Source organism: Bidens hawaiensis, unplaced genomic scaffold, assembly GCF_021521415.1.
Source record: "Bidens hawaiensis isolate Kalapana, Puna unplaced genomic scaffold, B.hawaiensis_p1.1 tig00419696_1, whole genome shotgun sequence".
Classification (NCBI taxonomy): Eukaryota; Viridiplantae; Streptophyta; class Magnoliopsida; order Asterales; family Asteraceae; genus Bidens; species Bidens hawaiensis.
This window is the reverse complement of record NW_027504929.1, coordinates 72,575-144,663: the sequence shown is the minus strand read 5'-3', so window position 1 is coordinate 144,663 and position 72,089 is coordinate 72,575. Positions and strand designations below refer to the sequence as shown.

The 72,089-nt window shown below is 36.0% G+C and overlaps 4 protein-coding genes and 1 pseudogene across 5 annotated transcripts; 3 read left to right on the top strand and 2 right to left on the bottom strand.

Annotated features, from left to right (window-relative positions):
* Positions 1–9,658: 9,658 nt before the first annotated feature.
* LOC143609487 (aspartic proteinase 36-like) lies at positions 9,659–14,237 on the bottom strand (annotated as a pseudogene). Its single transcript, XR_013149429.1, has 10 exons — positions 13,993–14,237; positions 12,891–13,020; positions 12,545–12,795; positions 11,422–11,649; positions 11,191–11,353; positions 11,023–11,096; positions 10,856–10,952; positions 10,359–10,431; positions 10,184–10,255; positions 9,659–10,100 (listed from the first exon to the last, which is right to left on the bottom strand). The product of XR_013149429.1 is annotated as an aspartic proteinase 36-like (transcript).
* Positions 14,238–20,220: 5,983 nt separating this feature from the next.
* LOC143609489 (DEAD-box ATP-dependent RNA helicase 38-like) lies at positions 20,221–25,042 on the top strand. Its single transcript, XM_077084233.1, has 8 exons — positions 20,221–20,376; positions 20,837–21,130; positions 22,158–22,385; positions 22,876–22,941; positions 23,012–23,428; positions 23,500–23,611; positions 24,230–24,315; positions 24,980–25,042. The coding sequence occupies exons 1-8, from the start codon at positions 20,221–20,223 to the stop codon at positions 25,040–25,042; spliced, it is 1,422 nt and encodes a 473-aa protein (XP_076940348.1).
* Positions 25,043–26,789: 1,747 nt separating this feature from the next.
* On the bottom strand, positions 26,790–28,586 carry LOC143609495 (protein RGF1 INDUCIBLE TRANSCRIPTION FACTOR 1-like). Its single transcript, XM_077084236.1, has 3 exons — positions 28,432–28,586; positions 27,812–28,030; positions 26,790–27,072 (listed from the first exon to the last, which is right to left on the bottom strand). The coding sequence occupies exons 1-3, from the start codon at positions 28,510–28,512 to the stop codon at positions 26,872–26,874; spliced, it is 501 nt and encodes a 166-aa protein (XP_076940351.1). The 5' UTR covers positions 28,513–28,586; the 3' UTR covers positions 26,790–26,871.
* A 30,125-nt stretch (positions 28,587–58,711) lies between these two features.
* LOC143609496 (putative RING-H2 finger protein ATL53) lies at positions 58,712–59,929 on the top strand. Its single transcript, XM_077084237.1, has one exon. The coding sequence runs from the start codon at positions 58,960–58,962 to the stop codon at positions 59,848–59,850; it is 891 nt and encodes a 296-aa protein (XP_076940352.1). The 5' UTR covers positions 58,712–58,959; the 3' UTR covers positions 59,851–59,929.
* A 6,575-nt stretch (positions 59,930–66,504) lies between these two features.
* On the top strand, positions 66,505–71,888 carry LOC143609491 (carotene epsilon-monooxygenase, chloroplastic-like). Its single transcript, XM_077084234.1, has 9 exons — positions 66,505–66,988; positions 68,820–69,116; positions 69,204–69,401; positions 70,230–70,331; positions 70,427–70,567; positions 70,665–70,772; positions 70,856–70,938; positions 71,085–71,247; positions 71,488–71,888. Exons 1-9 carry the CDS (start codon positions 66,521–66,523, stop codon positions 71,545–71,547), a joined length of 1,620 nt encoding a protein of 539 aa, XP_076940349.1. The 5' UTR covers positions 66,505–66,520; the 3' UTR covers positions 71,548–71,888.
* The last annotated feature ends 201 nt before the right edge of the window (positions 71,889–72,089 follow it).

The following is a 72,089-nucleotide window of genomic DNA, read 5'->3' as shown; positions in this document are numbered from 1 at the left end:
AAATCAAGTTAGTAAAGGTTCAATGGAACTCGAGGCATGGGCCTGAATTCACTTGGGAAAGAGAAGACCAAATGCGCAAGAAATACCCACACCTCTTTCAGAACATGGCTTCTGCCAGCAACGTCTCCTAAATTTCGGGACGAAATTCGTTTAACGAGGGGAGAATGTGACACCCGGTAAATTCCCAATCCCTTAAACTAAGTAATCAACCTAATAATTAGGTGATTGTAAATATTAAGCGCGTGCATTTGTTATGTGCGCCCTGCGCGAGCGCGCCATGTTAGTCAGCGCGTGCATTTGTTATGTGCGCCCTGCGCGAGCGCGCCATGTTAGTCAGCGCGTGCATTTGTTATGTGCGCCCTGCGCGAGCGCGCCATGTTAGTCAGCGCGTGCATTTGTTATGTGCGCCCTGCGCGAGCGCACCATGTTAAGAACCAGCGTGAGCATATGTTATATGCGCCATGCGTGAATGTTTTGGCTTTATGTTTTCATGTAACTTAACGTTATGTTGTCTATGGGTTGACCATCCCGCATGATGCTAAGGCGGGTGCATCCTAAATCGTTTATGCGCGTGCGGAAGGGAACTAACCTCCCCGCATGGCGGGGAACATTGAGAGCTAGTTTGTCTGAAGCTCCAAGATGGAATTGACTTCAACATGACTGATCACTATGTTGAAATACCAAGACCACCTGGAGAATCTACAAATGAAACTCAATATCCCCAACTGCGAGAAGGTTACGCACCTACCCGCAGCAAAGAAATGTCCTACACGCAGAAAGCTATGCGCACAAAGTGATGCGCACAGAACACTTAGTCTATTCTCCAGACATAAGGAGATTACTCCCGCCCAAAAGGAAACAGTAGCGTGTTTCAGGGATTTTTCCACTTTTTACTGTACACTGACAAAAGTACCTGAAAAAGCACACTGTAACATGAAAAGTCAACTGTCAGCCACCCTATTCTCACCAACCCCAGACCTGCATGTCCTGTCCAAATCAAATCAAGATCTTTTGTACACTCCTCCACTTTTAAGTAAACAATAAACAATAATAATTTCCATACTTTATCATCATTACCCCTAGATATGAAAAGATTTCAATCCCCTAAAGCAAGGGATTGTGTTCCCTTGAGTTTGCCTATAAATATGTAACCTAAGTTATCACTCAAAACACACTCCAAAGAACTGCAAACTTGCACTAATCATCTCCCGAGCATCCGTTATTTTCGATTCCGTTCCAGTTACTAGGTAAGCCGAGGTTATAACCTTGAGATCTACTTTCCAACCCTTATATTCTCCTATTTCTTGATCTTAATATATATACTTCTTGTTATTTAATCGTATTCTAGACCTTCAATTCCGAGGCCAACACCAAGAAAACCCGAATCTCGATTAATCCCTTAACAAGAACCACAGGTGAGTCTCACAGCCCCTATTTTCACTGTTTTCACTATTTTTAAACTGTTTTCGGGGCGAGGGACACGTACTTAAATAATGTTTTATCATGGTATACTTACAAGCTATGCAAGCGATTATGTGTTTAAGTTATGTTTCATGATGAGTAATGCAAACGGTTATCTAAGGTTTTCGATGTATGTGCGCTAGAACTCGAGTAAGTGATCACTTTACCATTGGAACTCTAAGGGTAGGGACTGCTGGTTTGATCCACCCACTCGTAGGGGTCGCACCTCTTTGCATGGACGAGTGCCTAGTATGGTCATGGGGCAGTACTATGGGATTGAACCCGCTCGTAGGGGTCGCGCCTCTTTGCATGGACGAGCGCCTTGTTTTCCGGCACAACGTCCGCGCGTAACCCGCGGGACGGAATTATTATTTTAGCTCGTAGTGGCAGCGCCACTTTGCATGGACGAGCACATGTTCCTGAAACGTTCGCGCGTAACCCGCGGGACGGTATTACTTATTTTAGCTCGTAGTGGCAGCGCCACTTTGCATAGACGAGCACAGTTCCCAGAAATGTTCGCGCGTAACCCGCGGAACGATTTGATCAGAATATGTTGATATAACTATGTTTTACCAAGCATGTGTTTTAATGATGCTATCAGAATTATGTTTCAGAATGATTTGTATCAAGATTATGATGCAATACGATTTATCAAGTTACTAAGACTTGTGAACTCACTCAGTTTATACTGATTCAAATGTTTTTACGTGTCTTTCAGGAGATAACTAGGTAGCGCATGGAGTCACACTTAGAGCACCTCACGCTGAACATCTAAACTAGCTTTTTGGAAGATTTTAGTTCTATCCCTTCGATGCGCGTGGTTGTTCCCGCCGCGCATGGGGATATGGCGTAGAAATCTTCAACAATTTTTATACTTGGATGTTTTTATGTAATTTTTAAACAATGTAATGTATTTGTATTAAACTTTTCATGCGCAATGAAAATCTTACTTGGAATGTTTGCAATGGCCCGTGCTTAAGTATCAATTCCCACTCGCGCGCGCCCGGCTGCTTCCGCCGCTCAGGGCCGGGTGTGACAAAATAGTCCTTATAGTTTTAAACATTAGCCAATCGCGTCCCCCATCTAACGGAACCCAACTATGCCGTTAGTTTAAGGGGCATTTTTGTCTTTCTCCTGTTTACTTTTAGTTAATGGTCATTTTCGTCTATGTGGTTTGATACTTTTGCTACTTTAGTCCAAAGTTTAAAATTTTGTCAATTTTATGTTTAATTTAGTTCAGTTTTTTTTTCCTTTTTTCTTTTTTTTTTGTCTATAACCCCTAAGAGTATAATCCAAGCCCAAAACCATCGAGTATTGACCAAAACAGGTCTACATTTACTCTATCGACAACAATAATCATACCCCTCTCGCATTTAGTTTCTAGACATTTCCTAAATTCTCCCAGACCCTATGGTGGAATTTATTGGTAAAATGGTCAAGGTAATTCCCTAAAACCGAACTATACCGAAAAAACTAAAATTGTTTCTCTAATTAATGCATAATAGGTAGGGTTTAGAGATTAACATATCTTAGCAAACATCTGGGTCGAAATCAACATCAGGAGGTCGAATATCCCGCATTTCCATGTTTGCTCAAGAAATCGATACACTAGATCGCATGTGTGTTCTTCAAATCATGGTGTTGTTCTTGAATTCTTCAAATCTAGGGTTGAATTCGACGAATTCAAGAACAACACCACGATTTGAAGAACACACATGCGATTTAGTGCATCGATTTCTTGAGCAAACATGAAAATGCGAGATATTCGACCTCCTGATGTTGATTTCGACCCAGATGTTTGCTATGATATGTTAATACCCTAACTATTATGAATTAATAAGAAAAACGATTTTAGTTTTTTCGGTATAGTTCAGTTTTAGGTAATTATCCTGACCACTTTACCAATAAATTCAATCATGGACTGAAGTGGCAAAACAAAAAAAATGAATTAAAATAAACATAAAATTGACAAAATTTTAAACTTTGGACTAAAGTAGCAAAAGTATTAAACCACATGGACGAAAATGACCATTAACTAAAAATAAACAGGAGAAAGACAAAAATACCCCCTAAACTAACGGCATAGTTGGATGCCGTTAGACGAAGGGACGTGATTGGCTACTGTTTAAAACTATAAGGACTAAATTGACAAAATTTCAAACTTTGGACTGAAGTGGCGAAAGTAGCAAACCACAGGGACGAAAATGACCATTAACTCGTAATCTAAAAACCCTTTGATTAAACTTAATAATAATAATAATAATAATAATCTAACAACGGTAAAACTGTAATTGCAGCAATTTTTGCACGTCATTAGTTGATGGTGGTTCCAATTGCAAAAAAAAAAATGACCACCACATGGGTTATACATGTGAAAAAACAACCAAAGTAGGGGTGTTCACGGTTCGGTTTCAAACCGTGAAACCGTCCAAACCGGTTATTGGTTTGGTTTCACGGTCGGTTTTTCTTTAGCTTCTGGTCGGTCGGTTTCAAAAATTTCAAACCGTAGCGAACGGTTTGGTTTACAGTTTATACCAGAAACCGGCCGTATAAAACCGAACCGGACCCCGTAAGATTTGACACTATATATTTTAGTCTTATATATATATATATATTATATATAACAATATTTTAGAATATGTGTTGAAGCTTTCAATAGAAGTATTTATGGGCTTCCAATCTTATCTAATCCTATATTCCATGAACTTTTTTAATCTACTTCCAGGTTAATATAGAAATTTGTTAATACCATTTCTGCATATACTTTCACTGTTTTCACAGTAATGTAACATCCAAACATTAATATCATTTCGCTTATTAATTCCAAAACTCCATCTACCTGTTAACATATGCATACACATTTATATATTGTTCTTCTACTTCTATACATTAAGTCCATTTTGAATAAGCTTTTAATTTCATATTTTCTAAAGGCTTGGCAATCCCAAACCGTAAAACCAAACCAGAACCAAACCGTTAGTAACGGTTCGGTTTGGTTCGGTTTTAATTTTCAACGGTTCGGTTTTGGTTTTCGATAATAAAAACCGTTACTAACGGTTTGGCTCACGGTTTAACCTAAAAACCATCAAAACCGGACCGTGAACACCCCTAAACCACAGAATGAGTCTTGTGTTTTGGTTTTCACCACGAGGACCAAAACTGCAATTAAGTCTTTAGATTATTTAGTTATAAAAATGGAAAAGATAATTGTAGGATGGTTAGTAATTATTTTATTATCGGGATTTATTTATTTACTAGGATAATAACCCGTGTTACACACGGGTGAAAAACATATCAAGAAACAATATAAGATGTAAAAAACATATTCAATCAACACAAATATTTGACATAAGTTTTTTATCAGCAGATATTACAAAAGATGTTAACTACTATGTCTATAACATAAAAAGAAAATACTTTATAAATAAATAATTCAGTAAATAAGGAATAATATAACATAAATGAACCATTATACCTGAAAAAAATAAAAAACACATTAGTAACAGATTTGGTAATATTATTTGAAAACTAAGCTTACAAATACACACCAGGTTTAAACTTATATTTTCACATGTGTAGAGTTTTCGTACAAAAACCTTTTGAAACAAAAAATATCGGGTTTAAAAACCGTAGCTTGCATTCGATTCTCCTGTCATGAAATAATAATAATAATAATAATAATAATAATAATAATAAGAAGAAGAAGAAGAAGAAGAAGAAACATGTGTAGATAATTAATGAAAAGAGTAGTATAGAGAAAGGAAAATATAAAACAATAAAAAAAACTTGCAGATTGATCCATGAGGACCATCTCCATTAAGAAGTCCTCGTTTGGAGTGTTTATTATCCTTGACGGTCCATACTCTTAAAACTTTAACCTTAATTGTGGATGGAGATGTTTTTAGAACATCAATTTCATCTAACATTGTAAAGCTTTGAATCTCCATTGTAATCTGTTTTAAATCAAACGATTTACTGAAATAATTCGTTTAAATATAAAATTTATAATTAACAATTGAAGAACTTACTTTGTAAAAGCTTCAAAGGCAGAAGATTGTTTTAATGTGGAGAATGCATCTATGGGCAGATGTTATATACTACATATGGAGATGTTTATTTTTTATAAACACCGTAAGTTCAGAAACCGTTTTAATTAAATAACAAATACAATAAATCGAATTCAATATAATGCAATATGCATCCTATAAACAAAACCCTATAAATAAGCCTGTAAATGCAGCATATAATTTCTAATAAAAACCCAGGGCTTGATTTTTGAAACTACAAAAAATTAGACATCTAACTATAATAATAAACCAATTTGACTAATTTAGAAACTGTTTTAATAAACCCATTTTCTTTTCTTTTATTTTTATTGAAATGTTTGCCGGGGATCCATCCCCATTAAAAAAAATTCCCGGTGTGCATTTTATAAGATTTATTTAATTTTTTTTTTGTAAGATTGTTTTAATTAAAAATAACAATTTTTGTAAGGTTGTGAAACTTAATATATTAGTGAAACTTGGAAAAATAAATTGATAGGTCATAAAAATAAGTTAATATTAGTGAAATTTGGAAAAAGGCGTATTATGAACAAAAAATCACAATATATAAACATAATTTTAAGTAACAAACATATTAAACATCATATCGATTAACTGATAATTTAAAAAAAATCAGACTTTAAACCCTAAATAGATTAAAATATAAATCGATTAATAGGAATAGATTAAATATCAAATCTATTAACCGTTAGTATAAAAAATCATGCGGTTAAACCCTAAATCCAATAACAGTGAATCAATTTGATGTTGTTCTTCACAAAAATTGATTAAACACTAAAATATAAATCATACATGATAATTGCAAACAATGAACATATTTAATGTTGTTTGGATTATGAAACCGACAAATCATGAAGAACCGGTTATAGATGGGGCGAAGAATCTGGTTACTAACGATGGGGAGCGTTATGATTTTTGAACGAAGCATGTGCCTTTTAAAGAAGAAACGATGCACAATTTAAACATAGTAAATTTAATAAGGTTTTTTAATTCTAACAATAATTAGAATAATTAATATCATAATTACATTAATAAGTTACAAAAATATAAAAGCCAATATCATTGATTAAAATTTTATTGTGAATATGTGGAAATTAAATTTATGGAAGGTTGGTGACATGAAAATCTATGTAGACAACCTAGGTGAAGGACATGTGGATAAAACTATGTTGCTTTAATATATTAGTTAGATTAGATTAGAATAGATTTATTTATTTTGATTTGCTAATAAATTATGGCTATTAATTTACCAAATAGTAATTAGGCAAGAAAATTGAGAAAAATGATTAAATCAACAGTTACTAATTAGGCAAAAACCGGGTCAAACTCCTGAACTTGGATTTGAAGGAATTATGTAGTTTTGGTTTTATTAATTTTCCTAAGGAATTTTTTTGTTTCTTTTTTTTTTTTGAACGGCCAGCAAACATATAATGCCTAGGTACTTTGTACGAGGTGACCCAATGACAAAAGGCCACCGCCAGCTGGCCCAACCCAGCCGTACGGAGCCCTTAAGCGCCTCCAAGTTATCTCCAATTCTGGGGAAAACCCACCGCCCAAAGGCCCATTGATGGTAAAACCCGGTTGCCTTCATGATCGAACTGAAAATCACAAAGATCTCAGTCTTCTTCATAGAGCCACCCATACCTCAGTCTTCTTCATAGAGCCACCCATACCCCCCCAAAGTGTTGTAAGTAGGAATTGAACTTGAGTCTCCATTGAAAAACCCAAGCTTCCTACCACTACACCATATTGGATTTGTTTTGTATGTTTTCTTTTCTAACTTCTTGCTAGTTTTTATATAAGTTTGATTTTAGAAAATAAATATATATAGCCCATGCCATGGGAATGTGTTTCTTATGTTGAAATGATCCGTTAGTTATTTAATATTGTTATTGTACATTATTTTTGCTGGGCATTCTCAAATGACAACCTTATTCAACCATTCCAACCCAACTTAATTTGGTATGTTACTTGGTTTTTAGAATAATTGCTAGAAGATCAGTTAAAAGTGAAGGAATGGGTAAACGATTAAGTGAAAAAATTGTAAGATAGATTTGGTTCTACTAACGGAATGGTTCGGTTTACTTGTGTTTTCAAGTAGATCGGCTAACTCACATACAAGGTAAACTACTATATGCATACCTTTGTTCATTGCAGACTAAAACCATCTACTACTTAGAGATTTTCGCCTTGATATCGCTAGACTACATAGAGATTATCGCCTTGATATCGCTAGACTACAATCCCTTTGGTTTTCTCAGATCACATGTAGTAAGCATTAACCCAAGCCGGCGCCAAACACCTTTACGTGGGGAGGGAGAGGGGAGCCAAAAAGGAGGCGCCCGAGGGGGGGGGGGGGATGGGTGGGGCCACAATTTTTTTTTTTTACCAATTCCACTCATCTATCATATTTTATGGTATATTAGTTTTTATTAATCCCAACTATTGCCTTTTGGTCACTGCCAGTCCCAACTAATGAATTGGCTACTAACGGTCCCAACTTTTAACGTATTTGTTCCTAATGGTCCGTGACTAACAGAATCCTAACGCCGTTAGTTTCAGGTCGTCGGAAAAACGTTTTTGGCTGGAAAAGTCAAATTTGTTGCCGGAAAACACCACCTGAACACCGCAATCATCACCAATTGACTCACCGCCAACCAACTACCACAATTGAGCACCATCAATCGATTCCGACGATGGTTCTAAGGTTTCCAGCAACCTCAATAATTGGGGCTTTTACTAGAAAAAAGGTAAAGGTCCGATACAAAGTTACCAAGATGTTTGGGACGAAAATGTTCAGTTTTCGGGGAAAAAAATTGAGTGTTCCGGTCAAAAACGTTTTTCCGGCCACTTGAGACTAACGACGTTAGGATTCTGTTAGTCCCAGACCGTTAGGAACAAATACGTTAAAAGTTGGGACCGTCAACAGCCAATTCCTTAGTTGGGACCGGTAGTGACCAAAAGATGATAGTTGAGACCGAACCGTTAGGAACAAATACTTTTTCTTTTTAACCAATTCCACTCATCTATCATATTTTAATAAAAAAAAACTACATAACATGGTTAAACCATTACATACGTTTATTGTTTTAGTTAATGAATGCTCATCCGCCTACGTTGCAGTAACTTGATAACACCTTTTGTTAGTTAAAGTCCATCGGCTACGCATGTTGTAAGGATACAATAGGAAGTTCAATTTAAAAACCGATCAATTTGACACGTCACTGCAACGTAGACAGACACACTCCACCAATTAAAGTTTACATACTGTAAACTTGTTTTACAATTTCGCGTCAATTACATTACTCTCGATTCAATATTAATCATACAAATCTACATTAATCATCAATAGAGAATGGAATATTGGTTTTAAATAATCCCAACTATGGCCTATTGGTAAATATTAGTCCCAACTTTACACTTGCCTGCTGACCGTCCCAACTATTGATGTATTTGTTTTTAACGGGCCGCGACTAACGGATGTTAACTCCGTTAGTGATTTGCTGACGTGGACCTTCTTCTCCGGCCGGAAGCTTGCCGGCCGAAACCTGCAACTCGCCTCCATTCTCCCTAATATCGTTACACCATCTCTCTCTATCTTTCCCCTCATTCGAAACCTAACCGACTTGCCGCCGTTGTTGTCTCCGGCGAAGTCCACCCTCGTTAATCGTGCACCATTCGAGGTAATTGACACATCATTCGACTCGTTTTTATCCTCTTAACAAAAGCCCTATGCTTATTTTGTAAATCGTGTAACATTGATTTCAAATTTTTGAAAATAAAATCGGATTTGGTATATAGGGATTGGCCATGAAAGAAGATGAAATCTACTTTATTTTCTAATTTCCGATGTCTTTTGAAGAGAGAGGGAGACGGTGTGACAATATTAGGGAAAATGGAGGCAAGTTGCAGGTTTCCGGCAAGTTTCCGACCGGAGAAGAAGGTCCATGTCAGCAAATCACTAACAGAGTTAACATCCATTAGTCGCGGCCCGTTAAAAACAAATACATCAATAGTTGGGACGGTCAGCAGGCAAGTGTAAAGTTAAACTGATATTTACCAATAGGTCATAGTTGGGATTATTTAAAACCAATATTCCATAGAGAATTCCATCACATTGTTCTTGCATTATTATTAATAATGCTACATAATTAAATGATAATTAGATAATAAGTATACAGTTACCAACATCAAATTGTTTTCTTACAAAATCATTCAACTCTAGAATGAATATAAAAGAAAAAAAAAACACTCAATCTAAACCACAGCAGCCTACACAAGTCAAAGCGTTGCCCGAACGAGTAAAATGGCAGCAACCCGCAACCCAAATCAACACAAAAACCAGAAATAACAAAATTCTTGCTCAAAAACCGTTAAGAGCAGGCCGGAGATGGGCTCGGATGATGGAAAAAAGCCGTCTTCCTCACTGTCTATTCACCATAATAAAGACCAAAATAATATATGCACCAAAAAGAACATTAAGACTTGTGAATCTTAATGATATGCTACCACTCAAGTGACCATTAACATATTCATTATTGTAGGACTTGATGGAAACATTTACTTCAGCTGAACCTGAATAAAACATATAAAAAAATACTTTAAAATATTTACAAAAGTTATTTACAACCACAAGAGCGGTAGTGAATCGTGCTTACAATCATAATCCGTCCATCCCATTCGGTTTCTTGATAAATCATAAACAAAGATCTTATCTTTAAGAACAAGATCTGCAATGACAATGAGTTCAGTATATTAAGGGTAAAATAGTCTTTTTTCACACTATATTACAAGTTGATGCAAATTTGAGGCTGTTTTAAGTTTTTATCCGACCTCCAAGAACAGTTATCCCGTTGCTTGATTTTTGAAAGCCAATGCACCATGGAACACCACCGTCCTGAAGAAACTTTGTTCAATAACCAGAACGTGACGTGTTAGTCATTTATCTGATATAAACCAAACAAGCACAAATACATTGTTTTATATAAAAAATTGAGTTTTTTTAATAGACACCTGATGAACTTTCAGTTTTGTCCCATTTTATTATTTTAAACATTTGAGTCATTAAAAAAAATGTTTTTTGTCTTGACTGTGTCATTACAGAACATTTTAATGGTGACCCAAACACGACAAAAAAAAAAAACACATCTTTATTGAATCAGATGTGCCAAAAAAACGACCAAAATACGACAAACTGAACCTACGTTGATATTTATGACCAAAAAATAAACCTAAAATTTACAAATGGACAAAAATAGTCTCGGTTTAAAATCATGTCTTGAGAAATTATGGAAATATAAATAAATGGAAAGAAGAAATTATAAACTCACAACAGGATCCCCGAGCACAAGGTACTTTTCTGGTTGAAGAATCATGGATGCACCACCAGCAAAATTTAACGAAACCTCGGGAAATACCGCGGCTATGCTAGTGTATGGAATACAGAAAAAAATAAATAAATAAAAATTTTAAAAAAATAGAAAAAATGGGAAAGTACCTTGATGTCACTAAATAACACTGGCTATCCTGTAAAGAAACCGGTGTTGCTAATTGTGAAACAGCAGCAGTTATCTGCATTCAAGAAGCTCACTTATATTACTTATTTGACCAAAGAAGTCAAATAAAGTTATATTAACGTTTAAAACAGAAAAGAAATAAAACTGACAGCATCAACAAATGGTTCATATGCTTGTGCAGCGAGATAAGACAATGTTGTTCCGGTATCGACAATGGTTCCTTTATTATCTGATGTGGAAAACGCTGACGTGTCGATAGGCAATAACTGTTGACCGACAGCTATACTCTGCAACTCTAGATTGTAATGAAGCCTGAAAATTAAAAATAGAAAAAGATTACAAAAGTCATTAATAATAATAATAATAATAATAATACTTACTGTGATGGAACGAGGGGACTATAAACCATAGTTGGAGCCAAAATTTCACCAAGAACGAGTTTTCCTCCACCGTTACCATCGCCACGTAAGCAATGTGAGAATACTTTTGGAGTAATCCCTTGAGCCGAAAGTTGTGATATTACAGATAAACCGTGTTGACCGAATCCAATAATTCCATCCATTGCTCTATCTGATTTGGTCAAACCACCAGATTGATAGGTACTACAACTGTCATTAAATTCACAAATTGTTACAATATTAATCAAACTGATTACTTGAATTAAGTGATGCGGTCTAGGCCTGTAAATGAACCGAAGTTCAGTGAACAGTTTGCGAACGTTCTATGGGAAGTTTGTTGATTTAATAAACGAACGGACATGACAAAATACTTTGTTCATTTAGTTAAACGAATGAACATAAACACGTGTCTCGTTCGCTCATTTATTTTTGTGAACTTTTGTTTGTACTCGTTTAATTAAATTTATTTATGTTAGTTCGTTTACATTCATCTATGTTCGGTAGTTTATGTTTGTTTAAGTTCGTTCGTTAAAGATATTTATTAAAACCTTTTGACTCTATAAAACTTGGTATAGTTTTATAACTTTTTAGACACGGCACATTTTTCTTCACATTAGTTTAAACCACTTTCAGCCCAGATATGCTTGTTAATCTATGTTCAGTTATGTGTTCCTTTACGTTGAACCGTTTGTTTATATTGTTAAAGAACAAACATAAACGAACACGAACATGTTCATTATATTAACAAACAAACACTAACATGTTCACTTCACGAACACAAACAAGAAACCCCCTGTTCGTTCAGTTGTTCGTGTTCGATCGTTTGTTCCATTAAAGTTGAATGAATGAACACGAAGCATGCTCCATTCGTGCCCGTTAAGTTTGTTACAAGCCTAGACCGCGGTCACAATAATTCACATTTAATGTTTGGATAAACAAATTATGCTTTTTTAAGTTTCTAACTATTTAGGGCTAAAAAACTGTTTTAAGTTACGAATAATCAATTTTATAGCAACAACAAAACTGATCAATAAACAAAAAAAAAAAATTAAATTAATTCCGTCGCATGATAATAAATATTTTACAAAATTGAAAAAAATCTCACCCAAAAGTGACGAAAGCTGAAGAGTTGGTAATCATGGAAGCATCCATAACCATATCAAAATGTAACAAATCGGTCATATAATAACCAGAAGTCCCACTATCATCTGCATAATGAAACTCATAACCACATTGATCGTGTTCACCAGAACATGATGCATCCTGAACTTTAATATTAGAAGAGCATGCGGGATCCGAACACGAAACCATAGAAGCCGTTGAAGAGCTTGCAGCATCAAAGAAGTTAAGTGGAATCTATATAAAAAAATGATTTATTAATTATTAGCATTAATCAAGCAATATAATAGACAGAAATTTAAGTAATTAAAAAAGATAGACACGGAATATACACCGAATCCACTCGATTGGGGACAATCACTGCAAGAACTACAAGCGACCCACAATATGTCACTTCCGGTATCGATTTGCACATTGAATTCTTTTGGTGGAGTCCCTAATTTCACTTTTGTGAAGTACAATCTACAATGTAATCATCAAATATCATAAAATTTTTTTGAATTTAGCATATATAGAATTTTTTTTTAAGTTCTATAGAATTTAGCTTATATCACTTTTGAATTCTTTAACTTGAATTGGTAAATTAGGGCTCTGAATTTATTTTTTAATTTAGGTGATTTTTACTTCTATTTAGTCAAGTAATTTATGGAATTTTGCTTTTCTTGATTCTAAGGCCAAATGTCCCCAATTTTTCAACTTTTTTTTAATTCTAGACAGGTGATAAACATAATCATCAAACGCCATAAATATTAGGGATGCAAACGAGCCGAGCTTCTCGAAATTGGATCGATAAAAAGCTCGAAACGTGTTAACCTTTTTCAAGCTCGAACCTCAAATAAAGCTCATCTAGTTATCAAGTCCAAGCTCGAGCCTTGTATAGGAAACTCATTTATGCTCATCAAGCCTTGTGATTTTTAAGTTTGACCTCTTTTAGATTTCTCTGTATTAATTTCACATTGCACAGCCGAGCTTGAGCTAAGCTTTGGCTCATCTTAGGCTCGTTTAAGGTTTTTCTCAGCATATATAAAAATAATTAAATGCGTACATAAATGAATTAATAAACAACAAACGAGCCTGGGCCATATTGGAGCTAGAAAAACTACCCACAACTGAGCTCGAGCTTTAGAAAAATAGCTCGGAACGTAAATCAAAACGAGTAGAAGCCGACTTGTTTACTCCCCTAATAAATACTAATGAATTTAGCATACACAAAATTTAAAAAATAAAATTTTAAAAACTGAATACATAAGCATTTGGCCCTAGAATCAACCACAGCAAACTTCCCTAACCTAATTGAACAAACAAAAGTCAAAATCACCCAAATTAAACAATAAATTCAAAGCCTTAACTTATCAATTCTCCAAATTCAAGTTCAAATTCCAAAAGCCAAAAGTAAATAAAGTTAACATCTTTATCGAATTCCAATAAAATTACCCGCCGTAGTAAGGATCAGAGTTACCCAAAACATTAAAATCCACAACTCCGGCGCCGGCAAACCCCTGTAATATTCTTGCGTGTCTGACACGGTCACGTGCCCTTAAAGCATCCACCGACTTGTTCGCCGGAAACGCACGAGACAGCGTTAAAACCCTCGCCGGAGACTCGCCGGAAACCGGAGAAAGTGTAATCATCGCCGTCAGCAGGATGAGTAATAATAACCCACTGCCTGTCACCGGCATTTTTATGGGAATTGACGGATTTGCCCTTACCTTAATGAGTTGGTTTTTGGTTAATATGAGTTGTGATAGTTTGTGGAATTGAAGTGGGAAGAAGAACAGAAAGATGGTTGCGTGCTTGTAGCAGAGAGAAGCAAGACCAGGGATCGTAGTAGAGTAGACTTGTACAAGACCAAGGTCGTCTTTAGTTTACTTAAATGTATATATGTATATTCTTTTTCTTTTTAAATATTATTATGTGACAATTTAAAAGTAGGATAATGTTTTTTTAACTTTATAGATGGGTTTGTTAAAAACCTTGAATTAAGCTTAAGCTTAAACGAGCTAAACCTAAAAATAAGTTTTAATAAATGAACCAAGGTTCACTTGTCGAGCCATCTATCTCAATACTCTCTAATATAAATATAATCTACAATGTTCTGTCACTTGTCACTCTCACGTTAATCTTCGGAATTTAAAACCAAATCACTGAAATCATTCATGATAGTTTATTTGCTAATTTATAACTATTAAATATTAATCTGAATAACAAAAATAACTAAATACATACTTAAATTGTTTTATACATTACCATACAACGATTTTCTCGATTTTCTCTTAACAATATATGATGAGTTTATTGTTGTTTGTATGTCGCTTAATTATTGAATATTTTTTTATAAAGTGTTCGTATAATGTACGGGTCACAAGCTATTTATTTATATAACTGCTATTTAATATATTAAATATATTATTTTATAAAAAAATTATTATATATTAAATTATCAAAAAAAGCAAATAACATATGTATATATTATGTTATATAAACGACAATAAGTATAAATATAACTAAAATAATTAATAAACGACTCGAGTCTAAGATTGAAAAATTATTCACAGGTTGAGTTTGGTTCTAGATGAACTCAGGCTCTACTCAACTACACCCCCTATTGACATGAATAAGAGTTAAAATATTAGAAAAATGGATTTTTGTTTTTTCTTTTTAGCATTCGTGAGACTTCAAATAAACAAGGGTTCGTAACTCCCTCGCTATTCTAACTCATGAATATCTAGTTGCTTTGTATATTTGGGTTTAAAGTTCGTAAGTAAATTTAGGTTTTAGTTGAATTTGACTCAAATTCATAGTTTTGAAACAAAGAACCTGTAAGGGTGCTTATATGTTCAAAGGGCATGCTTAGGATTGAGTTTAATCATTGGACTTTATTTGTAACTAGGTTAGAGCTCGTATTATACATGATATGTATTACACACGATATAAAATATAATAAAGAAAAAAAATATTATATGTAATACGTAAATTTAGTTATTTTATATAATAGTTTATATTTATAAGTTTTTAATAAGTTTTTGATATATTTAATTATTTATACACTATTAATTTTAAGTTGCAAACCAAACCTTCATGTTTGATTTACTTTATAAATAAAAACATTTATATCATATTCCAGTGGAATGTTTATAATTCCATTACATATTGGAAGGAAAGTGAATTCCTTTAATTGAAGAAAAGATTTCTCATTTAAATACTTTCACTTACCAATCAAACACAATTATAGATGGAATGTTTATCAATTCCATTTCCAATTCCCATAAAATACATGAACCAAACTTGCCCTAACACTATATAATTTCAAATTTATATAAATAATTTTCAAACATTATTTAACAAAAAACATTAAAGGAAAATAAAAAAAGTTATCAAAATATTAAACATGTGAACTTGTGGTTAAGAGTTTAAACTCACAATAACCATTTAACTACTAAATAATTTCCATTTATTAAACGTTTAAAGTTTAGGGGTTACAATTTTAAAGTCATAATAACCATTTTATTTAGACTTTTAATATTAGGGGTTAAAAGATTAACGTTACACTAAGTTGTCATAATAACCATTTTATTTAGATCATTAATTTTCAAATTTCTTCAACTTGGTGTGATTCAAAGTATGTCCATTTCATTAAGCATTGTGATGTTTTTGATTCTCCATTTACCTGTTAAAATGATGAAACGGTTACTATAAGAATTAATGGTATTTCATATTGAATAACTAATCATTAAATGCTTGAAAAAATAGCTGAAGAACTTACGTACTTGCACATAGTAGCTTCTGACATCGATAGAAATGATGGAATTGATGAAGAATGTGTTCTGATCGTGTAATCTTATATAGTGATGTAATTAGCAGTTTATTTTTGTTAAACTTGGTAAACATAGAAATTATTTGAAACATAATTGATTTTAAGACTAATAAGCATAAATTAAGGAAAAATAAGAGTCAACAGTTTTAATTTATGAGTAATATGCATAAGTTAAGGACTTTGCAAAAATGTATTTTTATTTTATCAACCATTATTTGTTTTACAATTATGTTAATTTGATTTATAAGTATAATAATTTAGTTATTTTTGTAATTATATATAAAAACTAGTTTTAGAGCCCGTGTCACACACATGATAATTCAAATGATAAAATTATAAGTACAACAAATAATTACATAGCGTATATGAAAAAAATGTATTACATCTATGCTTGTATCTATAAAATGTGTACATAAATTGATTTTATTTATATCACAAAATTATTTTTTTAAATGAACTTAATAAAAAAATGCTCGTGCAAAAACGTACCCCAGAATATTTCTTTCTATTGAAAAATTAATTTTCGGTGCCATATATGTATAATTGAAAGACAAGGTTATGAACCAATTTCGGAAATAAAGCTTCTCATACGATAGTAGTTCTAACCACTCAGTCTAAATACAAAATAAGCGTTACCTTTATTGATATATTTATCAATTTACCACTCATTAAAGGAAAGTAGAACATTAAATCGTAACAATGGATGTTCTTCAAAAGCTATGTTTTTCTATGCTATACCATGAAAAAGATTTTGATAAGTTTCAGAGGACCTCTCGAATTTATCATAATGACAACATAAAAAATAAGATGTTAACCCATCCAATTTTGTGAATATTTTGTTTCATTTGAGCATAGTTTTCCATGACATGCTTCCCATATAACGTTCTGATCACCATTGAAGGAAAAATTAATGTTAACATAAATATTTCAAAATTGATAAAAGTTAGAAGCATTAATAAGCATGGGGGTGGTATGTCGAAAGTCTTCGTAGTATTTTCTTACATTTTAATAGTTGAGGGAAAAATAGTCAGTTTGTCAAATCCCGAACCTTTTGATTATTTTAAAAAATGCCCCCCCTTAAAAATAAATTTGAAACCCGAATCCTGTTTAAAATTCTAACTTTCATACTTTTGACATTTTAAAGTCAACACTTTAAACCCATAACAAATTTGACGATAAATCTATTTTGTATTCTCAAACTTTTAAAAATACTCAAATTTTTATTTTTGACCCGTAACAAATTTTGACCTAAATGTAGTTAATTTGTACCAAATAATCTATTTACCAACTTTTGACCAATAATATCAAATTTAAGTTCCATAAAAAAACCCGAAACAATTTTCATTTGAGAAACATGATTTGTTGTTAATTTTTGAAATTCACCAAGTATTTTGAAATATATAGTAAAATAATATGTTAATATTTATATTTATAAAAATATATAGATATTATATAAATATAGTGTAAAAGAAAAGTGAATAATTATTGATTTATTACATTTATTAAGATAAATTAGTTTTGGAGGGAAAAAATTGTAAGAATTAACCAGAACATGACAAGTGTCCACATTTATTTTACTTTATTAGAATAGGTAGATGATAATTTGTTATAGAATATAGACTAATTCAAGATTTCAACACACACACACACGCACATATATATATATATATGAATCATTTATAAGTTACATTTAGGTGTTTCCAAATATAAGAAGATAATTAAATAATGATATAAAGTCTCGAGTTAAGAATTGATTTGATTTCAATAATGTTTTGTGAATTTAGAATTTAATTTAAATATTAATGAGATGGATAAAATATAAAAGGCAATTGATTATGTGACATCCTATATGGACAATCTAGATGAATGCCATGTGAACACATGATTTTGATTTAATATATTAGTAAGACTAGACCTAATCTAAAGTCTAAAACTAATCAAATTAGGTTTTTTAGTAAGCTTTTATATTCATTTAGAGATATTTAATGATGATGGAGGTTGTTAGAAACATTGTTAAGCTAAGAGCTTTTGAGGTTAAGTATTATATAAGATTAAACTCAGTAAACCTATATAAGGCTAACTAATATTTGTAAAGTAACTAGTTAGTTAAAAACTTTCATAACCAAAAACTCTTCATGGGCAAACATCTATTCTATGTGGGTAAGTGGGTTCCAACTCTTAAATGGGTTTAAATGGTGTATGGTAGGTAGGGATGAGATCGGTACCGTGTCGGTACTGGTATCGAAAATCCTGGTCTCGAAAATCATAAATTCTTGGTACCGGTACCGAAATATTCGGTTCGGTACCGGTACGATACCGGTATTGAAGGTAAAAATTCGGAAAATACCGATACCGTACCGGTCCCGAAACTCAAAACTTTGGTACCGATTTGGTACCGACGGTACCAAATCGGTACCGACTTCGATACCGGTACCGAAAACGCTCATCCCTAATGGTAGGTGCGAGGGGGCATTTGTCTGTCTACATGTCATTACAAATAAGATTGTCACTGAAAATCGTGAGAAAAAGTTTGGGTCACACGCGAGAAAAAAATTAAGCATTAAGTAAAAGATTTTTTCATTGGTCTACACAATTAAATTTTGAATTGATTTACGGGGCATGGTATGGGTTGTGCAAATTCTTTTTTATAAAGTGGGTTTAAATGAATTGGATAATTGAATATAAGCATTAAGAATACATGCCTTTCAATTAAAAAAAAATATTGGGCCAACCAGGTGATCGGGCCGGGAGCTGTCCCCCCTCCCCAGGAAGCCGCCTCTAACCACAAATAACACACCATGGCGCTACACATCTGTAAAAATGGCATTGATCCTCTAGGCATTCCCCATGTGACATCGTTGCCTACTTGTGCAGTCTTAAATCCCGCTTTCCACCAATCACCATTTTTTTTTGTTTAATGTGGTGGAATGAAACCATTACACGTTTTTTTGTGTGCGCCGTTTTCACTTACATGGCAGTGGCAAATCTGGCCATATCCCCCCCCCCCTCCCTTTGTTGCATATAAGTGTATTAGCCCATTGTATTAAGTATTAGCCCATTAGGTTTGAACAATATTTGCTTTATTTGGTTAGGTCCCTCCTATTACAAAGGCCCGTGTCTAAAACCAATCATAAACCAGTTTCAACCCGAACTGAACCGATCATAAACCGCTTTTGATTTTTTGTTTATCAAACCGAAGTTGCTATAACCTGAATCGGTTTGTGCGCCTCTACTTAAGGCATGTCCCATTGTGCCGCTCCTGTAGATCAGAGTTCATATAAACCCAGTTATTATATAAACTATATCGAGTACCGTGATGAACCGAACTAATATCGACTGAAAATTATCGGTAATGGTGTTGATATTATCAAAACCTCTATCCGTATTCATGTTTATTGTTTTTGGTCAAGAAAACTTTTTTTTTTTTTTTGTAACACACATAACTTTTAACGTTTTCATAACTTTATACTTGGTAATTTTTATTTAATTAGTTTTGACACTATATTCTAAACATTTTGACACTATATTCTAAACATTATTTCATATAGCTCTTATGCATGTATTAATTAGATTTGTTTTTATATTTTCGATCAATTAAGTTTTAAACTTGCACTTCACATAATTTTATCAAAGGATACCAATCGGTTACATTATTTTTAGTATTTGTAGTGAAATATATAATACCGTGTCACAACTTAAACTTAAGTTTGTAAGTTAAATTGACTAGTATATATAATTAAAAGTGAAAACAGTAGCTTAAATCCTAAGCGTACATGGTTGCATTATAAATACACCAACACCATGAATGTAAATTAAAAAGCTTTCCTCTTCGATTGACCACGTACACCATGGCCAACAATAATGTCGATTCCGAATGTAAACCTGAGGAGTCTGCGGCAGCGTCTACGTCATCTGCCGTGGATGAAGTTAGTCTAGACTCGCTCATCATAGGCGAGTCGTCGTCAGTTACTGTTGATGATCTAGAGGATTCAAGCATTCAAACTGTAAGTATATATTAACCCCATGCATGCGCACGAAGAATATTCTAATTAGGTTTTATTTTAAATAGTTATATATATATTATAGGGTTTTGATATAGACGACGGAAGAGGTAGAACAATCATACCCGAACAGTATTATACGGATTCTTTCCACCCAAAACCGAACTCATTTAACCCGAATCGAAACCAATCATAAACCAGTTTGACTTTTTGTTGACCGAACCGAACCTGTTCCATCCTGAATATTTGGCTAATTTGTAATCAAACTGTGAAAATTATTGGTTATCCAGACGGCCCGTGGGATTAGATGTCAGACGGTGTGTATAAGCGACCGAACTATTGAAATAAACTTTGAAAATTTTTGGTCAAACCGGTCATATCCGCCCATTTGAAACGGTGTACGATTGAATGTCAGATGGTGTGTGTATAGCTAGCTGACGCTGTTTTTCGAAATTGTTTTTAGGTCACATCTGGAGACACGCCTTATACATCTGCTATAAAATTTGAAGATTTGAATCTTTCTCGAGAGTTACTCAAAGGATTATATGTGGAGATGGGGTTCGAGAGGCCGAGTAAGATCCAGTCAATAAGTTTACCGATGATATTGACTCCACCATACAAGAGTTTGATCGCTCAGGCACGTAATGGATCTGGAAAGACAACGTGCTTTGTGCTCGGTATGTTGAGCCGCGTTGATCCGCAGCTATGTGCTCCTCAGGCTCTATGCATATGTCCAACAAGAGAATTGGCTATTCAGGTAATTTAGACTTTGAATTTGTTTGGTGGTTTTTATATCAAGCATATTGGGAACTAACCAAAGAGTCGTGTTAGGGGCTTAGGGGCGTAAACGAGCCGCTTACACGAGATCAGCTAGCTAATGTTGGCCTAAATTGTGTGATCAAGTTTGTTACAAAGTTAATTACTGTCAGAATTGTAATTAGTTAATAGTATGTTTTAGTGTCTTGTATATCATGTAAAAGAGTTAAGGGGTCATAGTAGGAGTTGGAGATTATCGCGTAACTTCCTGTTGGCAGGTATATAGGAATAGGTGCCATCGTCAATCGTTGTATCAGATTGTAAACAAGTTGTAAAGTCGGTTGTTAAATATCTAAATTCTTTAGGATTGATCCCTTGTTCTTGTTATTTTGTTCTCAATTGAATGTTGGTTTCAGTGATCTCCTGGGTCATATAGCTAAAAGCTCGAGCTCGAGCTCACGCCTAAAAATAAGCTTGTTTAATAAACGAGCATGAGCCCGAGCTAGCTTACAAGCCTAAATGAGTCTATTATGTATATAATCTTATTCGATATCAAATTATATAATACTCATTATTATGTATTTAAAATTAAGATAAAAATAACTAAATATCTAATATCTTCTTATATATAAAATAGTTATCAATCTATATAATTAGTTAATATTTAACAAACTGATCTTGATCTTGAAAAACTACTCATGATCCGAGCTAGAATCTTAGAATCTCGATCTTAAGAAAGCCGAGCTCGAGTTAGAGCTCTAGTAAATTAAATAAGCCTACTCGAGCTCGAGCTCGGTTTATTGGATTTATGTGGGTATTCAAGTTGCACTTTTGAGTTGTGCAGCATTAATATTACCTCATCAATGTATAATTTTTGGTCTTGTTTTGTTGTGTTTAAAAACTTGTATTGGGCCAATTATAAGCCCATTAGTTTATTGGATTTATGTGGGCATGCTTTCTTGTAAATGATTCAATACTTGTTTATGTGAGATACCTTTTGAATTAATAATATCTTAATGATGGTGCAGAATATGGAAGTGCTATTTAAGATGGGAAAGTTTACTGGGATAACATCAGAGTTGTCTCTTTCTGTTGATAAAGCTAATTATATTCCAATCTCCAAGAGACCACCAGTGACAGCACAAGTCGTTATCGGGACACCGGGTACTATTAATAAATGGATAGCGGCCAAGAAGCTGGGTACATTTAGTATGAAGATCCTTGTGTTTGATGAGGCAGATCATATGCTCGCAGAGGTAATATATTATATAGTTCTGTTTATATTCTAGTAAGGGAACGATGCAGCATATTATGTTTGCTTGTTTGTAGACATATGAGATAGGAAAAGAATTGGCTCTAGATTTACACATTTATGTTAAATGGCTTTTCTGATGCATCTGTTACGCTGTGAACCTATTGTTATTCGTTACATATGAGCATCTTATTAATGTAGAATTTGGTCAAATTGAAGTTAGAAAAGATTTCTTACATAGGATCATCTTATTGTTTGTTAGATATGGACATGAGAACGCTTTATTAGTATATATTCGCTAACTCTTATGAGATCTTAGTTGTATATCACCACTTAATAAGTAACTTACTAAAAGTGCAGTCATTTATACTGCAACTAAATATCTAAAAGTGGTTTGTGCAGTATATATATTACCTCATCAATGTTAAACTTACATTTCTTTCACATGTGAAATGACCACTTTGTTGAAACATATCTACTTTATTTTGGTTCAGAGCGGATTTAAAGAAGATTCCGTGAGGATAATGAAGGAGATTGTCAAGTGGAGTCCCAATTGCCAGGTGTGTTGTCATTACAATAAATACTTATGTTAGTTACGTTGTCTCTGATATTAACAAAAACAATATACAGGTTCTACTGTTTTCTGCTACATTCGATGACGCTGTGAAAGCTTTTGTATCAAAAATTGTGGAAGACCTTTTTGTACGCGAATACAACAAGTTGTTCGTTAAGAAAGAAGAACAGCCGTTGGAATGTGTCAAGCAATATAAAGTGCATGTACCCGACGAGCTCTCAAAGGTTATGGTAGTCAAGGATAAAATAATGGACCTAGCTGATAAAGTTGTGAAAGCGATTATATTTGTCCATACAAGAAGAAGCGCGGGCATGTTACATAAAGCACTTGTTGATTATGGGTTTGGAGTTACAACAATTCATGGTGGGTTTTCACAAAAAGACAGAGATACGATAATAAAAGAATTTAAAGACGGGTTGACTAAAGTTCTAATATCAACCGATCTTCTTAATCGTGGGTTTGATGATTCTAAGGTTTGTATCATTGATTTCCTGTTCTTAGGGTTTTTTCTTTTAATCTAATTATTATTTTCACTTCTTTTCAGATTAATCTGGTGGTTAACTATGATCTCCCAGTTATACATGAAAATCCTACAGAGCCCGACAATGCATCATACTTGCACCGCGTAGGTAGAGCAGGACGTTATGGTCGCAAGGGTAAGGCTTTTCCTTGATTTTTTTTCTGGCTTTTGCTAATATTTTCCCAATATTTAATTACACGAATGATACATGTGATTTGTCCTTAGAAAGTAAAAGGTAATATAATATATTAAATTAGTTGTGCAGGCCCATGCTCACTCTTCAAATGTCGCCGCTCTTGTTGTAAAATCGAGCCTTTTTAGTTTTAGTTTTTTTAGTCATAAAGGACATTTTGGTCATTTTTTTTAAAAAATAACAGAGTCCGTCCACTTCAAGGACCATCCATGTTACTTTTGAGTGAACGATAGTAACAAATATGTAGTTTTCTAAAAATGGGGACTAAATAAGCAATATGTGAAACCCGCAAGGACCATACATGTAATTAACTAATAATTTATATGACCTAAATATGCAACTTTGGACTGGGCTAGTGTTAACAAAACTGCTCAACTACTAGTTAAATGTCTATAATGCCCCTCAACAAGGAGAATTGAATGAAACTTAGGCATTGGTTTACCAATGGGCAAAAATGTAAATTTATTGAAACATCAACAAAGTGTTGCATTTTTTGGGGGTAACCAATTTAGAATTGGATTCACTGGATGGTATCCTAACAAACTTTTAACAATGTCACAGGTGCAGTATTCAATTTGCTATGTGGTGAAAGGGAGAACATGATAATGGAAAAGATTGAGACACACTTTAAACATTATGCTACCGAGGTAAAGATTCTTACGGTCGGTCTATTGTCATAAATATGTTTCACTTAATATGAAAATGATATTAGTTCTAAGGATTTCGCCATCTATTTATACGAGGTCTTGCCATGGTAATAACGACTAGAGCTTAAAATGAATTAGACGAACACAAACGAGGGATTGATCGAGCATGCTTATTAATTTGAGTTTTAACACTCTAGCTGAACAAACGGACAAACATGAACACTTAAGCTAACGGATTTCCTTGTTCGTGCTTGTTTGTTAAGAAAGAAATATTAAATTTAAAGTGTTCATGTTCATTTAATAGATGAACGAGCATACATGGAAATAGTCATCATAAAAAGAAATATTAAATTTAAAGTATCCATAATATTCGTTTTTATGTAAGTAAAACATGAAGCCTGTTCATGCTCATCCATTTAACTAAACGAACCGAACAAGAAGTATATTTGGCTCATTAATTTAATAAACAAACAAACTTCTTACCTAGTAAGTCATTGAATGTTCGGTTTGCTTTTTACTAATTTATAAATTGTTAATAATTTGTCATGAATTTGAAGGAGGGTTTAAGGGAATAAACGAGTTTTCATATCAAATAATCATTAATGGTGAATTTGCACATACTTCATAATTAATATATTTTATTTCTAATGTACAAATCTTGTAGGTGCCATCATGGACAAGTGACGAAGACTTCATGGACGCACTGAAGAAAGCTGGTTTGGTGTAAAGTTTTCATGTCGGTGCTTAAGTTAAACTGTTTTTTGGCGGCTTAAATTTAAGTAAACTGTTTCTTTTTGGATGTGTGATATGGATTTTGTATGAATTGGTTGCGAAATCAGTTTTGTTTATGACCATATAACATTTTTCGCTGGCAAAATTTTCTGTCAATGGTGTGTATTGTTTTCGTCGACTCGTGGTTATGAAAGGGGTTGTTTTTTCATACACCCTCTTGTCATTTGTAGAATAAAACTCAACTGCACATGAACTTAACCAACATGACTGTTGGCTTACCTCCACTGGTTGGCTTTTGTTGACTTATTGCAGTTGACTATTGTTGACTACTTAAGTTTTAACCTCAATACTTAATAATCTCCACCTTTGAGATACACAAATAGAAAAATCACTCATTTTTTCATATAATATATATAAGATTAAATGATAATTTTGTTATTAGTTACGTGTTTTTTATAGAAAATTAGTTAGAGCCCTCATGGTTAAGTGACAATGACCTGGAAAGTTAGAAAAAACATTAAATCAATGTTCAAATATTTAGATAAACAATAATTTAGTATAATATATAACTAATGTATTAAATATAGTTAAATTCTAATAGAATATTAAGGGGATTTTAAGGAAAAAGAAATGAGCACAAGATGAAGCCAATTGTACCAAGGGGCCATCATACAAATGGCCAGCTTTTATATTTTTTTAATATAATATTAATCAAATTATGTATATAATAAAATAATCAAAGGAGTGTTCCTTTATGAATGTAAAAGGCCATGGGGGTTGCGGGCTTGCGGCTAATGGAAAGAAACTACAAACTTTATTGGCTTTTCTTTTTTAAATCAACAATCTTATATCTTATCTTATCTTACATCTTACAATACTAATAAAAGAAAATGTTGAAGCTTAGGTGTCAAACCCATATTTCACCTAATTCCTTATCTCTCATCTCATTCATTCTAGCTATTCAGGGGTCATGGGTCAAAACCATTTTGTCAAATGGGTTATAACATAGTATGGATTATATTCATTATTGAATCAAGTGTCATTTTCATACCCTAAGGTTTAATTAACTACACAACATTAGTACATTTTTTTAAAATTTATTGCAAATCAACACCTGATATTTCCAAAATCATGCTATTTTAATACTTTTTGTTAACCCTGTTTATTTTTCCATAAAGTCTACATTAAATTAATTCACAAGTATTTTAAGAATCATAACAAAAATAACAGACTTTATTTATCTTTATTATTTGATAAAATCCGTGTAATACACGGGTTCAAAAGCTAGTATAATAATATTACAAAACAATGAAACATGAAACACTCTTTGGATAATTGTTATTTGTATTATTGATAGTTCACCAATCAATTAATCCTTCATATTTAAACAGTTATTCTAGGTAAATTCCATTTTTTCTCAAAAAAAAAATTTTTGATACCAACTCTTTTGTTCATATTCTAGCACGAATCGCAAACGCGTGATTCCTTTTACATCACAAAAGAAATGTAATTAATAACCAATGTTGCAAAAATGAGTCTTATTTTAAAGTGTCAAAAACACCATGTACGCATAAATTAAAAACATTCATATGTCAAAAACAAGTTTTACATTTACACCATGTAACCCTTCAACCCAAGACACATAATACAATAAATAAAGATTAAGAATACATGGCTCTTTTCTGTGGTGGGGTTGGAAAGGCATGAGAAGGGTATGGTGAGGCATGGTCAATGACTCAATGGTGATGAGTGTGTGAAGGGATAGAAAAGGGGATGTGATTATGTGCTTATGAGGGGCATTTAGGTCATTTACTTCATTTGTACTTAGTTGGGTGCCCTATGAGGAATCCCCTTTCTTCTTCTAGTGGAAGGAGTGTGGGTGTAAATGTGGTGATGTTCTTCTTCATCATCATCATCCAACATTATCCCTATTCTTCTTGTTCTTGATGATGACATTCCTCTTGTGGTTGATGATTTCCTTTCTAATATAAACCTTGCATTTTCATTTCTCTTTATCCCAACAAGCTATACAAATAAGTTCAACTCCAAGTTGTCAATATCAACAAATTTATATAACCATCATTTTTTATATTAAAAAAATATAGAGAGAAACCAAATCATATACCTAATGAACAACAAACATGTATCTAGAAGCCTAGAACCATGAAAATTGCAATGTATAATGATTTTTTACAATAATAAATGTGACAAAATAACTTTTACTATAAAATAAATAAAGCTTCATGAATCAAAAACAATATTTCTCGGGTTGAAAATTTTTTAAACAACCTAGAAAATGATATTTGTTGTAAAGGAAATGTAATATAAATGCTAGAAAAGTTAGGTATTTTAATTTAAAGTCACTTGATAACAAATAATTTATGAAATAAAAAAAATGTCACATAGCATATGTATCAAATTTTAATCAAGAGGATGATTAATCAGCAGGAAACTAAAACATTTAGCATTAATTAAATAAGTAACAATGCATGTATGATTATTGGTAGACAATGGGTTGGCTACTTGGCTTTTAATTAATATGAATTTGCATGATGAAGTAATGAGCAAATTAGTGAATGCCAATTCACATTCTGAGTTGTGTTGTCTAACAATGTGAAGCAAAGGCAATTAAGATTAAACTAACAAACTTATTAATAATAATAATAATAATAATAACAATAATTCCTTTTTCGAGTTTGAATCTTGTATCATTAAAACTCAAAAATTATAAAAGTGGGAGAATAATTAATTAACTAATACTAACCTTACAACCAAGTGAACAAAAAAGAAACATATCCAAAAGGCTCCTTCCACAAACTTGACATATTTTAGAACCTGTTTTTCCTGATAATTTAGGCTGTGGTCGCTTGTTTAAAAACAAAACCTTTGCACTGTTTATAACATATGTTTGAACACCATCAATGTTCAACACCTTCTCTATCTCTGAAACTCTCACAACATCATGATATGAAGATCTCCTTATCTGCAAGGATGAGCAATAAACGAACCGTTAACCAAAACCAAACCGTTCATATTTTTTTATATATATTTCTCGCTTTTATGCCACCATTTTATATATTTATATCTCCAATTCATGTATTTTTACCATCATTTCATTTATTTTCCTAAGAAAAAAAAATTAGTCCAAGTTTGTTTTGGTTATGTACCGAACCGACAAGCTAACTGAACATACCAAACTGATTAGACAAAAGCCGATTGGTTAATAAAATAGATTAACCAATGATTTCAGTTTTGGTTGAAGCTAATAACCGAACGGAACAACCGTGCACACCCCCACCCTACATTTTGTAATGCAGGTAAAACACAAAATAATATAAGCTTTTCAGAATGTATGTAAAAAAACACCATGACACACACACTAACCTGAATGACGTGATGTTCTTTATGTTTAGAAGATTTACAATATAAGCAAAATGCTCCATCATTGCAATCTAAGCAGTACATGTTACATTCACTTCTAGCGGCGTCGCCGTGTGTCCGGCACGCACGAAAAAACTCCGTTAATAGCAGCTTCTCCAGCCACGATGGCGGCATAACATGCTGCTGTTATTATCATACATATACATTCATGTTAAATGAATTAACATACATATATGAATGTCATTGATCATTAACAAAAATATAAAACATATTTACCATCATGAAATTGGTGATAATTTGGAAGATTGGAAAAGGGAAGATTGCTCAGATTTGGAAGATTTTGTTAAGAGAGAGAAAGAGAGTAAACAAGTTGTAAGTTTGAAGTCATCAATGAAAGTACGAAACAAAGCATGTAAATGGACAAATGAAAGGCACCTTTTTCTATTAATATTGAAATTTAAAAGTGCTAATGGCCCCTTTTTAAGTTTTGATATTAATATAATAAGAAAATATATGGTTGGTCACTAATTCTTTCATCATTTACATGTTTGATCCCTAAGATTTTTGTAAAGAGCCAAAAAGGTATGCAAAGTTCCATACGGACTTGCTTCTTTCTTTTTGATATTACACCTTTAATTAGTCATCACTTTTGAGAAAGTATTATGTTTTTTAGTCTTTATCATACGTTAAGAAATTTCTCATTTAACTTGTCATGTTAAAAGTATTTGGTTAGGAAATTATTAATTATTTAACTTGTCATGTTAAAAAAAGGATATATTAACAATTATAAAATATAATAATCCCATACCCTTACCTAGAGATGGTCAAAAAAACCGGTCCGGGAACCGGTTTGCCGGTTTAAACCGGAAACCGGTTTTTAAGAAAACCGGTTTTTTAAAAACCGGTTTGACCGGTTTACAAACCGCCGGTTCGTATTTCGGTTACACGTTTTAGAGCCAAAACCGGTTAACGAACCGGTTATTAAAAAAACCGGTTTTTTTTAATAACCGGTTATGGAAAAACCGGTTAACCGGTTTTTCCATAACCGGTTAACCGGTTAAAAACCGGTTTTTGAACGTTGTAACGGCTATATGGCCGTTTTTTTTTTTGACCGTTTTTTTTTTTTACCATTTTACCCCCACAAACATCTATATATAGTTTAGGTTGGGTATTGGTTAGATCACACTCGATTATACGACTCCAAACGCTCTAAACGTTTATTTCATACGCGATTATTTTGTTATCTCACGCTCAATTATACCACATTACCACTCCATACGCTCTTATTTCGTAGTCGATTATCATGGCATCCCAAAGTGCTGCTTCATCCGTCAACATGGGTGCCTCGAACACGGGAGAAACGGTCGTTCGGGTCATCCCCACGAAACGAAACCAAGATGTTTGGCAACATTTCGACCTATGCGAAATGTCTAACGGTAGCCAAAAAGCTCGATGCAAACATTGTTTGAAGTTTTATGGCAAAGATGCAAACTCCACTTTAAAAGCGCATGTACAAAGGCCCTTTTGCAAGGCCTTGAAGGACGAATCGGGAAGTAGTTCGCAGCCGGAGATGACGAATCAAGAAACGGTGTTTACGTACGACCTTGAAGTGGTACGTCAAAAGTTTTCAAACTTTGTGATTCAACAAACACTTCCTTTCAACCACTTCGACAACCCTCAATTCACGGAGATGATGCAAAAGTATGTTCAACCACGCTACCAACACGTAAGTCGTTCGACCCTTAGAAGAGATTGTCTTAAAGCATGGAAAAACGCTAAATCCGAACTAATTTCATACTTTTCAAACTTACAAACTGGTGTAAACTTAACAACGGATGTGTGGTCGGTACCTAATGGTTCGCCCGACTCATACATTTGTGTGACGGCTCATTGGGTTGACCCCGAGTCGTGGCAAATGATGAAACGAACCGTTGCGTTTCAATTGTTTGATTACCCGCACACGGGTAGAAATATTTTTAAACTCTTGGATAAAGTCATTCGACAATACAAGATTGAACATAAAATCTTTTCAATTTCGTTTGATAACGCGTCCAACAATACGGCCGCGGTTGGCCATTTAAAATTAAAGTATAAACCTATTTGTGATGGAGCGTTTTTTCATAGCCGATGCATTGAACATATTATCAACTTGGCCGTGCAAGATGGGTTAAACGTGATCGAAACGCAAAGAAACAATTTTAAAAGAATGTTACGAGATGTTTTTAGCAACAATAAAACATTTTCAAGATACAAAAAATTTTGTGTAGAAGCTAATTGTCAATGGTTAGGGCCAAATTGGGATTGTCCAACAAGATGGAACTCGACTTATGATATGTTTGAGAAAGCCATCCAACAAAAAGAATCATTAATTGCGTTTCATCAAATTTTGTCAAGTAGGGGTAAATGTGCACCGTACGATCCTAGAAACTGGTTATTAATTGAGATCGTTACGGAGGTCCTTCAAATTTTTAAATCTTGCACAACTAGTTTATCCGGGGTTTACTATCCAACAAGCCCCATTGCTTTACCAAAAATTGCTGTCATGTGCACAAAGTTGAGTGAACTTCATTGTAGGGGTGCACCTTATTTTGATATGGGTGTAAAAATGAAAGAAAAATTTAGAAAATATTTTCAAGAACTACCCGCTGTTTTGACATGTGCTGCTGCGTTAAACCCTTGCATCAATGTTGGTGGTGTTGAAGCTTTAATAGAAAAAATTTGTGATGAGCTAGAGTTAAACGACGATCAAAACCCCTATTATAGCCAAACTTTAAAGAATGCTTTCAACACCACCTTGTCAAACATGTATGATGTTTACCTTACAAAATACGGGTCGTCTTCCCAAATTCATGACTCGTTAAGAGCTGTTGCCCAATCCCAATCCCAAACCGACCTTGAAATGGGGATGTACTACATGATTTGGGAAGACGCCGGTAAACGTCAAAAGGTAAACACCCCAAGCAGTGAACTTGGAAGGTATGGTGGTACCAACTTTGTGAAACACATGACTCCGGATGAATTTAGAAGTCTTGATTTGCTGGCTTGGTGGAGAGGTAAGGAGGATGAGTTTCCGATCCTCGCCGCCATGGCCAAAGATTTACTAACGGTCCAAGCTTCCACGGTAGCTTCGGAGTCTGCTTTTTCTGTTTCTGGCAGGGTTATATCGATTAGGAGGACTCGACTCACTCCACCATGTCACACCCGGCCCTGATCGGCGGAAACAGCCGGGCACGCGCGAGTGGGGATTGATACTTAAGCACGGGCCATTGCAAACATTCAAGATAAGATTTTCATGGCGCATGAAATGTTTAATACAAATACATTACATTGTTTAAAAATTACATAAAATCATCCAAGTATAAAAACTGTTGAAGATTTCCACGCCATATCCCTTGCGCGGCGAGAACAACCACGCGCATCGAAGGGATAGAACTAAAATCTTCCAAAAAGCTAGTTTTAGATGTTCAGCGTGAGGTGCTCTAAGTGTGACTCCATGCGCTACTTAGTTATCTCCTGAAAGACACGTAAAACATTTGAATCAGTATAAACTGAGTGAGTTCACAAGTTTTAGTAACTTGATAAATCGTATTGCATCATAATCTTGATAAAAATCATTCTGAAACATAATTCTGATAGCATCATTAAAACATATGCTTGGTAAAACATAGTTCTATCAACACATTCTGATAAAATCGTTCCGCGGGTTACGCGCGAACATTTCTGGGAACTGTGCTCGTCTGTGTAAGTGGCGCTGCCACTACGAGCGAAATAAGTAATACCGTCCCGCGGGTTACGCGCGGACACATCTGAAAAACCGTGCTCGTCTGTGTAAGTGGCGCTGCCACTACGAGCAAATAATACCGTCCCGCGGGTTACGCGCAGACGTTGTGCCGGAAAACAAGGCGCTCGTCTGCGTAAGAGGAGCGACCTCTACGAGCGGGCTCAATCCCATAGTACTGCCCCGTGACATGCTAGGCACTCGTCTGTGTAAGAGGTGCGACCCCTACGAGTGGGTGGATCAAACCAGCAGTCCCTACCCTTAGAGTTCCAATGGTAAAGTGATCACTTACTCGAATTCTGGCGCACATACATCGTAAACCATAGATAACCGTTTGCATTGCTCATCATGAAACATAATTTAAACACAATCATTTACATAACTTGTAAGTATACCATGATAAGTCGTAATTTAAGCACGTGTCCCTCGCCCCGAAAACAGTTTAAAAACAGTGAAAATAGTGAAAATAGGGGCTGTGAGACTCACCTGTGGTTCTTGTTAAGGGATTAATCGAGATTCGGGTTTTCTTGGTGTTGGCCTTTGAATTGAAGGTCTAGAATACGATTAAATAACAAGAAGTATATAAGAAATAGGAGAATATAAGGTTTGGAAAGTCGATCTCAAGTTTATAATCTCGGCTTACCTAGTAACTGGAACGGAATTGAAAATAACGGATGCTTGGGAGATGTTTAGTGCAAGTTTGCAGTTCTTAAGAGAGGAGTTTGAAGTGTGTTTGGGTGATAATTTAGGTTACATATTTATAGGCAAACTCAAGGGAACACAATCCCTTGCTTTAGGGGATTGTAATCTTTTCATATCTAGGTGTAATGATGATAAAGTATGGAAATTATTATTATTTATTTAAAAGTGGAGTAGTGGATAAAAGATTTTGATTTGATTTGGTCAGGACATGCAGGTCTGGGGTTGGTGAGAATAGGGTGGCTGACAGTTGACTTTTCATGTTACAGTGTGCCTTTTTCAGGTACTTTTGTCAGTGTACAGTAAAATGTGGAAAATCTCTGAAACACGCTACTGTTTCCTTTTGGGCGGGAGTAATCTCCTTACGTCTGGAGAATAGACTAAGTGTTCTGTGCGTATCACTTTGTGCGCATAGCTTTCTGCGTGAAGGACATTTCTTTGCTGCGGGTAGGTGCGTAACCTTCTCGCAGTTAGGGACATTGAGTTTCATTTGTAGATTCTCCAGGTGGTCTTGGTATTTCAACATAGTGATCAGTCATGTTGAAGTCAATTCCATCTTGGAGCTTCAGACAAACTAGCTCTCAATGTTCCCGCCATGCGGGGAGGTTAGTTCCCTTCCGCACGTGCATAAATGATTTAGGATGCACCCGCATTAGCATCATGCGGGATGGTCAACCCATTAGACAACATAACGTTAAGTTACATGAAAACATAAAGCCAAAACATTCGCGCATGGCGCATATAACATATGCCCCCGCTGGTTCTTAACACGGCGCTTTCGCGCAGGGCGCACACAACAAATGCACGCGCTGATTAACTTAGCGCGCTCGCGCAGGGCGCACATAACAAATGCACGCGCTGAACTAATATGGCGCGCTCGCGCAAGGCGCATGTAACATAATTACCTAATATTTAGGTTGATTACTTGGTTTAAGGGATTGGGAATTTACCGGGTGTCACATTCTCCCCCTGTTAAGCGAATTTCATCCCGAAATTTAGGAGACGTCGCTGACAGAAGCCATGTTCTGAAAGAGGTGTGGGTATTTCATGCGCATCTGGTCTTCTCTTTCCCAAGTGAATTCAGGCCCACGCCTCGAGTTCCATTGAACCTTTACTAACTTGATTCTGCTTCTGCGTAACTTTTGTTCTTTCCAATCGGTTACTGCTATAGGTTCTTCTACGAAGTGCAGCTGTTTGTCGATGTGAATCTCTTCCAACGGCAAAATCAACGTTTCGTCAGATAAGCACTTTTTGAGGTTGGACACATGAAACGTATCATGAACTCCACTGAGTTCGGCGGGTAAACGGAGTTTATAAGCAATCGGACCGATCCTTTCCAGGATCTCAAATGGTCCAATGTAGCGCGGATTCAACTTTCCTCGCTTGCCGAAACGGGGGACTCCTTTCCATGGAGAAACTTTCAAAAGTACTCTATCCCCTACTTGAAACTCCAACGGTTTCCTTCGCACATCTGCGTAGCTCTTCTGTCTGTCGCGCGCTGTCTTAAGGCGATCCCGTATCTGAAAAATCTTGTCTGTTGTTTCTTGGATCAATTCTGGACCAGTCATTTGCTTGTCACCCACTTCAGCCCAGCACAGTGGGGATCTACACTTGCGCCCATACAAAGCTTCAAAAGGCGCAGCCTTGAGGCTTGTGTGATAACTGTTGTTGTAAGAAAATTCAACCAATGGGAGATGAGTATCCCATCTACCTCCGAAATCGATTGCGCACGCGCGTAGCATATCTTCCAATGTCTGGATTGTTCGCTCGCTTTGTCCATCTGTTTGGGGATGATATGACGTACTCATGTCAAGACGAGTACCTAAAGCCCCTTGTAACGATCTCCAAAATCTTGAGATGAACCGACTATCTCTATCAGAAATGATGGACACCGGGACTCCATGTTTTGAAACTACTTCTCGAATATACAATCGGGCTAACTTTTCCATCTTATCGGTTTCCTTGATCGGCAGGAAGTGTGCTGATTTAGTTAGCCGATCTACAATAACCCAGATCGTGTCGTAACCCCCAGGTGTCCTTGGCAGTTTGGTGATGAAGTCCATAGAGATTTGTTCCCACTTCCACATGGGAATTTCTGGCTGTTGAAGCAACCCTGATGGTTTCTGGTATTCAGCCTTAACCTTCGAACACGTCAGGCACTTACTGACATACGTCGCGATGGCGCCTTTAAGATTGGGCCACCAATACAGCGTTTTAACATCTTGGTACATCTTGTCTGCGCCAGGATGTACGGAGTACCGTGTCTTGTGAGCTTCGTTTAATACTTGCTCGCGCAATCCTCCCTTGAGAGGGACCCATATGCGGTTAGCGAAAAATAGATTGCCGTTCTCTTTAAGTTCCAAACTCTTAATCATACCCCCAAGGCATTCGTTTTTAACAAACTCTGATTTCAAGGCTTCTTGCTGAGCTTCTCGGATGCGGGTAGAGAGATCTGTGTGAATGGTCAACCTTAGAGCCTTGACTCGTAGCGTTTTTATTCGCTCCTTCCTACTTAGCGCGTCTGCTACCACATTCGCCTTTCCAGGGTGGTACTTAATTTCACAATCATAATCATTCAACAACTCCACCCATCTTCGTTGCCTCATGTTTAAATCCTTTTGATCAAATATATGTTGAAGGCTCTTGTGATCCGTAAAGATTATACACTTTGTACCATAGAGGTAATGGCGCCAAATCTTTAGCGCGAAGACAACCGCTCCAAGTTCCAGATCATGCGTTGTGTAACTCTTTTCATTGGTCTTGAGTTGGCGCGAGGCATACGCTATGACTTTGTCTCGCTGCATAAGGACACATCCGAGTCCCTGATGTGAAGCGTCGCAGTAAACGACGATGTCATCCGTCCCTTCGGGCAGAGACAGAATTGGCGCACTACATAACTTCTGTTTTAACATTTGAAATGCTGTTTCCTGATCTTCGCCCCAAACAAACTTCTTGTCTTTCTGAGTTAGCGCGGTCAGTGGTAGAGCTATCTTGGAGAAGTTCTCAATGAAGCGTCGATAGTAGCCAGCTAGTCCTAGGAATTGCCTCACCTCAGTTGGGGTTTTTGGCGCTTCCCAGTTTTCGATGGCCTTGACTTTGGAAGGATCAACGTGTATTCCTTTCTCGTTTACAACGTGACCGAGAAAGTGAACTTCTCTAAGCCAAAACTCACATTTGGAAAACTTCGCATACAACTTTTCTTTCTTCAACAATTCCAAAATCAATCTCAGGTGTTGCTCATGCTCGGCCATGGTCCGAGAGTAAATCAGAATATCATCTATAAACACAATCACAAACTTGTCCAAGTATGGTTTGCACACGCGGTTCATCAGATCCATGAACACAGCCGGCGCATTAGTTAGCCCGAAAGGCATCACTAAGAACTCATAATGGCCGTATCTAGTTCGGAAGGCTGTTTTCGGCACATCTTCCTCATGGACCCTAAGTTGGTGGTATCCTGACCGTAGATCTATCTTCGAATAATAACTGGATCCCTGCAACTGGTCAAATAAGTCGTCAATCCTCGGTAAGGGGTACCGATTCTTGACTGTCAGCTTGTTCAGCTCCCTGTAGTCAATACACATCCGGAAGGAACCATCCTTCTTCTTAACAAACAGTACTGGAGCTCCCCAAGGTGAAAAGCTTGGGCGTATGAAACCCTTATCCAATAGTTCCTGTAACTGATTGGATAGCTCTTGCATCTCAGATGGAGCTAGTCGATAAGGCACTCGAGCTACTGGCGCAGCTCCTGGGACTAAATCAATACGAAACTCGACTTGTCGCGGCGGCGGTAATCCGGGCAAATCTTCAGGAAAAACTTCTGGAAATTCGCGCACTACTGGTAAGTCTTCAATTCTTCGCTCATCTCCTTTCTTCTCTACTACATGCGCCAGGAAGGCGTAGCACCCTTTCCTTAGGCACTTGCCCGCCTTTAGGCACGAAATCAGTTTCGTCGCAACTCCCCTTCTTTCCCCTTGAATTACCAAGGTTTCTCCGTTCAACAGTGGGATCCGAACCTGCTTCTCATGGCAAATAACTTCCGCGCGGTTCTCGACTAACCAATCCATACCTACCACAATGTCAAAACTTCCCAAGTCTATTGGTAACAAGTTAATATTGAACCCGTGACCTCCCATGACTATAACACATTGTTCAGTTCTTTCGTTCGCGCATAACTGCCTACCATTGGCTAGTTCTATAGTATAAGGCGTGTCTAGCCTACTGGTTGCTAAGCCTAGGGAGTTTTTAAACTCAGCAGATATAAAACTTAGGTCAGCGCCAGTATCAAATAAGACAGATGCAAAATGGCCGTTAAGCAAAAACGTACCGGTTACCACATTCGGCTCTTCTTTAGCTTCACCCGCGCCGATCACAAAAGCTCTCCCGCGAGCTTGGTTTCCCCTTTGCGGGCAATCCCGACTGAAATGCCCTGGTTTTCCGCATGCGTAGCAGTTGTCACTGGCTCCAGCTTCTTTAGCACGGCAATTCACCGTCTTGTGCCCTGGCCTGTTACATTTGGCGCACGTGACGCTCGCGCATTCACCCTCGTGGTGAAACTTGCATTTGTTGCACCATGGGTAAGGCCCGCTGTATCCTTTCCTTGATGGCTCCGCGGCTTGGATCGCGTAAACCCTTGCGCTTTCCTGCTTCTTGAACGGTGGCTGCTTGGAGTCGGACCCTCGGTGGTGAGAGTTCCATTTCCTCTTGGAGTCAGAGGTTCGCTGCTCGTTTCCGCGCGTAGTCAACATACCCGCACGGACCGTATCCCTTGTAAGGGTGATGGCCCGCGCTACCGCCTCATCAAAGGTTGGAGGCGCTGCGGCGTTGAGCGGAACCCTAACAACAGGAGGTAACCCAAAAATATACCTCTCGATCTTCTTTTCCTCCGTGTTTGCCATGTCTGGCACCAGCTGGCAAAGCTCGTTGAACCGGTTGTTGTAGGCGTCGATATCCGTTCCTGCCATGGTGTGGTTCCAGAATTCCTGCTGCAGACTCTGGATTTCTGCGCGAGAGCAGAACTTTCTCATCATCATTTCCTTCAGTTCCTCCCAGGTCTTGTGAAGAGCAACTTCTCGCCCCAAAGTCTTCACTTGAAGCTTCCACCAAGACGAAGCTGCTTCTTGGAACATGCATGTCGCGTAAAGGACCTTCTGGTTCTCACTACATCTGCTAATGGAGAGAACTGTCTCCATCTTGTCAATCCAGTTGTAGAGCCCAATGGCCCCTTCGGTACCCTTGAATGGCCAAGGCCTACAGGCCATGAATGTCTTATAGGAGCATCCTTTGTCCAAGGCTCCTGAATCGGGTTCTGGGGTGGTCTCGTTCTGACGACCCTGACTTGATTCGGCCTTGCTGGCCTCATGCGTCGCGATCGCCTGCGCGATTATTTCCGCGAGTTCCTCGGGTGTCATGGTGATTCCCTTGGCTCTAGTTGGAGGCATTCTCGCTTTAAAAGAGAACGAAAATATATTAAACTTAGCGCATTTACTCTGAGCACATAATGTTCTTTATCTTTTTTTTTTTTTTTTTTTTTTCACTAGACACTGTGTGACCCGTGTTCCTAAGTGTGTGTATAGTTTCTTTTGAAAATAGTTTCTTTGAAAAATATTTCATGCGATTCCCCAACGGTTATAGTCTAGGTTAAAACTTCTTTTCCTAGTTCGCTATAACCAGTGCTCTGATACCAATCTGTCACACCCGGCCCTGATCGGCGGAAACAGCCGGGCGCGCGCGAGTGGGGATTGATACTTAAGCACGGGCCATTGCAAACATTCAAGATAAGATTTTCATGGCGCATGAAATGTTTAATACAAATACATTACATTGTTTAAAAATTACATAAAATCATCCAAGTATAAAAACTGTTGAAGATTTCCACGCCATATCCCCTTGCGCGGCGAGAACAACCACGCGCATCGAAGGGATAGAACTAAAATCTTCCAAAAAGCTAGTTTTAGATGTTCAGCATGAGGTGCTCTAAGTATGACTCCATGCGCTACTTAGTTATCTCCTGAAAGACACGTAAAACATTTGAATCAGTATAAACTGAGTGAGTTCACAAGTTTTAGTAACTTGATAAATCGTATTGCATCATAATCTTGATAAAAATCATTCTGAAACATAATTCTGATAGCATCATTAAAACATATGCTTGGTAAAACATAGTTCTATCAACACATTCTGATAAAATCGTTCCGCGGGTTACGCGCGAACATTTCTGGGAACTGTGCTCGTCTGTGTAAGTGACGCTGCCACTACGAGCAAAATAAGTAATACCGTCCCGCGGGTTACGCGCGGACACATCTGAAAAACCGTGCTCGTCTGTGTAAGTGGCGCTGCCACTACGAGCAAATAATAACGTCCCGCGGGTTACGCGCAGACGTTGTGCCGGAAAACAAGGCGCTCGTCTGCGTAAGAGGAGCGACCTCTACGAGCGGGCTCAATCCCATAGTACTGCCCCGTGACATGCTAGGCACTCGTCTGTGTAAGAGGTGCGACCCCTACGAGTGGGTGGATCAAACCAGCAGTCCCTACCCTTAGAGTTCCAATGGTAAAGTGATCACTTACTCGAATTCTGGCGCACATACATCGTAAACCATAGATAACCGTTTGCATTGCTCATCATGAAACATAATTTAAACACAATCATTTACATAACTTGTAAGTATACCATGATAAGTCGTAATTTAAGCACGTGTCCCTCGCCCCGAAAACAGTTTAAAAACAGTGAAAATAGTGAAAATAGGGGCTGTGAGACTCACCTGTGGTTCTTGTTAAGGGATTAATCGAGATTCGGGTTTTCTTGGTGTTGGCCTTTGAATTGAAGGTCTAGAATACGATTAAATAACAAGAAGTATATAAGAAATAGGAGAATATAAGGTTTGGAAAGTCGATCTCAAGTTTATAATCTCGGCTTACCTAGTAACTGGAACGGAATTGAAAATAACGGATGCTTGGGAGATGTTTAGTGCAAGTTTGCAGTTCTTAAGAGAGGAGTTTGAAGTGTGTTTGGGTGATAATTTAGGTTACATATTTATAGGCAAACTCAAGGGAACACAATCCCTTGCTTTAGGGGATTGTAATCTTTTCATATCTAGGTGTAATGATGATAAAGTATGGAAATTATTATTATTTATTTAAAAGTGGAGTAGTGGATAAAAGATTTTGATTTGATTTGGTCAGGACATGCAGGTCTGGGGTTGGTGAGAATAGGGTGGCTGACAGTTGACTTTTCATGTTACAGTGTGCCTTTTTCAGGTACTTTTGTCAGTGTACAGTAAAATGTGGAAAATCTCTGAAACACGCTACTGTTTCCTTTTGGGCGGGAGTAATATCCTTACGTCTGGAGAATAGACTAAGTGTTCTGTGCGTATCACTTTGTGCGCATAGCTTTCTGCGTGAAGGACATTTCTTTGCTGCGGGTAGGTGCGTAACCTTCTCGCAGTTAGGGACATTGAGTTTCATTTGTAGATTCTCCAGGTGGTCTTGGTATTTCAACATAGTGATCAGTCATGTTGAAGTCAATTCCATCTTGGAGCTTCAGACAAACTAGCTCTCAATGTTCCCGCCATGCGGGGAGGTTAGTTCCATTCCGCACGCGCATAAATGATTTAGGATGCACCCGCATTAGCATCATGCGGGATGGTCAACCCATTAGACAACATAACGTTAAGTTACATGAAAACATAAAGCCAAAACATTCGCGCATGGCGCATATAACATATGCCCCCGCTGGTTCTTAACACGGCGCTTTCGCGCAGGGCGCACACAACAAATGCACGCGCTGATTAACTTAGCGCGCTCGCGCAGGGCGCACATAACAAATGCACGCGCTGAACTAATATGGCGCGCTCGCGCAAGGCGCATATAACATAATTACCTAATATTTAGGTTGATTACTTGGTTTAAGGGATTGGGAATTTACCGGGTGTCACATTCTCCCCCTGTTAAGCGAATTTCGTCCCGAAATTTAGGAGACGTCGCTGGCAGAAGCCATGTTCTGAAAGAGGTGTGGGTATTTCATGCGCATCTGGTCTTCTCTTTCCCAAGTGAATTCAGGCCCACGCCTCGAGTTCCATTGAACCTTTACTAACTTGATTCTGCTTCTGCGTAACTTTTGTTCTTTCCAATCGGTTACTGCTATAGGTTCTTCTACGAAGTGCAGCTGTTTGTCGATGTGAATCTCTTCCAACGGCAAAATCAACGTTTCGTCAGATAAGCACTTTTTGAGGTTGGACACATGAAACGTATCATGAACTCCACTGAGTTCGGCGGGTAAACGGAGTTTATAAGCAACCGGACCGATCCTTTCCAGGATCTCAAATGGTCCAATGTAGCGCGGATTCAACTTTCCTCGCTTGCCGAAACGGGGGACTCCTTTCCATGGAGAAACTTTCAAAAGTACTCTATCCCCTACTTGAAACTCCAACGGTTTCCTTCGCACATCTGCGTAGCTCTTCTGTCTGTCGCGCGCTGTCTTAAGGCGATCCCGTATCTGAAAAATCTTGTCTGTTGTTTCTTGGATCAATTCTGGACCAGTCATTTGCTTGTCACCCACTTCAGCCCAGCACAGTGGGGATCTACACTTGCGCCCATACAAAGCTTCAAACGGCGCAGCCTTGAGGCTTGTGTGATAACTGTTGTTGTAAGAAAATTCAACCAATGGGAGATGAGTATCCCATCTACCTCCGAAATCGATTGCGCACGCGCGTAGCATATCTTCCAATGTCTGGATTGTTCGCTCGCTTTGTCCATCTGTTTGGGGATGATATGCCGTACTCATGTCAAGACGAGTACCTAAAGCCCCTTGTAACGATCTCCAAAATCTTGAGATGAACCGACTATCTCTATCAGAAATGATGGACACCGGGACTCCATGTTTTGAAACTACTTCTCGAATATACAATCGGGCTAACTTTTCCATCTTATCGGTTTCCTTGATCGGCAGGAAGTGTGCTGATTTAGTTAACCGATCTACAATAACCCAGATCGTGCCGTAACCCCCAGGTGTCCTTGGCAGTTTGGTGATGAAGTCCATAGAGATTTGTTCCCACTTCCACATGGGAATTTCTGGCTGTTGAAGCAACCCTGATGGTTTCTGGTATTCAGCCTTAACCTTCGAACACGTCAGGCACTTACTGACATACGTCGCGATGGCGCCTTTAAGATTGGGCCACCAATACAGCGTTTTAACATCTTGGTACATCTTGTCTGCGCCAGGATGTACGGAGTACCGTGTCTTGTGAGCTTCGTTTAATACTTGCTCGCGCAATCCTCCCTTGAGAGGGACCCATATGCGGTTAGCGAAAAATAGATTGCCGTTCTCTTTAAGTTCCAAACTCTTAATCATACCCCCAAGGCATTCGTTTTTAACAAACTCTGATTTCAAGGCTTCTTGCTGAGCGTCTCGGATGCGGGTAGAGAGATCTGTGTGAATGGTCAACCTTAGAGCCTTGACTCGTAGCGTTTTTATTCGCTCCTTCCTACTTAGCGCGTCTGCTACCACATTCGCCTTTCCAGGGTGGTACTTAATTTCACAATCATAATCATTCAACAACTCCACCCATCTTCGTTGCCTCATGTTTAAATCCTTTTGATCAAATATATGTTGAAGGCTCTTGTGATCCGTAAAGATTATACACTTTGTACCATAGAGGTAATGGCGCCAAATCTTTAGCGCGAAGACAACCGCTCCAAGTTCCAGATCATGCGTTGTGTAACTCTTTTCATTGGTCTTGAGTTGGCGCGAGGCATACGCTATGACTTTGTCTCGCTGCATAAGGACACATCCGAGTCCCTGATGTGAAGCGTCGCAGTAAACGACGATGTCATCCGTCCCTTCGGGCAGAGACAGAATTGGCGCACTACATAACTTCTGTTTTAACATTTGAAATGCTGTTTCCTGATCTTCGCCCCAAACAAACTTCTTGTCTTTCTGAGTTAGCGCGGTCAGTGGTAGAGCTATCTTGGAGAAGTTCTCAATGAAGCGTCGATAGTAGCCAGCTAGTCCTAGGAATTGCCTCACCTCAGTTGGGGTTTTTGGCGCTTCCCAGTTTTCGATGGCCTTGACTTTGGAAGGATCAACGTGTATTCCTTTCTCGTTTACAACGTGACCGAGAAAGTGAACTTCTCTAAGCCAAAACTCACATTTGGAAAACTTCGCATACAACTTTTCTTTCTTCAACAATTCCAAAATCAATCTCAGGTGTTGCTCATGCTCGGCCATGGTCCGAGAGTAAATCAGAATATCATCTATAAACACAATCACAAACTTGTCCAAGTATGGTTTGCACACGCGGTTCATCAGATCCATGAACACAGCCGGCGCATTAGTTAGCCCGAAAGGCATCACTAAGAACTCATAATGGCCGTATCTAGTTCGGAAGGCTGTTTTCGGCACATCTTCCTCATGGACCCTAAGTTGGTGGTATCCTGACCGTAGATCTATCTTCGAATAATAACTGGATCCCTGCAACTGGTCAAATAAGTCGTCAATCCTCGGTAAGGGGTACCGATTCTTGACTGTCAGCTTGTTCAGCTCCCTGTAGTCAATACACATCCGGAAGGAACCATCCTTCTTCTTAACAAACAGTACTGGAGCTCCCCAAGGTGAAAAGCTTGGGCGTATGAAACCCTTATCCAATAGTTCCTGTAACTGATTGGATAGCTCTTGCATCTCAGATGGAGCTAGTCGATAAGGCACTCGAGCTACTGGCGCAGCTCCTGGGACTAAATCAATACGAAACTCGACTTGTCGCGGCGGCGGTAATCCGGGCAAATCTTCAGGAAAAACTTCTGGAAATTCGCGCACTACTGGTAAGTCTTCAATTCTTCGCTCATCTCCTTTCTTCTCTACTACATGCGCCAGGAAGGCGTAGCACCCTTTCCTTAGGCACTTGCCCGCCTTTAGGCACGAAATCAGTTTCGTCGCAACTCCCCTTCTTTCCCCTTGAATTACCAAGGTTTCTCCGTTCAACAGTGGGATCCGAACCTGCTTCTCATGGCAAATAACTTCCGCGCGGTTCTCGACTAACCAATCCATACCTACCACAATGTCAAAACTTCCCAAGTCTATGGGTAACAAGTTAATATTGAACCCGTGACCTCCCATGACTATAACACATTGTTCAGTTCTTTCGTTCGCGCATAACTGCCTACCATTGGCTAGTTCTATAGTATAAGGCGTGTCTAGCCTACTGGTTGCTAAGCCTAGGGAGTTTTTAAACTCAGCAGATATAAAACTTAGGTCAGCGCCAGTATCAAATAAGACAGATGCAAAATGGCCGTTAAGCAAAAACGTACCGGTTACCACATTCGGCTCTTCTTTAGCTTCACCCGCGCCGATCACAAAAGCTCTCCCGCGAGCTTGGTTTCCCCTTTGCGGGCAATCCCTACTGAAATGCCCTGGTTTTCCGCATGCGTAGCAGTTGTCACTGGCTCCAGCTTCTTTAGCACGGCAATTCACCGTCTTGTGCCCTGGCCTGTTACATTTGGCGCACGTGACGCTCGCGCATTCACCCTCGTGGTGAAACTTGCATTTGTTGCACCATGGGTAAGGCCCGCTGTATCCTTTCCTTGATGGCTCCGCGGCTTGGATCGCGTAAACCCTTGCGCTTTCCTGCTTCTTGAACGGTGGCTGCTTGGAGTCGGACCCTCGGTGGTGAGAGTTCCATTTCCTCTTGGAGTCAGAGGTTCGCTGCTCGTTTCCGCGCGTAGTCAACATACCCGCACGGACCGTATCCCTTGTAAGGGTGATGGCCCGCGCTACCGCCTCATCAAAGGTTGGAGGCGCTGCGGCGTTGAGCGGAACCCTAACAACAGGAGGTAACCCAAAAATATACCTCTCGATCTTCTTTTCCTCCGTGTTTGCCATGTCTGGCACCAGCTGGCAAAGCTCGTTGAACCGGTTGTTGTAGGCGTCGATATCCGTTCCTGCCATGGTGTGGTTCCAGAATTCCTGCTGCAGACTCTGGATTTCTGCGCGAGAGCAGAACTTTCTCATCATCATTTCCTTCAGTTCCTCCCAGGTCTTGTGAAGAGCAACTTCTCGCCCCAAAGTCTTCACTTGAAGCTTCCACCAAGACGAAGCTGCTTCTTGGAACATGCATGTCGCGTAAAGGACCTTCTGGTTCTCACTACATCTGCTAATGGAGAGAACTGTCTCCATCTTGTCAATCCAGTTGTAGAGCCCAATGGCCCCTTCGGTACCCTTGAATGGCCAAGGCCTACAGGCCATGAATGTCTTATAGGAGCATCCTTTGTCCAAGGCTCCTGAATCGGGTTCTGGGGTGGTCTCGTTCTGACGACCCTGACTTGATTCGGCCTTGCTGGCCTCATGCGTCGCGATCGCCTGCGCGATTATTTCCGCGAGTTCCTCGGGTGTCATGGTGATTCCCTTGGCTCTAGTTGGAGGCATTCTCGCTTTAAAAGAGAACGAAAATATATTAAACTTAGCGCATTTACTCTGAGCACATAATGTTCTTTATCTTTTTTTTTTTTTTTTTTTTCACTAGACACTGTGTGACCCGTGTTCCTAAGTGTGTGTATAGTTTCTTTTGAAAATAGTTTCTTTGAAAAATATTTCATGCGATTCCCCAACGGTTATAGTCTAGGTTAAAACTTCTTTTCCTAGTTCGCTATAACCAGTGCTCTGATACCAATCTGTCACACCCGGCCCTGATCGGCGGAAACAGCCGGGCGCGCGCGAGTGGGGATTGATACTTAAGCACGGGCCATTGCAAACATTCAAGATAAGATTTTCATGGCGCATGAAATGTTTAATACAAATACATTATATTGTTTAAAAATTACATAAAATCATCCAAGTATAAAAACTGTTGAAGATTTCCACGCCATATCCCCTTGCGCGGCGAGAACAACCACGCGCATCGAAGGGATAGAACTAAAATCTTCCAAAAAGCTAGTTTTAGATGTTCAGCGTGAGGTGCTCTAAGTGTGACTCCATGCGCTACTTAGTTATCTCCTGAAAGACACGTAAAACATTTGAATCAGTATAAACTGAGTGAGTTCACAAGTTTTAGTAACTTGATAAATCGTATTGCATCATAATCTTGATAAAAATCGTTCTGAAACATAATTCTGATAGCATCATTAAAACATATGCTTGGTAAAACATAGTTCTATCAACACATTCTGATAAAATCGTTCCGCGGGTTACGCGCGAACATTTCTGGGAACTGTGCTCGTCTGTGTAAGTGGCGCTGCCACTACGAGCGAAATAAGTAATACCGTCCCGCGGGTTACGCGCGGACACATCTGAAAAACCGTGCTCGTCTGTGTAAGTGGCGCTGCCACTACGAGCAAATAATACCGTCCCGCGGGTTACGCGCAGACGTTGTGCCGGAAAACAAGGCGCTCGTCTGCGTAAGAGGAGCGACCTCTACGAGCGGGCTCAATCCCATAGTACTGCCCCGTGACATGCTAGGCACTCGTCTGTGTAAGAGGTGCGACCCCTACGAGTGGGTGGATCAAACCAGCAGTCCCTACCCTTAGAGTTCCAATGGTAAAGTGATCACTTACTCGAATTCTGGCGCACATACATCGTAAACCATAGATAACCGTTTGCATTGCTCATCATGAAACATAATTTAAACACAATCATTTACATAACTTGTAAGTATACCATGATAAGTCGTAATTTAAGCACGTGTCCCTCGCCCCGAAAACAGTTTAAAAACAGTGAAAATAGTGAAAATAGGGGCTGTGAGACTCACCTGTGGTTCTTGTTAAGGGATTAATCGAGATTCGGGTTTTCTTGGTGTTGGCCTTTGAATTGAAGGTCTAGAATACGATTAAATAACAAGAAGTATATAAGAAATAGGAGAATATAAGGTTTGGAAAGTCGATCTCAAGTTTATAATCTCGGCTTACCTAGTAACTGGAACGGAATTGAAAATAACGGATGCTTGGGAGATGTTTAGTGCAAGTTTGCAGTTCTTAAGAGAGGAGTTTGAAGTGTGTTTGGGTGATAATTTAGGTTACATATTTATAGGCAAACTCAAGGGAACACAATCCCTTGCTTTAGGGGATTGTAATCTTTTCATATCTAGGTGTAATGATGATAAAGTATGGAAATTATTATTATTTATTTAAAAGTGGAGTAGTGGATAAAAGATTTTGATTTGATTTGGTCAGGACATGCAGGTCTGGGGTTGGTGAGAATAGGGTGGCTGACAGTTGACTTTTCATGTTACAGTGTGCCTTTTTCAGGTACTTTTGTCAGTGTACAGTAAAAAGTGGAAAATCTCTGAAACACGCTACTGTTTCCTTTTGGGCGGGAGTAATATCCTTACGTCTGGAGAATAGACTAAGTGTTCTGTGCGTATCACTTTGTGCGCATAGCTTTCTGCGTGAAGGACATTTCTTTGCTGCGGGTAGGTGCGTAACCTTCTCGCAGTTAGGGACATTGAGTTTCATTTGTAGATTCTCCAGGTGGTCTTGGTATTTCAACATAGTGATCAGTCATGTTGAAGTCAATTCCATCTTGGAGCTTCAGACAAACTAGCTCTCAATGTTCCCGCCATGCGGGGAGGTTAGTTCCCTTCCGCACGCGCATAAATGATTTAGGATGCACCCGCATTAGCATCATGCGGGATGGTCAACCCATTAGACAACATAACGTTAAGTTACATGAAAACATAAAGCCAAAACATTCGCGCATGGCGCATATAACATATGCCCCCGCTGGTTCTTAACACGGCGCTTTCGCGCAGGGCGCACACAACAAATGCACGCGCTGATTAACTTAGCGCGCTCGCGCAGGGCGCACATAACAAATGCACGCGCTGAACTAATATGGCGCGCTCGCGCAAGGCGCATATAACATAATTACCTAATATTTAGGTTGATTACTTGGTTTAAGGGATTGGGAATTTACCGGGTGTCACACACCAGCTGTAGAGATGTCGATTTGCTACAAGGATTACTTGGACTCTTTAGATAGGGCACAACATCAACGCTCACTCGAGGGGGAAATGGAGTATGAGGCGGGCTTGTATTAAGACGAGGTCAATCAAGGACACACTCAACCAATGACCGATGAAGAAGCCGCGTACGACGATTACCTAAGGAATAGCTCGGGATCGGGTAGCGAAGAAAATTAGTTAAAGAAACAGCAAACATGGAGGCAAATAATGAGTAAGAAACAGCAAGTTGTTCATGTAATCGTGTCTAAGCATTCTTTAATGTTTGTATTTTTGAGTTACGAATATGCGATAACGATTTAATGTTTGTATTTTTAATGTAAAAACTATAAATGAAAGTTATGTGTTTTTAATCTTCCAAGCAAAGAACCCTAACAACGAAAGCAAAGAATGGCTTCGGTCAGTCCGTTTTGCCTTGTAGTTACCGGTTTGCCTTGTAGTTACCGGTTTGTTTATACTGTGAAAAAATAATGGTTATTTAAAAAAAAAAAAAAAAAAAAAAAACCGGTTAACCTAAAAACCGGTTATTAAAAAACCGGTTAATAAAAAAACCGGTTTATTAACCGGTTCTAACCGGTTTCTAAACCGGTCCTAACCGGTTAGACCGGTTAGGGTTTTGACATACAAAAACCGGTTATTAACCGGTCCGGTTATTAACCGGGCCAAAAAAAACCGGTCCGGTTAATAACCGAACCGGTTTTTTTAAAAAAACCGATTTGTGCACCTCTACCCTTACCTTTTCCTACAAATCAAGAAAAATTAATGTCTCTATGGTCCCCTCTCCCTCCCTTTCTTCCATAACCTAACTAATTTGTTCCTCCTACAATCGCAACATCACCGTCCGACTACTTTCTATCATCAATATTGCTAACCACTGATGTGACGATCGATGCTTGTTTAACCAATTTATATCTCATCTCTATAACACAAGTATTAAACACAAATACAATTTGTTTAACTATATATCTCATGTGTCTAACACAGCTGCATGCTACATGTATCAAAAAGTAGAATAATGAAACCTAACATACTAATTTTAATTATTTAAAAAATATAAAATTACATAGTGTACTTTTTACTAACACGGTTTTAATAATGTCTTAAACATATTAGGGCTAGCTTGCTACAGATCAATGAACTGTTTGATAAACGTCACAATTCCACAATGATATATGTTTGGTATAGTCATTCAAATTGGTAGCGTGTGTGACAACGTAATGTTTGATGAGATTTTATATGTTGTTTTTGCCATAACTATTTATGTATTTACCACTATCTTAATTTATCATTTATGTGTGTTTGTTTCCTTGTATATTTTTTACATAATTTATTTAACAAAAAAACACATTATTGAAACTTTGTCTTCCAAGTTCCATCCATGTACACATTAATTAGTTATATACCATACTTGTAATTTGTAGCTTATATTCTAGTATAGTCTAAACCGTCTGGTTTTATGGCAGTGTAAGAAACATACAGCCGTGACCACTTCTACTGATGAGGCAGAATGCATTGCTGCTTTGAGCAACATAGGTGGAGCATTCTCAATCCATTCATCAAAATGTGAGTATATTTAAAAAGTTTATGTAGCACCCTATAAATTTTTTTAATATTTTTTAAAAATGGTTGTGAGTGAAAGAGAGAGATAAAGGTAATGATAAGTGTATAAAAAGTATTATTTAATTGAAAAAAGAGAGAGAAAAATAATGAGTTTTAGTGTAATTTTAGAGATACGAAGAGTAGAGGGAATGGGAATGCTCTCATTTATGTAGTTACAACATTACATGACTCTATGTCTATTTCTATTAAAAAATTATGAGGACATATATGCTATATTAGATACTATAAGGACTAGAGGAATAAAATTACCTTTTCAATGTATGGGATCTATATATAGGGTATGTTTGGCAAAACTAGCTGGTGGTTGGAAGCTGTAGCTGGTAGCTGTAGCGTTTTAGTTATATTTAGGTGTTTGGCAAAGTAGCTGGAGCTTTTAATAAAATGTATAAAATGACCAAAATGGACATAACTAAAAAACATAATGCTAAACGTAATCACACACACACACATATATATATAGGTTTTTTCTCAAATAAATAAAACATGGTTATTTTCTATTAAAGAAAACATAGTCATTGGCAAACAGTTGAGAATAAAATATAATATTATTAAATCATTATTGTCGTGCATTCCATATCAAAGTAGCAATATTGTTGCGAACATGTTTCATCTCATTCGTTGTTCCTTCAAATAGACCGCTGGTGCTTGTGTTATGATTACTAATGTCATGAAGTTCATCTCGTGGTATGTAGTTTGGATGTTGCTCCATTGTAGTAAATATGATGTCTTCTTGACAATTACGTATATAGTTATGCAATGCAAATGTAGCCATGATAACATCAATTAGTGTTTGCACGCTATACTTGGGCATTGTACCAAGTATCTTAAATCGTTTCTTCAAAATTCCAAATGACCTCTCAATATAACTTCGTAAAGATGAATGTGATCGGTTGAAAGCTTCTTGCATATTATTCGGGAGCTCCCTTTGAAATTGAGATTGATGGTATCTTGTCTTGGAATATGGAACAAGGTACCCTTTTCTGCTTGGATATCCTTTATCAACCAAATAATATCTACCTGATAAAGGAGTTGAAAAACAAAAGATGTTGGAATTTATTAAAAGTAACATGAAACAGTTCCAAATACATGTGTTAAAAATTATAAATATTACCTTCAGGTGGGTGTGGGAAGTTGAATTTACTATCTTGGGTCGCGTTAATGAAAACATATGTGTCATGTGCTGAACCCTCCCATCCAATCGATACGAATGTGAAACACATATCAAAATCACATGTTGCCATTACGTTGAAAGTTGGTACCCCTTTTCTACCAATATAAGGTAGTTGTTGATTCTCTGAGATGCAGGCCCCTATATGTGTACCATCAATACATCCGATACAATCCTAAATATAATTTAAAATTAGTTAAATAACAAAGCACATAAGCATGAATGACATTAATCAATTTAATACCTTGAAATACGGCATGTATCTTTTGTCGTTCAGTATTTGAGGTGGTACAAATTGAAAAGTTGGATCTTTTGGTCTTATAATGTCGCGTGCTAGACCTTGAAAACCTTTTTCTCTACTGGTTATTGCCTCTAAAACTTCATGAAATGCTCTACTAATAGTCTCCCCAGAACGTTGAAAACGCTCCCCAACATCCCTGTTAGATAATCCCAATGCCAATATATACAGAAATATCCCCACCTTCTCACAAGTTGACATTCTATCACTCTACTGCAATCCATAGTTTGATTCAAGCTCTCTACATAATTTCATAAACACGTTTGGATGCATTTTGAATGCATTTACACATCATATAGGATTGCCATTTAAAACATCCTTTCACACATGATATTGGATCTTCTGGTTCTAGTAATCTAGTCATGAATCATGGCTCATGTCCACTTATGAACCATTTTGTGCAGGACCCACATGACTGACATTCTTTTTAGATGTAATGCTCATCTAATCCAATTCAGTGTAACAGCAAGTCCACATAATTAAGTTCTACAAGTCAGACAAGGCGGCATAAGTCGTTTTTAATGTTCGATTCTCTATCGCTATATTATGTTAACGAAAAAACCTCATCGACATGATTTATACGTCAACGCAAGTTCCAAGTCTCTCTTTTCAGTTCACATCCTAGTTTTTGTGGTGTTCGGATAAGAATATGTTTCATAATTGAACTGGTGCTTGCTTGCTTACCCCCAACTCTTTACCCGGCACCCACCCCGACAACCTTAACAAACTTATGATGCATCTAATTAACATATTAACTAGACTAATATCAACAAATAATATGATCATATAAGAAAAGCTATTCATCAAACAAACAGATGTATTGAAATAGAAGTGTTACGTAACCCAATTGATTTGCATCAAAATTAAGAAAGTTAGCAGCACTAAAATTAACAGAAACCACATGTTTATAATATGCTATTAATCTTCACGAGTTAATATCTATAGGGTAAAATAGTAGGGCATGAAGGATAAAAGCACAAGGGAGGAGATAAAGCAAGCATGTTAAAAATTACCTGTGATTAATGGAGTTCGATGGATGATTACAGTGGTTGTTGATAGGATTTAACCCTAGAAGCTTGCTGTTGTCGATGGATTTATCCTTGCTGTTGAGGATGAAGACGTTCGTTCTGTTGTCGATTGGTTTATCCTTGCTGTTGAGGATGAAGACGTTCGTTGTTTGTTGTGGAGATGAAAAGGTTATTTAGGTAATATAAACCCTAGAAGCTTGTAGCTTTTTTTAAACGCTTCTACTATGAGCGTTTCAAGATGGAGCTTTTTATCCTAATATAAAAGCTTCAAGCCCATTGAACTAAACAAGACTTTTTGTTGGATATGAGCTTTTTCTTAAAAGCTTGAAACCTGAAGCCCCTAAAAGCTCCTTGCCAAACATACCCATAGTATGTGAATTGTAAAAAAACCAATTTTTTTATTCGATCAATGTAGATATGATAAAAAATTATTGTGATCGATTCACAAGTTGTTAAGTTCTTAGGATTTCTATTTTATTTGTATGAGTTTTTAAAGTTAGTGTAAATGATTAACTAAAACATTAACTAGAAACTTTTATCAAGATCAAAGATGTGTAAAACTTTAAAAAGATAATTTCGTTGATGTATATGTGATAAACTCGGTGTTCCTAAACTATTCGATTTCACTTTACACAAAGCAATGTTGTTCTTTGTCAAACATTTCATATACTTTTATCTGATTTATTTCACCACATCACTTTGCCGAACCAATGAGGGTCGTGTTCTGGTAGTACCCGATCAATCTGAAATAGTTTCCTGAGTAGGCCCATACACCCTAAGACTCCCAATTGTGGAGCATGAAAAAGGCATTGTCTGCCTAGTCACCCACATGATAGCGTCATTAAACCACACCACCCTATTGATCAAGATGGCACCCAACACCTTTTTCCCCTCGTGCTCTATTCCAACAGCGGCGTTGTCCTCTCTTGATGGGTGGGGTCTACTTCAAGCTCATCAATCATATTCAAACACACATACATTTATTTACTTTTTATCTTTTTTCTTTTATTTTAAATATAAATTAAACCAAGTTAAACCTCAACATATGCTAGTTAAGTTAAACTCTTCATCCTATGTGACAGTGACATAACGCGTAATAACTAGCTCTTACTAGTTATTCCACATCATATAGCCTAACTCATGTTAAAAGAATAAAAGCTTTCAAGTTTTAGCAAAAGAATAAAGTGGCAATTTCCAAATGTATTTAGTTATGAGTTTCAAGGTTTTAGGTCAACGGAAAAGAGCCAACATTCATCAAAGTATTTCTGAGCCTTATAATTAATATTCATTTTTTCAAGATACCATGATATTCACATTTGAATCATTAATGATCTTTTTAAAACCAACTACAAAAATATTTCTGTGTAACATGGCATTGTCATGTCTCTTTCACCTTACAAAAAAGTAAATGTATTATATTTACATTGTTCTAAAGTTTATGTACCATGACCCAATATGTCCGACCTTCTGTTTTAAAATTAACTCCGGTCCAATAAGTTGCACTTAAAAGCAATGGGAATATTGGTTTGGTCCAATATGGGTGTAAACTAACCGTTGAATTTATACTATATAATAAACAAAGGTTTTTGAATGCCGCATGTCAATCATATTAGAGTGGTTCTTACAAAAGTTTCTTTCTTCTCTCTCATATTAAATGCATTTCTTTGTTATTACTACCTCCGTTCCATTAAAAGTGTCCATATTTCTTTTTTTATTTGTCCCATTATAAATGTCCATTTTTAAAATTTATTAGCCAATTTTCAAGTTTACCCTTAAGCACATACAACTAGCATTAATAAATAGTCTTGGTGGAGCCAATTTCAAGAACATTATTGTCATTTGATAAGCAAAAAAGTAATAATTCAATCTACCTTAAACTTTGTGTTTTCAAACCGTGACACTTTTAATGAAACGGAGGGAGTAATAGTTTTATATTTTATTTTTTTCTTTTTAATATTTCGTTTTCTCTTTTTAATAATTATTTGCTAATTTAAAATATCTAATACCATCATAGATATATTAATTTGTATTACATAAATATATTGTATTAGTTATTAATAATAACCTTTTATAAGTAACTAATTTTCACATTGATTTTGAATAATTATTCCAAAAATTAAGGTTTTAAATATATTATATTAGTTAATCAATATTAATGTTTAATAAATGATATTATTGAATGAAGAACTAGCCTAATTAAAAATTAAAATTTTAGTAAACTTTAACTTATTAAATGTATATATATGATTATTTACTAAATTACAAGTTTGTTCATTAAAATCCTTAAAAGATAATTTCATTATTTATGTATACTCAGTGTTTATGTTAATTTAACTGATTAAAGGATCAAACATGGATCAAGTCAAAACAGTTTATAGTTAGGATAAAACAGTTTTCAAACCATGACACTTTTAATGGAACGGAGGGAGTAATAGTTTTATATTTTATTTTTTTCTTTTTAATATATCGTTTTCTCTTTTTAATAATTATTTGCTAATTTAAAATATCTAATACAAACATAAATATATTAATTTGTATTACATAAATATATTGTATTAGTTATTAATAATAACCTTTTATAAGTAACCAATTTTCACATTGATTTTGAATAATTATTCCAAAAATTAAGGTTTTAATTAGAATGAGTTTCGGTCCACGGGTTTGTTTGTTTTTTAGAAAACCTGTTTTAACTTATATTCAGTTATGTGTTGCACTATCTAGAGTTAAAAACAGAAATAAAATAAACCTACTGTTTTATGATATAGAGGGTAAAATTACAACTAAAATTACAAATCTATACTATATTATAAATATAAGTTTTTAAATGCCACATGTTATCATATTATAGTGATTGTTACAAAAGTTTCCTTTATCTTTCTCATATTCAATACATTCTCTTTCTTATTAATAGTTTTATATTTTATTTTTTTTCTTTTTAATCTCTCATTTTCTGGTTTTATTAATTATTTTTCTGATTTAAAAATTTTAATACCAACATAAATATATTATTTTGTTTTACATAAACATATTGCATTAGTTATTTATATTAAGTTTTTATAAAGTAACCAATTTTCAAGTTGATTTTGAATAATTATTCCGAAATTTAAGGTTTTAAATATATATTATTATAGTTAACTAATATTAATGTTTTATAAGAAATGATATTGTTGGATGAAGAGCAATCTTAATTTTAAATAAAATATTTCAATAAACTTAAACTTATTCAATATATATGATTGTTTACTAAATTACAAGTTCTTTTTTTCAAACCCTTAAAAAACGATTCACTATTTATGTATTCTTGGTGTTTATGTTAATTTAAACGAGTGGGTTTCTGTAACCGATTAAAGAACCCATTTATAACTTCTTTTTTTACTTGACCATTTAATGAACCCATCATTTATGTAAAGTTTATCATCTTAAAAATTCTAGAAAAAAAAATATAAAAGAGTATCCATTTATAATTTCTAAAACAGTATCCATTTACCCATTTATAACTTTTTTTTTTCTTCTTTTTTACGAGTATTTAATCAACCTATCATTTATGTAAAGTTCATCATTTAATCAATTCATCATGTATGTATTCTCAATGTTTATGATAATTTAAATGAGTTGGTTTCTTTAACCGAATAAAGGACCAAACATGGTTCAGGTCAAAATAGTATATGATTAGAATGACTTTCGGTCCACATGTTGATTAAAAGAGTATCCATTGCAACTTCTTTTTGTTATTTGACTATTTAATCAACCCATCAATTATGTAAAGTCCACCATCTTAAAATTCCACAAAAAATATAAACACTAGATTACATTACAAATTCTTACATTAGGAATTTAAAATCAGAAACAAAGTGAAACTACTAATTTTTGATATAGAAGGTAAAGATACAATTAAAATTATAATTTTTTTATACAAAGAAATATTTAGAGATTTTGAATTTTCAACGACTTTTTATTTTCATATTGTATAATTTGTAATATAGTCTATCATTATATTTGTTCAACGTATTTTTGGTATTTCACATTGTGTTATTATTTAAAAAAATTATTTATTTTAACCCGTATTCTACACGGGTACCTAACCTAGTTTTCAAATAAACAAGAAGGAAACAATAAAAAAAATTAATTAAAGCAAAGCCATTGAAAAACCATATATGCTTCTCTCCTAGTCTTTTCACATTGCTAGTTGCCCGACCATCTTTTAAAACTAAGGGTTAAAAAAATTATTTATTTTAACATGTATTCTACACGGGTACCTAACCTAGTTTTCAAATAAACAGGAAGGAAACAATAAAAAAAAATTAAAGCAAAGCATTGAAAAACCATATATGCTTCTCTCCTAGTCTCCTCACATTGCTAGTTGCCCGACCATCTTTTAAAACTAAGGGTTAAAAAAATTATTTATTTTAACCCGTATTCTATACGGGTACCTAACCTAGTTTTCAAATAAACAGGAAGGAAACAATAAAAAGAAAAAAATTAAAGCAAAGCCATTGAAAAACCATATATGCTTCTCTCCTAGTCTTCTCACATTGCTAGTTGCCCAACCACCTTTTAAAATTAAGGGGCATTTATATATATCTCTTTCCTAAGTTTTCTTATTACATATTTATCTAACCCTTAAAAATTAATTACATATTTCCCCTTTCTAAACCACATATATTACATATTTCTTCATTTCATTAAAATTAACTAAAAAATGATTATTTTACCCTTAATGAACTAGTTAAAGACTTACTTACATATATCTCCTTTCTAACAACAATAATTACATATATCCCCAATTTAACCCAAAGTGAGTCCGTGCTAAGACAACATATCGAAGCTATTAAGAGGCTTAAGGAGGAGATATGTGTAAAAGTTTCTTTCATTATTATTATTAGTAGTACTTTGATGTAGCTAATGTTACAAAAGTGAAATGAATATTATTTAATATAAGAAGTAGTAGTCAGAGTTTTTTATTTGAACTTACTCAACTGGATATATGTCTAGATTTAATAATTTAAATTTATGGATATTATTTCAGAAATATCACTCGACGCACTGAAATCTTAAATGATACAAGTTGAAAATCATCTAAAATGTTTGTAAACTTTTAAAAACTTTTAATCCCTTTATTGATATTATTATTAACACATTATTGGAGTCAATTTTTTAATCGTTAGCAAATATCAAAAATATTTTTTATATAGTTAATAAGCTAAATATTTCTAACATGGGTGGCATATGAACAAAGTTTGTCACATAATAGGGGTAAAAAGGTAATTGCATGCTAAAAGAAGAAATATGTAATTAAGATTTTAATATTAGGGAGATATGTGATTAAGAGGGTTAATGAGAGGATATATGTAAAAATCTCTAAAACTAAAACCACATGTTGAAACAGGATGAGAGCACTACCCTACTGAAAAAATAGTGAGCCCGAAAACGAGTAAAAGTATAAACCAAATACTGTATCGATTAGTTGGTTTTGTACCGGTACCGCTGAAAATACCAAAAAAACACCCGAAGTCGAATGGTATCAATACCGAAAACATGAAAAACGAATGCTTGTATTGATACCAGCTGCATTCAATCAGTACGAATGCACGATATCGATACTCGATACAAAATTGCTCGTCCCCAGACGGAATCAAAATTGCCAGCTAGTGGTTGAACTTGAATGTATAGTTTTAATTTTAATTATTAGACAGTGTAGTGAGTTGGTGTCCCAAGCCACCTCCCTATTTTTACTCGCCAAACTAAAATGGGAAGGGCGCCAAGGGTAGGACACCCCTTTTAGCGCTGCCTGTCAACGGGCTCAAAATCTGAGGCCACAATTGATCAAACCTATCAAATTTAAACAACTCACTTTTTATACATAAAAGAAAGATGAAATAATAATTGTGTTGCATGCTAATACACTATTACACATTTTTTATGAAAAAATAAATTAGTAAGAGCCACATGGTTACATGACAGTGACACGATACTATTATGCATTTTTTTATGAATAATTAAAGTAGCAAGAGTCTTATGGTTATGTGACAAAGGGCTGTTCACGAGCCGAGCGGAACCGAGCAAGGGCTTGCTCGTTGCTTGGCTCGTTTCAAATCAAACCGAGCCGAGCGGCTCAAAATCGAACTGAGTTGAATATAATGTGCATGAAAATAAGTTAGTCGTTTTTATAAAAACTAGTAGTAGTTTGTAATTTTCGATAAAATTTAAGGTTAAAGTTGGATATAATGCAATAAGACAATTAATAATTAAAATATAATTATTTATATAAATATATATATATACAAAAATATATAACTTATTTTTATTATTATCTTTAATATTAAAAACTAAATATAATTATTTTTTATATTTAAAGTACTAGAAAATATTCAATAATTAAAAGATATTATATTTACCATTTAGTTTTTTAATATTTAAGATAATTACTAAAACAAAATATATATTTATGAGTATATAAATATATATAAGATGAATTAAAAATATTTGAGCCGAACTGAACTGAGTGGACCTTTGCTCGTTGCTTGGCTCGTTTACAAATCGAACCGAGCGGAGTGACTCGTTTACAATCAAGCAAAAAAACGAGCGAGCATTTTCCTAGTAAATTCCGAACGAACGACAGACAAGTTCAAGCGATAAACGGTTTGAAAAGCCCTATATGACATTAACACGACAATTACAATTCTAATTCTTTTTCTTTTAACCATCACATATGATCTTACACCTCCAATATACACTTGGTAGCTTGTAGGATTTAGATATTACTATTTTTGACATTCCACCTGGCCAAATTCACACCCCTGGTCACCACCCTAACTACCCTTTCGACAAGTGTTCACCTACTCCTATATTGTCCAACAACCTAAACCTTATAACCTTAAAAATAGCTAACTGTTTCCCACCAAAACTACCTCATGTGATATACCTTACAACAAACGAACAAAACACCACCAATTATAGACAATATTCACTAAACCAACCTGCAACAACTCTTCATTTCAATGAACACAGCCATGCCGGATCATTTAGAATCCTCATCAGGATCACAAATAACCCAAACCAACAATTCATTCTTCACTCCTTTAGTCATATCAATAATCGGAATCACTGCGACCGCACTCGCTGTTATATTCTACCACCTCCTACTTGTTAGATACTGCATTAGACGACACGCTGCAAGAATGGCGGCCTTACAAACATTTACGGGAGAAGAAACATCCACAGGAGTTGATGACAAGACCCTTTCAACAATCCCCATAATCACATACAAGAAACCGGACCCTGAATTGGTTTCGGATCAAAGTGAATGTGCGGTTTGTTTGGCGGATTTGGAGGACGGAGAGAGGGTTAGGTTGTTGCCGGAGTGTAAGCATTTGTTTCATGTGAGGTGTATTGATGAATGGTTTGATGGTCACACTAGTTGTCCGGTTTGTAGGGTTCCAGTGGTGGCACTTGCACCACCAGAACCACCGGACAATGAGATTAATTGCTCGGTCTGTAGGGCAGGAGGTACGGTGGCTGATGACCGTACCTCTGATGGTTCTGATGACAGAACCGAGGTTGATAACATTGGTGGATTAACATCTGGGCCGAGGATAATGCTACGTCATTGTCACTCGTTGGTTTTGCCCGGGGAAAAGAAGGGGAGGTTGACCGGGATGGAGTTAAAAAGATCTTTTTCAATGGGGCACAGTACATGTGTGGTTATCGATATCAATATCGATTATATTGATCAAGATTATACGTATTATTGGCCATTTAGAGATTGCTCAATTCGACAGTTTCAACGTGTGTCCACGAAGGGGCACACGAAGGTGAAGCAGTCGATTTCTAGAGTATGTGTAGGACAAGGACAGTGGCAAAGACATGGGAGTGGGATTCTCCCATATTGAGATGTTTCTTGATCCTAGTATTCTATTTTGTTGTTAGGGTTACAAGAAATCTTTCCAATGTAACGGGAGAATCTTGTTTTGGATCGAATCAGTTAATAAGCGAATGTCGATTAAATAGATCATGATTGATCCGATCAGATCAAAGTTGGACCTGATCCGATTAGATGATCATGAGACATGACTAAAGATTCAGTTAAATATACATATATCAAGATCAATCCAACTAATCTAAAGGCTTTTATCTTTTATTTTGTGTCTAGTTTATTTCAAATTAATTATTTTTTCATGATATTTCGTGAAATCATTGAGGAAGTCTTCTCATTAACGATGGTGGTAGTCGTAACCCGTAAAGTTAATAATAATCTCGCGACCTCGCTGGTGGTGATTTGACATTGTTGCCCTACGTGGAACACCACCATGCCCTTGCCGGGCCCACTAGTGGTGTTCCCCCTCAATGTGATTGTTACCATAGTAGCTTATCCACATAGTCGGTGGTGATTTAACCTACGAAGTGTAATGATTATGACTCGTATTTTGTGGCTAGAAGCCTGAATGTAAAGATGGTATAAAGTCCCATTCTTGTATGAAAGAATGATCATGACTGAAATCTCACCAACCATACATTTACTTTTTGAAGTTTGGATAACTTGCTATTAGTTATACACTAGTAGGAAGACCCCAGCGTTGCGGGGGTGCATAATAAAAGATTTTATTTTACATAACAAAAGTTGATTGTTCACTACTTCCATAGACAGATGTAGGATGATACTCGCGCATTACAATAGGGTATTCCTATTTAATTTACATATTTACAAAAGGCTATCTTACATGTGCAACTAACCGCAACAATACTTACAAAAGCGTGGTCTTGGTTGATCTAGTTATTATATAGTTGGGCTGCAAAAGGGTTAGATAATGTAGTTCCGCTTTCGCCGCCTTCTTGCCTGCCTCTGCATTTGCTGAGTTTGTCAAACTTTGCAGCATGTTTGGCTGTTATTGTGCTGCTTAGGCGGCCTTTTGCTGGCCCGTTAATATTGTTGACGGCGGTACATGTTACATACTAAGACACACATACCCAAATGTATGTTATAAAAACATAAGAAATACATAAAAGACACAGAAGAGACAACTGACCTTAGTTGTAAGGTAAAGACTCTCCGAAATAAAAGTTACTTCAACCAAACAACTCTTGCGAACTGCACCGTACGTGCCAAATGGATATAGCAACCATCAATGGTCAGTATGCTAATTTGAAACAAAACACCACATATTCTTGTTAGATTTCTAAAGAAGCGTGTTTTAGTTTGATGTTAACATTATTAAAACCAATTTTTTTAATAATAGAAACGAACTCAACATGAATGAAGTTATGTTCTATACGTTGCTATGTAAGTCAAAATACCAAAAATAATCTCAAACAGTGCCTGCACATGCTATTTTTGTTGGTAGCCTTTTCGTCCCATGCCCGGGCTTGCCCGAAACATTACACAAATGCTGGGCCAAATCGAACTAAAATAAACGTACTTCGGATCAAGAGTTGCTTGTATCATACAAATTAAACAAGTGCTATAATAAGTAAACTAATACAACACTCACCAACATAACTTAAGAGTATCACATCGTGATAGAAAAATTTCATCCAGTAAAAGCCACATCTTACAAACCAAGAGATTTCTTTGTATGCCCTTCTCTCCAGTCAAATTGTAAACTGAAACACACGATCAAGAATCAATTAAACATAAATAAAACACAACTTACTTGAGATTAAACTGAATGTAAATTTGAAAAGGTAAGGGTTTTGAATTACAAATTACTTGAATATATGGTGTTGAAACTGGAGAAGCTTTTGATGATCCGGTTCGTATCTTGAAGACTGATAGATACACACCATGTAAATTGTAAAGCAACTGACGCTTAGACATGTGAAGTGAGAGAACATGATGACACGTGTGGATCACATAAGTTAATACATTTAAGCAGAGTCTGAAGGTGGACATAGAGGAATCTGACGAGTGATGAAGGCTAACAAATGCTATTAAAAAGGAGCACTAGCAAGAGTTATCATTCAAAATAGTCAAAAAGAAATTATAGTCGAAACACACATTGTTGCCTCACGTGACACATGTATAAAACTATAAGATTCGATGCGTTAGTATCAAACACTTTAGTTTCTATACGAAATTATTAGAGTATAATATATGGAATGCATTTTATGTATTATTAAGCCGTTATTGAATATAAATTAAATAAGAATGTAAATAAATATATAAATTCACGGGATATGAACAAAGGATCAGGATCATATGAGAACTTTTTGAGAATTGAGAACTATGAGAATCATTTTGGACCATAAAAAACCCAAAAATAAAAAAAAATCATAAAACAAAAAAAAAACACAAAAATAAAAAAAGTAAAAAAAATCAAAGTTCTTATTTATCATCTCGGTTTCTAAAAAAAAAATTCTCGATTTAGCTAAATTATACATATACATATATGTATAATATGTACATATATGTACACACATGTTTTTTTCCTATACACATATGTATAATTTAAGGTAAATGATAATGTACATATGTGTACATTACGTAACTAAAGATTAAATGAAAGTATACATATGTGTATAGGTATAATACGAATTAAAAAGAAAAAAAATCGGTTTTTTTTATTATACACATGTTTTTTCCTATACACATATGTATAATTTAAGGTAAATGATAATGTACATATGTGTATATTACGTAACTAGAGATTAAATGAAAGTATACATATGTGTATAGGTATAATATGAATTAAAAAGAAAAAAAATTGTTTTTTTTAATGAAACCGGAATGAAATATAAGAATTTTGGTTTTTTTACTTTTTTAAAATTTTCGGTTTTGTTTGTTTTATAAATTTTTTAATATTTTTTTAGAGGTCTAAAATGGTTCTCAAAGTTCTCAATTTATCAATGGTTCTCTTAGGATCCTTACCCTATAAACAAATTCTAAATAGTGAAAAATCAGGAGTATCTAAATAGCTAGGGTAAGTAGATTATGGTATCTAGATGTAGCTTAAGGTTAATATTATACGTTCTTTTATTTGATTGTAAAAATAAAAATCTAAATACCGAATTAAACTAAAGCTAAATTAGATTGCAATTAGTTAAAAAAACATGAAACACACGATACACAACACACATAAATACAAGATAAGAAACAAGCGATCACTTTAAGGTGATCGAAAAATGCTCGATTTGACTTTGGCTCGTTTCTTTTTTCGCTCAGTTCGAATTTCAACCATTCGGTTCGGTTCGGTTGTAAACGAGCCAAGCAACGAGCATGCCTTGGCTCGATTCGGCTCAGCTCGTAAACAGCCCTACTTCTGAGTTAACAACATCAACAACAGATTTGCTGCCTCGTTTTACGTGCCCAACCCTTTTGTTTCTTTAATTCGGCCGATGGGCCATGCTCGTTCAGGTAGCCCACTGAGTTTTTTAGTTGAGGTGAGGCCCAACTATTATTTTCTTTTCGAAAAAACTCAATATTCACCATATAATAAAATTAATAATGACAATTGTAACGATTGTGAGTCTGTGACAACAGTGACCATTGTAACGAGGCTAAAATGATAACAATTCTATAAATTGTCGACATCAAAAGAGAGAACGGATCAAGTTTGCACATCAGAAATAGATTTTGGAGTCTTTTTTTTTTCTTTCTTTCTTTCCTTCTTTCTTTTTTTTAAACAAAATAGTAAATTTATCATCAATTTAAAAGAAAAAAGAAAATTAGTTTTAAATAATCTTAACTATTAACTGCTTGCAAATAGCAGTTCCAACTAATAGCATGGTTGACGGGTGGTCCAATCTTTTAACATATTTGTTCCCAATGATTCTTGACTAACAGAATTCCAACGTCGTTAGGTGCAGGGCGTCGGAAAAACTTTTTTGGCGGGAAAACTCACATTTTTCGCCGGAAACTCAATCTGAACATCACCACCACCACCAACAACAACTGACTCACCACTAGCCAACCACCACCACTTGAGCACCACCAACTGACTTCGATAGTGGTTCAGAATTCCAGCGACCTCAATAACTAAGGTTTTTTAACAGAAAAAGGTTCATAAAGGCCCAATCTAATATTACAAAGAGGTTTGAAACGAAAATGTTAAGTTTTCCGGCGAAAAATGTGATTTTTCAAGCCAAAAACGTTTTTCCGGCGATCTGCAACTAATGATGTTAGGATTGTTATTGCGGACCGTTAGGATGAAATATGATAAAAGATGGAATCATCGTCAGCCATGTCGTTAGTTAAGACTATTATTCAATATTTGAGATTTCTAAAACCAATTTTTCTTAAAAAAGAAAAAAGAAAAAAAAAACTATTATTTGCTACCGACCCAATAAAAGATACAACCATGAGGGGCAATTTAATTATTTAACTAAACTATTTTCACAAAGGATGTAAATCATGTGTCCATGGCCCTAAATTTATATTTCACGAAAAAATTAAATACCAGGACAAGTACACTGTTTGAGAAAAAGTCATAAACCTGAATATGTTAATACACATGAAAGTCTAAAAAATTAAGAAAATATTGTTTTTCAAATGTTTATATTATTGTCGATGTTTAATAGACAATATGATGCAGGAGCATTCGGTCCATTATGTCGGCCCGGCCCACACATTTGTTTTTATTTATAAATAGGATTGTTAGGTCTTTTATGGAGTTAGTTGATTGTTTTTAATAAAGAATTGTAAACTTTAAGCTTTGTTAACCGAATCATTCGGTTTGAATCGTTTGAATGCAATCATTGCGTTCTTGAGACATTTGATTGCTAGTCGAAACTGCATCACAATACGCAAAAAAATATATATTATAAGCTGGCATATAATTTGTTTTTCTGAAAAATGGGTTAAAAGTTTGCTCGTTTCGATGACATACTAAAGGGTGAGAAACCGGGTAAGACCCCTAAGACCCGAAGCAATCAGAGCATGTTATTTACAACAGGATCGGTTCTCGTGTCCTGAAAATACCATTAATCGGGTCCGGATTAGGTATTGCGGGCAATAGTGTTTGCTCACCCCTAGACATATTTACCCTTTTAACTTTGTTTACTAATAGAAAAAAATGTTTTTAGATTTAAAAGCCTTTAGAAAGATATGTGATCCCTGAACTTTTATGTATCTTCAAATGAAAAGTTTTCTCCAAATCTTCTTTTACTTTTTGTATGTAGATTTGTAGTGGAGAGATCAATGAACTTAAGTGCAATGAGTTTTTTTTAGCATACTTCAACTACTTATGTACTTATGCCAATATTCAATTTTGGTAATCTGCAACTACTTTTCACAAAATGACAAAACATGAATAGAACACATCAATGCTTTAGAAAAGAGGTGTGTTTATATATATAACCTTTGTGTGATTTATAGAGTTGCTTCAATTTTTCTAAGTATTACTTTTATAACTATTTAAAACGCTATTATGATTTAACTATTGGTTTACAAGTTGAGCCATATTTTAGATCGAGTTCATCTAAATTAAAGTTCGACACATCTAAACTAAAAGAACTCAAGTTTAACTTATAAATAATTTTGAAGAGAGCCAAGATTGGGCTCGACTTTATATTTATTTTTATAAATATATTTAGTTATAAACTTAAATTATATATAGCATACAAAATAACAAGCATACTCAGTATAATAAATAGCCAAGTTATCAATATGATATGGGGATGGTCATATGTGCGCAAACCATATATTTATCCCAAATGCTAGAGGAATTTCCTTTATGGAGAACTTTGACTCCGATAACCATCTATGGATATGAAAAAGTAAAACATAAACATAAAATATTTCTTATATAATCAAGACAACAAAAAACGAAAAGTATTGAACATACATTATCATTAGTTTATCAATAACTAGAAAAGTGGGGAAAAAACATATAAGTAACAAAAAAACGTTATAGATACACGAAAACAAGAAGAAAATAACATGAAAAGCCCATCACAAATAAAGCCAAAATTAAGCACATACGTCAAACCTATGATACATTTAGTTATCATAATCATAATTTCACGTATAATAATCGGCCCTAGTCCATTTTTTAAATGAGCTTAGTCTAGGTCTGAGCTCTGTACATACAAGTCCGGTTCAAGTTTGTTTATTAAATAAGCTTCAATATCTGATTGAGCAAAGGTACACAAACCGGTTTAAAACTCAAAATCGGTTTGGGTTGAAACCGGTTCGGTTTGGTCAACAAAGTCAAAAACGGTTTATGATCGGTTTTGGTTCGGGTTGAAACCGGTTTCTTGACCAGGTTGACCTGTTTTTGCTCGGTTTCGGTTCGATTAACTGGTTTGGAACCGATTTTGGTGGAGAAAATTACAAATCGGTTTCGAACCTATGATTTCAATCGGCTCCAAACTGGTTTCTACATAATCGGTTTCAAACAGTTTGGTTTCGGTTCGATTTTCGGGTCGTTTCGGTTCTGTTTGGTTAGCCGGTTTATTTGTCCACCACTAGGCTCGAACTCATTTTGAATTAAATTTAAACTTTTAACGAACCAATCAAATCTCATGAATGGCTCACCTAGCACAACAAAAACAAAGTACAATTTCATAACTCAAAAACATCCTCAAAAAAAACACAACACACATACCACTTTCAATCCTCAAAACACCATGCCCACCCTACACTCACTCTCACCTCTCGTAACCACCACTACTATTAACCACCACCACCACTTCACCATCAAATCCTCCCTGAAACCCAAACCCAACCCAAAACCCATCTCCAAATCCGGGTCATGGGTCAGCCCGGACTGGCTGACATCCGTATCTCGGTCCATCACCACCTTAACAGCCCAAACAGACAACTCAAACATCCCCATTGCAAATGCTCAACTGGCTGACGTGTCAGACCTTCTGGGTGGGGCCCTGTTCCTGCCACTGTTCAAGTGGATGAATGACTATGGACCCATTTACAGGCTGGCTGCTGGCCCAAGAAACTTTGTGATTGTGAGTGATCCTGTCATTGCCAAACATGTGTTGAGGAACTATGGGAGTATTTATGAGAAAGGCCTTGTGGCTGAGGTGTCTGAGTTCTTGTTTGGCTCTGGCTTTGCTATTGCTGAAGGCTCACTTTGGACGGTAAATTAATAAATGTTTTTGATTTGTGTGGCTTGTGATTGTTATTATTATTTATAGATAACTAGGTTAGAAACTCGTGAATACACGGGCTTAAATAGTTAGTAATGAAGATTTAGGAATTATAAAACGTTATTTTGTGATATGATTTAGGGGTGTTTTTCCGGGTTGTACTTTCAGGTTTCTCGGGTTTGAGAAATTTAAATCTAGAAATGAAACCCGACTCTAATCTCTCCTAGTTTTCGGATTTCGGCTATTTGACCTAGAAAACTAAAGAAGTAATAAATAAACAAAAATAAAATTATTTGACTGAGGGTTGAGAATGAGAACAAAGATGGATATGATCGGACAAAAATTTTAGATGGTTTGGAATTTGGGGGAAATTTGAAATCATTTTTAAACAGTTAAATATACAGATATTATTATTGTATTATTAGAATTACTTTTACATGTATTTTAATTTACCAAAGGAACTTTTGCCCAATAGTGACTGGCAGTGTAATAGGTTTTAATTTACCAAAGGGAATTTGGGCCACTGGTAACTGATAGTGTACCCGAGCCCACCCGGGCTTTAAAAGGATTGGAATAATTTGGGGGGAATTCGAATCCCGAGCCCACCGGGGTTTCAGTCCCACCGTGTGTTACGCCAGAGAGTTCTGCTATTGTGTTGGCACAACGACTGTCATGTGGCAACCGACGGTATGGTTTCCTGGGGGAACGCCCAAGCCAAACTCTGAAGCCAGCGTGGGCCCGGTTAAGACAACATAGTTTGGCCAGAATGGGGCAATAGGGCTCTCCAGATTGGAGAGTGCGGTGGCCTAACATACAAGAAAGTTGCCGTCTAAAAAAACTGATAGTGTAATAGTTGTTTTCTCCCTTTGGAGGTCGAGGGCTTAAATCCCATATTAGGCGGGTTTAGGTGGATTTAGGAGTAGACTATTAGCTATGCCTGTTGAAAAGACAAAAAGCATGTATTTTAGTTGTATGGTTTTCTGATTATTTATAGATAATTTGGAATCGATTTGCGTAGGGGTGGAAACGAGCCGAGCCCGAGCTCAACTAGGCTCAAGCTCGGCTCGTTTGACATACGAGAGCTTAAACTCGAGCTCGGCTCGTGAGTCGTTTTTTCAAGCTCAGTCCGAGTCGTTTATTAACTACTAATTAACTTATATACGTTTTCAACTACATTTTATATTTTGAGAGAAACCTTAAACGAACTCAGCTCGGCTCGAGCTCGTGCAGTACCTTAAACGAGCGCAAGCTCAGCTCAAGTTTGTCTATGTACTGTGAAATAAATACATAGAGGCTTGACGAGCCTAAACGAGTTTCCCATACAAGGGTCGTGCTCGATAACTAAAGGAGCTTTATTTGAGGTTCGGGCTCGGCTCGAGCTTTCCAATCTCTAGTAGTTCGTGAGCGGGTCAGTTAGTTTGCACCCCTAGAATTGAGTTAAAGAAGGTGTTATTTTTATAAAACCGTAAAAATCTTGAAAATTTGTGGGAAATCTGAAATCAAGATTCTTTAAACTGTTAATTAATATTGTATTATTAGGGTTTACTTTTAGATGTATCTTAGTTTGCATGATTTTCTGATTAATTATAGATAATTTGGAAATGATACGAGTTAAAAGAAGTTGTCATTGTTATAAAACCGGCAAAATCTTAGAATTTGGGGTTAATTTGATATCAAGATTCTTTAAACTGTTAAATATAGATATTAATGTTTTAATTTATTCATTTAATCATGTAATATTGTTATCACTTTTACAAACATTTAAAAAAAAAGAAGCTAAAATGATTATCATAATTTTGGTTGCATATTCTAATTGTTATAGGCAAGGCGCAGGGCTGTAGTTCCATCACTTCACAAGAAATACTTATCAGTAATTGTTGATCGTGTGTTCTGCAAATGCTCCGAGAGGCTTGTTGAGAAGCTGAAATCGTACGCGCATAATGACACGTCTGTTAACATGGAGCAGCAGTTTTCTCAGTTAACTCTTGATGTTATTGGTCTGGCAGTATTTAACTACAATTTTGACTCACTTACTGCTGACAGTCCCGTAATTGAATCCGTTTATACTGCATTGAAAGAAGCTGAAGCCCGTTCTACCGATCTTTTACCATATTGGAAGGTTTATTTACTTTTTATTACTACCTGTTTTCCTTTACTTTCAAATATAGTCAGTGTTTGACTTTTTTGTGGTCAAATATTGGTGCAGATAAAGGCATTATGTAAGATTATACCGAGACAAATAAAAGCCGAACAGGCGGTTACTGTAATTAGAGAAACAGTTGAAGAACTTATTATGAAATGCAAGGAAATGGTTGAAAAAGAAGGTGAAAAGATTGATGATGTAGATTATGTAAATGATGCGGACCCAAGCATACTTCGGTTCTTGCTTGCTAGCAGGGAAGAGGTCTGCAAATAGTGATTTGTGTCGACTTCTTTTCATGTCAATGGGTCGGGTAATGGGTCAAACGGGTAAGGTTGACCTGAAACACTTTTATCCTAACAATTTAACCTTAGTGTCGCATTTGATTACAAAAGTTATTTTATTTCAATAGTTATCTAACTTAGCTGTTAACAAGTTGAGCCGTCCTGGCTCGTGTTTTTTAAACGACTTGAAATGTTGATCTCAGGTTTGGCTCATCAAAAGCTCGTGGCTTGTTGAGCTGGCTCGTTTATTTATAAAATATCTTTTTTTTTGTATTTTACACATTGTTATACATAAAAACTAAAAATAATATTTGTAATATTCGCATAATGGACAATTTATAAACTATCGAATTCACAATTTATATAGGAATTTTCAATATGAAGTGAATTTTCATTTTCCCCTCTTTCTTTCATTAAAAATCTCATACAGCTTTAAGTCAAATATAAATGTGTGTGTTTGTATGTATAAATTTGGGCTTTAGTTTTAAACGAGCTAGCTAACGACCAAGCCGGCTTGGCTCTTTTTGCAGACTGAACCGGTTCAGCTCGAGTCGTTTACAAACGACCCGATTTTGAGCGAGCCACATGCTTTTTGAACAACCCTAATTTAACTTTGGGAATAAATTGATTTAAGAGAATTTATGCGCCAAGGTTACACTTTGGGAAATTTTCAACCGTTTCCCTTTAGTGTACTTCTTTTTCTTTAAATTGTAAGTGTTGACCCATTAGAGAGATAGATAATATAACCCAAAACAGTTGCTATTCAAATTGTTAATATTTGGTCTTTGTTCTCATCTTTTATATTTAGGTTTCAAGTCAACAGTTACGTGATGACCTTTTGTCAATGTTGGTTGCTGGACACGAAACAACTGGTTCGGTGTTGACTTGGACTGCATATCTTTTAAGTAAGGTACCCTTTAGCAACTCGTCAGACTTTATTAACGTGTTACAACAATAATGATCTATATATTTGACTTGAATCTAACAATTTTAATTTTTCTGTAGGACCCGTCTTCTTTAGCGAATGCACAGGAAGAAGTTGATAGAGTTTTACAGGGCCGCAATCCAACTTATGAAGACATAAAAAACCTTAAATTTGTAACACGATGCATAAACGAGTCTATGCGTCTCTACCCGCATCCCCCGGTATGTGTATACACAGCCTTTTTAAATCATTTTTTTATATATTTTTTTACATTTATGTTTTAAAATTGTTACACATTTTTAATGGCATTTTCATTAGGTCTTGATTAGAAGAGCTATAGTTGCAGATGAGCTTCCAGGAAATTACAAAGTCAACCCTGGTCAAGATATAATGATATCGGTTTATAACATCCATCATTCATCCAAGGTGTGATTATTACATCATATATTGTTTCTTGTGATTTTGTATTTTACCTTTTGTATTTATTTAATTATTTATGAATTTTGAAGGTCTGGGAAAATGCAGAAGAATTCATACCTGAAAGATTTGGATTAGACGGGCCGGTGCCAAATGAAAGCAACACCGATTACAAGTAATCTCATATCCACTTTGACTTTGACTTTATATGTAGTCAAACATGCCACTTTTTAAATTTGAAATTATTATGCATTTGTTTTAGTTTTGCATCAATCATTTTTATGTCATTAATTGATATAATGCTATATTTATCCATTTTAGGTTTATTCCGTTTAGTGGTGGCCCACGAAAATGCGTAGGCGATCAATTTGCTATGCTGGAAGCAATTGTTGCACTTGCAATATTTTTGCAGAATATTGAATTCGAGTTGGTTCCCAATCAAAAGATCAACATGACAACGGGTGCAACCATTCACACGACTAGTGTAATTTCTCACACAAATCCTTTTAATATGTGGTTAAATTGGCGGGTTGGGTCTCGTAAACAGGTATATTTGTACCGGGTGAAAAGGCTGGGTCGGGTCAACCCAAACAAGAATTACATTATTTCAATGATAATAATAATAATAATATAATTTTTTGACATTGTTACAAAGTACATATCTGTATTTGTGTTTACCTTATTGTTTGTCCTACATGTAACTAAATTTTTACGGCTTTTACAGGGTTTGTACATGAAAGTCAAAGAACGTAAAGTCAACTCTATGGCGGTATCTTCAACATAGGTCGCGTATGGCAATATCATGAATGTAGGTCGTGCACTTCTACATACAAGGATTCGCAGTAAATTTAAACGCATATTCATTTTCCCTATAGTTTAAATTGTAGAGTTCCTATATTTAATAGTTTGTGTCAGTTTGCACCAAGATATGTTTTTGTTAAAAGCAGTTTCGGTCGGAAAACATGTGAAGTTAATGAGCGTATACCGAATGCAACCGTACACTTCAAATGTAACGTATCTTGTATGTGGCATAATATAGTGATATAAATCATAATGGGAAGGCATTTGGATATCTTTGGGTTTGTTGCATTTAAAAATTGGTCAATGTGACATTGGTTGTGTCACGTTTAGAAAAAGAAAGGCGATAGGTCGATAATAAGAGAAAATGAGTGTTTTAGTTCTTGTGGTTTTTAGACGGAATCACTTTGCGTCCCTGATAAAAAATTTGAACCGTTTACATCCTTGTGTTTTAAAAGTTGAACCATATGCGTCCCTCTATCTAACATCCGTTAAGTTTAAGGTTAAAATCAGGGGTATGTATGTAAT

Bases quoted from the DNA above. Each gene is read 5' to 3' on its own strand.
- LOC143609489 (XM_077084233.1), top strand. From the start codon at position 20,221: ATGGCCAACAATAATGTCGATTCCGAATGTAAACCTGAGGAGTCTGCG. The intron at 22,942-23,011 runs GTGTGTTGTCAT...AACAATATACAG, and splicing joins AGTGGAGTCCCAATTGCCAG to GTTCTACTGTTTTCTGCTAC. The intron at 23,429-23,499 runs GTTTGTATCATT...ACTTCTTTTCAG, and splicing joins GTGGGTTTGATGATTCTAAG to ATTAATCTGGTGGTTAACTA.
- LOC143609491 (XM_077084234.1), top strand. From the start codon at position 66,521: ATGCCCACCCTACACTCACTCTCACCTCTCGTAACCACCACTACTATT. The intron at 66,989-68,819 runs GTAAATTAATAA...TAATTGTTATAG, and splicing joins CTGAAGGCTCACTTTGGACG to GCAAGGCGCAGGGCTGTAGT. The intron at 70,568-70,664 runs GTATGTGTATAC...CATTTTCATTAG, and splicing joins GTCTCTACCCGCATCCCCCG to GTCTTGATTAGAAGAGCTAT.
- LOC143609496 (XM_077084237.1), top strand. From the start codon at position 58,960: ATGAACACAGCCATGCCGGATCATTTAGAATCCTCATCAGGATCACAA.
- LOC143609495 (XM_077084236.1), bottom strand. From the start codon at position 28,512: ATGTACTGCTTAGATTGCAATGATGGAGCATTTTGCTTATATTGTAAA. The intron at 28,031-28,431 runs GTTAGTGTGTGT...TCATCCTTGCAG, and splicing joins AAGAACATCACGTCATTCAG to ATAAGGAGATCTTCATATCA. The intron at 27,073-27,811 runs GTTAGTATTAGT...TTATTTGTATAG, and splicing joins TTTGTTCACTTGGTTGTAAG to CTTGTTGGGATAAAGAGAAA.